The sequence below is a fragment of the Phyllobates terribilis genome, unplaced genomic scaffold (assembly GCF_046119375.1).
Source record: "Phyllobates terribilis strain yellow unplaced genomic scaffold, ASM4611937v1 Scaffold_686__1_contigs__length_820107, whole genome shotgun sequence".
In the NCBI taxonomy this organism is placed as follows: Eukaryota; Metazoa; Chordata; class Amphibia; order Anura; family Dendrobatidae; genus Phyllobates; species Phyllobates terribilis.
The window spans coordinates 112,206-184,294 of NW_027363446.1; positions in this window are offsets into that span (position 1 = coordinate 112,206).

Sequence of the window (72,089 nt, forward strand, 5' to 3'; positions counted from 1 at the left end):
ATCTCTGCGACAGTCCTCCTCCCAGGTGGCCAAGATTTTACTTCTCTTTTGGCTGCCCCGGTTAGTTGGGCCACCAGGATGCTCGCTTTTTGCTCTTCTGTGAGGGGGTACACCTGGAAGAGGCTATCCAGCTTTTCTCTAAAGTCATGCAGGGTATGGGACTCCCCTGAGTACTGGGGTAGCCAAGCTGCTCCCGGGATATATGGCATGGTGAAGGGCATAACTGCAGCAGCGGTGGCGCTGGCGGGGGTCGAGGTAGTGAAGCTCTCCTCCGTATCCGACATCTTCCTCCCCCCTAGTGGACCGTGGCCTACCTTGCGATGATCCTCTTCCGTAGGCCGCGGCTCCGCAGTGGATCGTCAGGGTTGAGGACCTTCCGTCGCGCTCCTGTGACGTCGGCGTCTGCTGGGCTCCTTCCAGGACCTTACGCAACGTCCGGACGTGAAGCGGAGCTTCTGTTCTCGCGCGCTTTCGGAGTCCACGCCCCTCTTCTTCCCGCGCGGCGTCCTCAAGATGGCGTCCAACGGCGGGAAAACTCCACGGATGGCGGGAAGAAGGCCGAAGATGGCGCCGGATGGCGGGAAACTTCACCGATGGCGGGAAGAAGGCTGAAGATGGCGCCGGATGGCGGGAATCTTCACCACTGGTAAGTTTGAAAAGTCTCTTTTTCAGGCACGCAGTACCCGGTGGTTGCGGGCACGAAATCCTGCCGACTACGCCAAAGTTGACGCGCCCCTGGGCCTGTGTCGCGCTGCGTGAGCTTACCCGGAGCCGGATCTGTTGAGGGTTGTAGTCTCGTGGCGGTGACCCGGTCCGTGCCCAGGGAGTCAAACTGGACGGCAGTCTGTTAGCGGTAAATGGTTGATGACTACGCCACCCGTTGAGTGCAGCCAGGGGGCTGCTGCTGCAGGGCAGACCGCTGAGGCCGATGGTGGGATTGTGCAGCGTGATAGTATAACCCCCAACGGGAGGGGTATGGCCTCAGGGCAGCCGACGTGGATGATGGGGGTAGCAGGAACCACTCAGAGACGGTACGGTGTAGTTCAGGGTCTTTACTGGTAACAACAAAAGACCCTCCCGGAGTACTTGCTAGCGGATGGGGCCTGGTCAGTCCTTGAGCAGATGGGATCTCCCCTGGCCAGGCGTAGTTGTAGGCCTCCCAAACTGACTGTACTCTTCTGGCTACCTTGCTAGGAGCTGATGTAAGTAGCCCACGTCCCTGAGTGTACCGTGTGGTGCTCACCCGTATGGCCGGTGACTCGGGGCCTTCTAATGGCTTCCGCTCCACGATGGCGGTGCTGGTCCCACGCGTGTGACCGTGCCTTCGGGCTTCTGGGACAGAGGACCTGAAATCCCCTGCCTGACGGATTCTGCTGCTAGGTAGGAATTAGTCCCCACAGCCTCGGACTCCGGGTCCGGTAAAAAGTCTTCTTAGTCAGGGCGAACTCTGCAGCTGCCAGCCCCTGACTCCTTGTAACTGCTGTTTCTTCCTATGCTGTCTCTACTTCTTCTCTTCTTCTACTCACTCACCCTGCCTCAGCCCCAGGTTTTTATAGGGGAAGTTCTTCCCCTCCCAAGACTGGGCAGGAGGTGTGGCATGCACAGGATCCCGGACCAAAGGACCTCCCACCTGCTCTCAGACATAACATTACGTTACTGTGGCAACCAGACCCCTGGGGTGTCACACACACCTAGCAGATTTGATGCAGATTTACATGCGTTTTTTCTGCTAGAGAGAAGCGTTTTCACATGCATTTTTTCAAGCAATTTTCCAAGCGATTTTGAGCATCACTTGGAAAAGTGCTTGATAAGTTGATCACACAATATAAATCCATGCAACCGAAATGGATCTATAATGTGTGAACAACTTAGATGCTTTAAATGCAGCATCTATAGTAAAAAAAAGAATCAAAACGTTAATAAATAAAAAAAAACAACTGTATATTCACCTCTCCGGCGGCCCCCGGTCTGCTCTCCGGTCTCCTCCGGTCTGCTCCCGGCCGCGTCTTCTCTCTTCAGCGTCCCGCAGTGTACGGTCAGGACCTGCGGTGACGTCATTTAGTCAGCTGATGGCCACGCGACCATCACCTGATGCCGACGTCAGCGGTCATGCGACCATCACCTGACTAAATGACGTCAGCGCAGGTCCTGACAGTACAGACAGCAGACCGGAGGAGACCGGAGAGCAGACCGGGGGCCGCCGGAGAGGTGAATATACAGGTTTTGTTTGTTTTTAACTTTTTTATTTCTTTTTTTCACCGCGTGGTAGCCGGGATGAAGAGGAGTTGTAGTCTCGTCTTCCTCCCAGATACCACACGCATTGCGAATAAGCTTCAGCGTAATCGCAGTAGAAATGGTCATGCTGCGTTTTGCAAAGTAATGCGAATTCGGCGCGCAAATTAGCGCATCATGTGCACAGCACATCCGAATTCACATGGCTTTGCATGGCAGACTGTTTTACAAGCGTTTTCGCGGCCGTAAAAACGCCGCAAAAACGCTACAAAAACGCTACGTGGGCACATAGCCTAAGGCTGTGTGCCCACGACGCGTATTTTAAGCGTTTCCGCATGGCAAAAACGCTGCAGAAACGCTTAAAGACGCATGTTAGAAGGTCTGCCATGTTCCCCAATGATAGTCCGCATGTGCTGTGCACATGCTGCGGAAATTTCCGCTGCGGATTATCATTGCGGAAAAAAACGCAGCACTACCAATTATTTTGCGGAAGCGCAGCGTTTTCCTGGCCATTGACTTGCATTGGAACGCATGGATTCCGCTTCACTAGATAAGCACATGCGGAATACATGCGTTCAATGTGCGGATGGTACCCGCGTGTGGAGGATGGGAGACTCTCCTCCGGACCCGGGTACCATAGAACCTGTCAAAATAAAGAATAAAATAAAAAATAAATGTTATATTTACCTTCTGACGGCCCCCGCTGCGCTCGTCCTCCCATGTCGGCAGCTCGCGATGGACTGAAGGACCAGCGCTGACGTCATAGTCATGTGACGGCAGGTCCTTCAGTGTACCGCGATCTGCCGGCAGCCAGGACGGAGCGAAGCGAGACTGCGGGGGCCATCGGAAGGTAAGTATAGATTTATTTTTTTATTTTTAACCAGTCGTTGGGGTCACACTATATAAATCCATGCCGTTTTCATGGATTTCTATAGTGTGACCAAGTTGACAAGCACTTTCCAAGTGATGCTAAAATCGCTTGTAAAGCGCTTGTCAACCCGCATGCGGAAATGCATGTGAAGAACGCTCCACTTCTGCATGTCCCTGGCAGGAAAAACGCATGTACAATCCGCATATACAATCCGCATGTACAATCCGCGTGTACAATCCGCATATACAATCCGCATGTACAATCCGCATGTACAATCCGCGTGTACAATCCGCGTGTACAATCCGCATATACAATCCGCATGTACAATCCGCGTGTACAATCCGCATATACAATCCGCATGTACAATCCGCGTGTACAATCCGCATATACAATCCGCATGTACAATCCGCGTGTACAATCCGCGTGTACAATCCGCATGTACAATCCGCATGTACAATCCGCATGTACAATCCGCATGCGTTTTTTCTGCCAGCGAGATGCAGAAACGCTCAGGAAAAATCCGGAGCATTTCTGCATCGTGGGCACATAGCCTAAGTCTCTGCATTTGTCTGCTTACACATCAGTACATTTCTGAACACATTCAGCAAAAATTGCAGTACATTTGTTAAAATTGGGCATATAGCATACTATAGGTGCTTCTCACAAAATTAGAATATCATCAAAAAGTTAATTTATTTCAGTTCTTCAATACAAATAGTAAAACTCATATTATATAGAGTCATTACAGACAGAGTGATCTATTTCAAGTGTTTATTTCTGTTAATGTTATTATCTCAGTAAATTAGAATACTTTATAACACCAGCTTGAAAAATGTTTTTAAAATCTGAAATGTTGTCCTACTGAAATGTATGTTCAGTAAATGCCCTCAATACTTGGCCAGGCTCCTTTTGCATCAATTACTGCATCAATGCGGCAATGTGGCATGGAGGCGATCAGCCTGTGACACTGCTGAGGTGTTATGGAAGCCCAGGTGGCTTTGATAGAAGCCTTCAGCTCGTCTGCATTGTTGGGTCTGGTGTCTCTCATCTTTCTCTTGACAATACCCCATAGATTCTCTATAATAGATTCTCTATGGGGTTAAGGTCAGGTGAGTTTGCTGCCAATCAAGCACAGTGATACTGTTGTGTAAACCAGGTATTGGTACTTTTGGCAGTGTGGACAGGGGCCAAGTCCTGCTGGAAAATGACATTTCCATCTCCAAAAAGCTTGTGGGCAGAGGGAAGCATGAAGGGCTCTACAATGTCCTGGTAGACGGGTGCGCTGACTTTGGTCTTGATAAAACACAGTGGACCTACACCAGCAGATGACATGGCTCCCCAAACCATCACCGATTGTGGAAACTTCACACGAGACCTCAAGCAGCTTGGATTGTGGCCTCTCCACTCTTCCTCCAGACTCTGGGTCCTTGATTTCCAAATTAAATGCAAAATTTACTTTCATCGGAAAACAACACCTTGGACCACTGAGCAACAGTCCAGGTGTTTTTCTCCTTGGCCCAGGTAAGATGCTTCTGGCGTTGTCTATTGGTGATGAGTGGCTCAACACAAGGAATGTGACACTTGTAGCCCATGTCCTGGATACGTCTGTGTGTGGTGGCTCTTGAAGCAATGACTCCAGCAGCAGTCCACTCCTTGTGAATCTTCCCCAAATGTTTGAATGGCCTTTCCTTAACAATCTTTTCAAGGCTGCGGTTATCCCGGTTGCTTGTGAACCTCTTCCTACCACACTTTTTCTTTCCACTCAACTTTCCATAAATATGCTTGGATACAGCACTCTGTTAACAGCCAGCTTCTTTAGCAATGACCTTTTGTGGTTTACACTCCTTGTGGAGTGTGTCAATGACTGCCTTCTGGACATCTGTCAAGTCATCAGTCTTCCCCATGATTGTGGAGCCTACTGAAACAGACAAAGGGACCTTTTTAAATGCGTAAGAAGCCTTTGCAGGTGTTTTTTGTTAATTATTCTAATTTACTGAGATAATAACTTTGTGTTTTCATTGGCTGTAAGCCATCATTATCAACATTAACAGAAATAAACACTTGAAATAGATCACTCTGTAATGACTCTGTATAATATATGAGTTTCACTTTTTGGATTGAAGAACTGAAATAAATTAACTTTTTGATGATATTCTAATTTTGTGAGAAGCACCTGTATGTTTGATGCATCTCATTAGCTAAGCTCAATCTCTTCCTTGCTTCACCTCAATTTGAGCCATAAATTGTGATATTTCATTTTGGTGCATTTTATGACTCCTCTTTGTCACACTTTTCTCATAACTATTTTTTTTATAACTGAGGGAAAATAACAAAATCTTATTTGTTGTACTCAAGTTTTCACAGAAACATCTGATAAAGTGTTGACTTATTTTTCTGAGTTAAACTCTTCCTTTTGGCCCTCTATATATTTGAGTTTGACAGCCCTGATGTAGATGGATGATGATGTGGCAAGAAGGGGCAGAGGGGCAGAGCCTCCTGGCTCTCAGCTTCGCTCTCCACTGCTCACAGGAGACAGCAGTTACTTCACAAATGTAACTGATAGAAAAGATGTCACGTAAGAGGGGGTCAGGGGAGCGATGTGCTGCAGGAAGAGGAGGATTAGGCAGGGAGCGCTGTGCTGCAGGAAGAGGAGGATTAGGCAGGGGAGTGATGTAATGCAGGAGGGGGAGGCTTAGGCAGGGAAGCAATGTGCTGCAGGAAGAGGTGGCTTATGCAGGGGAGTGATGTAATGCAATAGGAGAGGATTAGGCAGGGAGCGATATGCTGCAGGAAGTGCAGGATTTGGCAGTGGGCGATGTGGTGCAAGAGGGGATTTGGCAGTGGGTGATGTGGTGCAGGAAGGGGGAGATTTAGAAAGGGCACAATGTGCTGCAAGGAGGGGAGGATTAGACGGGAGCAATGTGCCGCAAGAGGGGGAGGTTTAGACAGGGGAGTGATGTGCTGCAGGAGTGGGAGAATTAAGCGGTGAGAAACATGCTGCAGGACGGGGAGGGTTAGGCAGGGGAGCAATGTGCTGCAGGTGGAAGGAGAATCTGTGACTACAGCCCAGTGTTTAAGGTTTATTGGAGCCTGTCTTTTATATATTTTATTGTTTTTTTTTCTGACAAAACTGCATAACATCTGACATGAAGTCCGCTTAGCAGTCACAGTCCCTGTAGATTGTTACTGTCCAGGTTCACTGCTGTCTCTTTTTGTTTTTAGTGCCAATCTGACAGCAGTGAAGGTTCCGCTGATAATGGCGGTCGGGTTCCGAATAGAATGTTCATGTCTGTTCTCATTGTAGTAACATCACGGAATATGCTAATTTCTTCTGACCACACCCGATGACTGAATAAAGGCGCCTCACCCACTTGTCTATGTCATCACTTTGTGGTGTCACAATGATCTAAGGGGATAAAAAAACGCTCCTGGCAGCTTTACAGTCATTCGTCCCTTCGTGTTAAAGGAGCAGGATGATAGAGCCGCACCATGCCAGCCAGAAGAAAAGAAAGTGGAGCCCTTCAAGATGATGAAGCAAGAAAGCAGACTGTGGAAGGCCATCCAGGACCAAGAGCATCATGAGGGCCATGTTAACGTATACTACACAAGTGTTCTGTATATGCTCATGCCATGTAAACCTATGGTGGCCGATTCATCAAGGCTGGTGGATTTCTATACCAGCATTCATGAAGCGCCTATTGGAGGAACGTGCACCAAATTCATTAAAAAGACTAAACCTCTTAATGAACTTGACTCATCCTTAAAGGGGTTGTTCCCTTTCAATAAATGAATGTCCCTAGCTGCAGGTCATTTAATTAAAAAAAAGAGGTTCCACCATCTCAGAGCTGCAGCAGCTCAGTGCGCTCAGCTGGGCAGTCCGTCTGATTACATTTGTTGGCTGCGGCAGTATTGAGGTGATGTCAGTGCCATACACAATCCCAGGAATGGGTCAGGACAGCACAGTTTGATTCTTTATACCTGCAGCCAGGGTCATTCATTTATTGAAATATCCCCTTAAAGCTGACGTACTACACCTCAAGAAATGTACTCCAGTCAAAAGATGGAGTCAATTTCAGTCCTAATTTACACCACTTTTCCAGCCTAATTTGTAATAAGTTTTCAGGTAAAGCTAAGCCACAAGCGGTCCAGATAAGCTCTGTTCACTATTTAAGAAGTTAAAAGAGTGGGTGTAAAAAGGTCAGAGTATTTAAATGTAAGTTGTGCAGGAATTTACTGAGATTCAAATAGTTGTGCAACACATTTCCGGTGAAAACTGCTTGATGAAAAATGCTCCTTGAATAATATAACATTTCAGGTTAGTGGTAATAGATTTTATTATAGGACGTTGATCCAGGGAACTAGTCTGATTGTCATATGTGGAGTCGGGAAGGAATTTTTCCCCTAAAATGGGGCAATTAGCATCTGCCTCATGGGGTTTTTGCCTTCCTCTGGATCAACACATTAGCTTTTAGGTTGAACTTGATGGACTTGTGTCTTTCAACCTTAAAACTATGAAACTGTCCCTGTATAGAGGTTCAAGGGTGAAGCCCAGGGTTCATTTGGAACCATCAGAAATGGTGTGTTTTGCGCCCAGTCTGTCCAAGGAAGCCTGTTTGAGCCAACGGCCTCAGAAATATCCTAACATTTAAGAAAGTAGCAATAGTTAGGGTGGCTGAACCATTCTAGCCTTAAGTTTGCCCCTCCAGTCAGCATCTACTATGTAGATGCAATCAAGGCCATGTAATAAGTCTTTATCGCTGTACAGGGCTGTAAGAGTGAAGGCCAGAGTTCCTTTGGAACCTGTAGGATAGACTGGCTTTTGCCAAGTCTTTCCAAAGAAGCTTTTTTGAACCATAGGCCTCAGACAGGTCCTAACAAGAAAGTGGCATTAGATAGGTTTTTCTTTAGTTAGGATTGATTCAACTACTCAAGCCTCAAGCGCACTCCTCCGGCCAGCAGCTACTCTGTAGATGCAACCCTGGGCCTATGGTAAGTATCTATCCCTGTACAGGGGTGTAATGGTAAAAACCAGGGTTCCCTTGGGATCTGCAGAATGGAGTAGCTTGCGCCAAGTCTGTCCGAGGAAGTCTGTTTGAGCCAACAGCCTTAAACAGATCCCAGTATTTAGGAAAAAAAAGCTTTAGTTAGAGTTGAATCAACCACTATAGCCTCAAGCTCGCTCCTCCGGCCAGCAGCTACTATGTAGATGCAGCCCTGGGCCTATGGTAAGTATCTATCCCTGTACAGGGGTGTAATGGTAAAGGCCAGGGTTCCCTTGGGATCTGCAGAATGGAGTAGCTTGCGCCAAGTCTGTCCGAGAAAGCCTTTTTGAGCTGATGGATTTAAACAAATTTCAACATTTAGGAAAAAAGCATTAATCTATTTCAGTTAGAGTTAATTCAATTACTCTAGCATAAAGATCCTAATTCACTTTGTCTAAAGGAAGTTAGTTGGCAAATTTTTATTGTGTGAGCAATGAGGTTATGAAACTCTCTACCACATGAAATTGAAATACTTAATTTTCTAAAAAAAATTCAAGGAGGGCATGTGTGTGCCTTTCTTAAATAATATAAAATTGCAGGTTATCCGTACTAGATTTTGTTATGGGACGTTGATCCAGGGAACTAGTCTGATTACCATATGTGGAGTCGGGAAGGAATTTTTCCCCTAATATGGGGCAATTAGCATCTGCCTCATGGGGTTTTTGCCTTCCTCTGGATCAACACATTAGCTTTTAGGTTGAACTTGACAGACTTGTGTCTTTCAACCTTAAAACTATGAAACGGTCCCTGTATAGAGGTTCAAGGGTGAAGCCCAGGGTTCATTTGGAAACATCAGAAATGGTGTGTTTTGCGCCAAGTCTGTCCAAGGAAGCCTGTTTGAGCCAATGGCCTCAGAAATATCCTAACATTTAAGAAAGTAGCAATAGTTAGGGTTGGCTGAACCATTCTAACTTTAAGTTTGCCCCTCCAGTCAGCATCTACTATGTAGATGCAATCAAGGCCCTGTAATAAGTCTTTATCACTGTACAGGGCTTTAAGAGTGAAGGCCAGAGTTCCTTTGGAACCTGTAGGATAGACTGGCTTTTGCCAAGTCTTTCCAAAGAAGCTTTTTTGAGCCATAGGCCTCAGACAGGTCCTAACAAGAAAGTGTCATTAGATAGGTTTTTCTTTAGTTAGGATTGATTCAACTACTCAAGCCTCAAGCGCACTCCTCCGGCCAGCAGCTACTCTGTAGATGCAACCCTGGGCCTATGGTAAGTATCTATCCCTGTACAGGTGTGTAATGGTAAAAACCAGGGTTCCCTTGGGATCTGCAGAATGGAGTAGCTTGTGCCAAGTCTGTCCGAGGAAGTCTGTTTGAGCCAACAGCCTTAAACAGATCCCAGTATTTAGGAAAAAAAAGCTTTAGTTAGAGTTGAATCAACCACTATAGCCTCAAGCTCGCTCCTCCGGCCAGCAGCTACTCTGTAGATGCAGCCCTGGGCCTATGGTAAGTATCTATCCCTGTACAGGGGTGTAATGGTAAAGGCCAGGGTTCCCTTGGGATCTGCAGAATGGAGTAGCTTGCGCCAAGTCTGTCCGAGAAAGCCTTTTTGAGCTGATGGATTTAAACAAATTTCAACATTTAGGAAAAAAGCATTAATCTATTTCAGTTAGAGTTAATTCAATTACTCTAGCATAAAGATCCTAATTCACTTTGTCTAAAGGAAGTTAGTTGGCAAATTTTTATTGTGTGAGCAATGAGGTTATGAAACTCTCTACCACATGAAATTGAAATACTTAATTTTCTAAAAAAAATTCAAGGAGGGCATGTGTGTGCCTTTCTTGAATAATATAAAATTGCAGGTTATCCGTACTAGATTTTGTTATGGGACGTTGATCCAGGGAACTAGTCTGATTGCCATATGTGGAGTCGGGAAGTAATTTTTCCCCTAATATGGGGCAATTAGCATCTGCCTCATGGGGTTTTTGCCTTCCTCTGGATCAACACATTAGATTTTAGGTTGAACTTGATGGACTTGTGTCTTTCAACCTTAAAACTATGAAATGGTCCCTGTATAGAGGTTCAAGGGTGAAGCCCAGGGTTCATTTGGAAACATCAGAAATGGTGTGTTTTGCGCCCAGTCTGTCCAAGGAAGCCTGTTTGAGCCAACGGCCTCAGAAATATCTTAACATTTAAGAAAGTAACAATAGTTAGGGTTGGCTGAACCATTCTAGCCTTAAGTTTGCCCCTCCAGTCAGCATCTACTATGTAGATGCAATCAAGGCCCTGTAATAAGTCTTTATCGCTGTACAGGGCTGTAAGAGTGAAGGCCAGAGTTCCTTTGGAACCTGTAAGATAGACTGGCTTTTGCCAAGTCTTTCCAAAGAAGCTTTTTTGAGCCATAGGCCTCAGACAGGTCCTAACAAGAAAGTGGCATTAGATAGGTTTTTCTTTAGTTAGGATTGATTCAACTACTCAAGCCTCAAGCGCACTCCTCCGGCCAGCAGCTACTCTGTAGATGCAACCCTGGGCCTATGGTAAGTATCTATCCCTGTACAGGGGTGTAATGGTAAAAACCAGGGTTCCCTTGGGATCTGCAGAATGGAGTAGCTTGCGCCAAGTCTGTCCGAGGAAGTCTGTTTGAGCCAACAGCCTTAAACAGATCCCAGTATTTAGGAAAAAAAAGCTTTAGTTAGAGTTGAATCAACCACTATAGCCTCAAGCTCGCTCCTCCGGCCAGCAGCTACTCTGTAGATGCAGCCCTGGGCCTATGGTAAGTATCTATCCCTGTACAGGGGTGTAATGGTAAAGGCCAGGGTTCCCTTGGGATCTGCATAATGGAGTAGCTTGCGCCAAGTCTGTCCGAGAAAGCCTTTTTGAGCTGATGGATTTAAACAAATTTCAACATTTAGGAAAAAAGCATTAATCTATTTCAGTTAGAGTTAATTCAATTACTCTAGCATAAAGATCCTAATTCACTTTGTCTAAAGGAAGTTAGTTGGCAAATTTTTATTGTGTGAGCAATGAGGTTATGAAACTCTCTACCACATGAAATTGAAATACTTAATTTTCTAAAAAAAATTCAAGGAGGGCATGTGTGTGCCTTTCTTAAATAATATAAAATTGCAGGTTATCCGTACTAGATTTTGTTATGGGACGTTGATCCAGGGAACTAGTCTGATTGCCATATGTGGAGTCGGGAAGGAATTTTTCCCCTAATATGGGGCAATTAGCATCTGCCTCATGGGGTTTTTGCCTTCCTCTGGATCAACACATTAGCTTTTAGGTTGAACTTGACAGACTTGTGTCTTTCAACCTTAAAACTATGAAACGGTCCCTGTATAGAGGTTCAAGGGTGAAGCCCAGGGTTCATTTGGAAACATCAGAAATGGTGTGTTTTGCGCCAAGTCTGTCCAAGGAAGCCTGTTTGAGCCAATGGCCTCAGAAATATCCTAACATTTAAGAAAGTAGCAATAGTTAGGGTTGGCTGAACCATTCTAACTTTAAGTTTGCCCCTCCAGTCAGCATCTACTATGTAGATGCAATCAAGGCCCTGTAATAAGTCTTTATCACTGTACAGGGCTTTAAGAGTGAAGGCCAGAGTTCCTTTGGAACCTGTAGGATAGACTGGCTTTTGCCAAGTCTTTCCAAAGAAGCTTTTTTGAGCCATAGGCCTCAGACAGGTCCTAACAAGAAAGTGTCATTAGATAGGTTTTTCTTTAGTTAGGATTGATTCAACTACTCAAGCCTCAAGCGCACTCCTCCGGCCAGCAGCTACTCTGTAGATGCAACCCTGGGCCTATGGTAAGTATCTATCCCTGTACAGGTGTGTAATGGTAAAAACCAGGGTTCCCTTGGGATCTGCAGAATGGAGTAGCTTGTGCCAAGTCTGTCCGAGGAAGTCTGTTTGAGCCAACAGCCTTAAACAGATCCCAGTATTTAGGAAAAAAAAGCTTTAGTTAGAGTTGAATCAACCACTATAGCCTCAAGCTCGCTCCTCCGGCCAGCAGCTACTCTGTAGATGCAGCCCTGGGCCTATGGTAAGTATCTATCCCTGTACAGGGGTGTAATGGTAAAGGCCAGGGTTCCCTTGGGATCTGCAGAATGGAGTAGCTTGCGCCAAGTCTGTCCGAGAAAGCCTTTTTGAGCTGATGGATTTAAACAAATTTCAACATTTAGGAAAAAAGCATTAATCTATTTCAGTTAGAGTTAATTCAATTACTCTAGCATAAAGATCCTAATTCACTTTGTCTAAAGGAAGTTAGTTGGCAAATTTTTATTGTGTGAGCAATGAGGTTATGAAACTCTCTACCACATGAAATTGAAATACTTAATTTTCTAAAAAAAATTCAAGGAGGGCATGTGTGTGCCTTTCTTGAATAATATAAAATTGCAGGTTATCCGTACTAGATTTTGTTATGGGACGTTGATCCAGGGAACTAGTCTGATTGCCATATGTGGAGTCGGGAAGGAATTTTTCCCCTAATATGGGGCAATTAGCATCTGCCTCATGGGGTTTTTGCCTTCCTCTGGATCAACACATTAGCTTTTAGGTTGAACTTGATGGACTTGTGTCTTTCAACCTTAAAACTATGAAATGGTCCCTGTATAGAGGTTCAAGGGTGAAGCCCAGGGTTCATTTGGAAACATCAGAAATGGTGTGTTTTGCGCCCAGTCTGTCCAAGGAAGCCTGTTTGAGCCAACGGCCTCAGAAATATCTTAACATTTAAGAAAGTAACAATAGTTAGGGTTGGCTGAACCATTCTAGCCTTAAGTTTGCCCCTCCAGTCAGCATCTACTATGTAGATGCAATCAAGGCCCTGTAATAAGTCTTTATCGCTGTACAGGGCTGTAAGAGTGAAGGCCAGAGTTCCTTTGGAACCTGTAAGATAGACTGGCTTTTGCCAAGTCTTTCCAAAGAAGCTTTTTTGAGCCATAGGCCTCAGACAGGTCCTAACAAGAAAGTGGCATTAGATAGGTTTTTCTTTAGTTAGGATTGATTCAACTACTCAAGCCTCAAGCGCACTCCTCCGGCCAGCAGCTACTCTGTAGATGCAACCCTGGGCCTATGGTAAGTATCTATCCCTGTACAGGGGTGTAATGGTAAAAACCAGGGTTCCCTTGGGATCTGCAGAATGGAGTAGCTTGCGCCAAGTCTGTCCGAGGAAGTCTGTTTGAGCCAACAGCCTTAAACAGATCCCAGTATTTAGGAAAAAAAAGCTTTAGTTAGAGTTGAATCAACCACTATAGCCTCAAGCTCGCTCCTCCGGCCAGCAGCTACTCTGTAGATGCAGCCCTGGGCCTATGGTAAGTATCTATCCCTGTACAGGGGTGTAATGGTAAAGGCCAGGGTTCCCTTGGGATCTGCATAATGGAGTAGCTTGCGCCAAGTCTGTGCGAGAAAGCCTTTTTGAGCTGATGGATTTAAACAAATTTCAACATTTAGGAAAAAAGCATTAATCTATTTCAGTTAGAGTTAATTCAATTACTCTAGCATAAAGATCCTAATTCACTTTGTCTAAAGGAAGTTAGTTGGCAAATTTTTATTGTGTGAGCAATGAGGTTATGAAACTCTCTACCACATGAAATTGAAATACTTAATTTTCTAAAAAAAATTCAAGGAGGGCATGTGTGTGCCTTTCTTAAATAATATAAAATTGCAGGTTATCCGTACTAGATTTTGTTATGGGACGTTGATCCAGGGAACTAGTCTGATTGCCATATGTGGAGTCGGGAAGGAATTTTTCCCCTAATATGGGGCAATTAGCATCTGCCTCATGGGGTTTTTGCCTTCCTCTGGATCAACACATTAGCTTTTAGGTTGAACTTGACAGACTTGTGTCTTTCAACCTTAAAACTATGAAACGGTCCCTGTATAGAGGTTCAAGGGTGAAGCCCAGGGTTCATTTGGAAACATCAGAAATGGTGTGTTTTGCGCCAAGTCTGTCCAAGGAAGCCTGTTTGAGCCAATGGCCTCAGAAATATCCTAACATTTAAGAAAGTAGCAACAGTTAGGGTTGGCTGAACCATTCTAACTTTAAGTTTGCCCCTCCAGTCAGCATCTACTATGTAGATGCAATCAAGGCCCTGTAATAAGTCTTTATCACTGTACAGGGCTTTAAGAGTGAAGGCCAGAGTTCCTTTGAAACCTGTAGGATAGACTGGCTTTTGCCAAGTCTTTCCAAAGAAGCTTTTTTGAGCCATAGGCCTCAGACAGGTCCTAACAAGAAAGTGTCATTAGATAGGTTTTTCTTTAGTTAGGATTGATTCAACTACTCAAGCCTCAAGCGCACTCCTCCGGCCAGCAGCTACTCTGTAGATGCAACCCTGGGCCTATGGTAAGTATCTATCCCTGTACAGGTGTGTAATGGTAAAAACCAGGGTTCCCTTGGGATCTGCAGAATGGAGTAGCTTGCGCCAAGTCTGTCCGAGGAAGTCTGTTTGAGCCAACAGCCTTAAACAGATCCCAGTATTTAGGAAAAAAAAGCTTTAGTTAGAGTTGAATCAACCACTATAGCCTCAAGCTCGCTCCTCCGGCCAGCAGCTACTCTGTAGATGCAGCCCTGGGCCTATGGTAAGTATCTATCCCTGTACAGGGGTGTAATGGTAAAGGCCATGGTTCCCTTGGGATCTGCAGAATGGAGTAGCTTGCGCCAAGTCTGTCCGAGAAAGCCTTTTTGAGCTGATGGATTTAAACAAATTTCAACATTTAGGAAAAAAGCATTAATCTATTTCAGTTAGAGTTAATTCAATTACTCTAGCATAAAGATCCTAATTCACTTTGTCTAAAGGAAGTTAGTTGGCAAATTTTTATTGTGTGAGCAATGAGGTTATGAAACTCTCTACCACATGAAATTGAAATACTTAATTTTCTAAAAAAAATTCAAGGAGGGCATGTGTGTGCCTTTCTTGAATAATATAAAATTGCAGGTTATCCGTACTAGATTTTGTTATGGGACGTTGATCCAGGGAACTAGTCTGATTGCCATATGTGGAGTTGGGAAGGAATTTTTCCCCTAATATGGGGCAATTAGCATCTGCCTCATGGGGTTTTTGCCTTCCTCTGGATCAACACATTAGCTTTTAGGTTGAACTTGATGGACTTGTGTCTTTCAACCTTAAAACTATGAAACAGTCCCTGTATAGAGGTTCAAGGGTGAAGCCCAGGGTTCATTTGGAAACATCAGAAATGGTGTGTTTTGCGCCAAGTCTGTCCAAGGAAGCCTGTTTGAGCCAACGGCCTCAGAAATATCCTAACATTTAAGAAAGTAGCAATAGTTAGGGTTGGCTGAACCATTCTAACCTTAAGTTTGCCCCTCCAGTCAGCATCTACTATGTAGATGCAATCAAGGCCCTGTAATAAGTCTTTATCACTGTACAGGGCTGTAAGAGTGAAGGTCAGAGTTCCTTTGGAACCTGTAGGATAGACTGGCTTTTGCCAAGTTTTTCCAAAGAAGCTTTTTTGAGCCATAGGCCTCAGACAGGTCCTAACAAGAAAGTGTCATTAGATAGGTTTTTCTTTAGTTAGGATTGACTCAACTACTCAAGCCTCAAGCGCACTCCTCCGGCCAGCAGCTACTCTGTAGATGCAACCCTGGGCCTATGGTAAGTATCTATCCCTGTACAGGTGTGTAATGGTAAAAACCAGGGTTCCCTTGGGATCTGCAGAATGGAGTAGCTTGCGCCAAGTCTGTCCGAGGAAGTCTGTTTGAGCCAACAGCCTTAAACAGATCCCAGTATTTAGGAAAAAAAAGCTTTAGTTAGAGTTGAATCAACCACTATAGCCTCAAGCTCGCTCCTCCGGCCAGCAGCTACTCTGTAGATGCAACCCTGGGCCTATGGTAAGTATCTATCCCTGTACAGGGTTGTAATGGTAAAGGCCAGTGTTCCCTTGGGATCTGCAGAATGGAGTAGCTTGCGCCAAGTCTGTCCGAGGAAGTCTTTTTGAGCCAATGGCCTTAGACAGAACCCATCATTTAGTAATAAAAAAGCTTTAGTTAGAGTTATAGCCTCAAGCTCGCTCCTCTGGCCAGCAGCTACTCTGTAGATGCAACCCTGAGCATGTGGTAAGTCTCCATTCCTGTAAAGGGGTGTAATGGTAAAGATCAGGGTTCCTTTTGACCTCCTTATGCCAAGTCTGTCAAAGGAAGCCTTTTTGAGCTGATGGCTCTAAACAGATCCTAATGTTTAGGAAAAAAGCTTATGTGTATTTCAGTTAGATTAAAAGTAAAGCCAACAAAAGAGAATTTAACTTTCCCCAAAAAATCAATTATTAATATAGCATTTACCTGCCCAGATCTCAGAACTAATGCACTATTAGGATGTAGCAATCCCATATAATTTTGTGTGCAGTTTTAATACTATGTAATCACCCCCCTCCATTAATTGGTAATATGTGAGTGGTTGTCGCATCAGTATTTTGCACCTGTATTGCTGTCATCGTTATTATATGGTATGATTAGTACTGAGACCTAGGCAGGTAAACACTGTTGCCCTTTTTTCCTGTGTTAATTCTTGAATTTTGGTGGGAATTTAAATTTGTCTTTGCTTTTAATGTTAGTGTAGGGACTCGCAAGTATGAGGACCCTTGACGCGGGTTGCGAGCTTGTGTATTTTGGCCAAAATATTTACTAATACCTCATATATATCATATATATTTTTTGCACGTTATTTTTATTCAGGGTGCAGCCAGACCCATCAATGTTGGCCTTGTAAACTAGGGTGTCTGTCTTCATGGGGTGTACTTAAAAAGTGCTGGGCAGCCCGCCTAATCTAATAGTTTGGGCTTCACTAATAGGCTGTAAGCCAGACATTGTGCACTACCTATGTGTGACCAGTGCCCTATACAAGGCTTATTTGTGTGCAGTTTTAATACTAAGCAATCACCCTCTCCATGAATTGGTAGGTTGTGAGTGGTTGTCTCATCAATATTTTGCACCTGTGTTGCTGACTTCTTCATTATATGGGTTTGCTGCATCCTTGTAATTATTGTTGCTGTATTTGCTGTGTTAATTCTTGAATTTTGGTGGGAACTTTAATTCCTTGTTTTTGTGACTTTGCTTTTAATGTTAGTGTAGGGACTCGTAAGTATGAGGACCCTTGAGCAGGTTGCGAGCTTGTATATTTTGGCCAAAATATCGACCAATACCTCATATATATCATATATATTTTTTACATGCTATTTTTATTCAGGGTGCAGCCAAGCCCATCTACAGGTGCATCTCACAAAATTAGAATATCACCATAAAAGTTAATTTATTTCAGTTCTTCAATACAAAACGTGAAACTCATATATTATATAGAGCCATTACACACAGAGTGATCTATTTCACGTGTTTATTTCTGTTAATGTTGATGATTATGGCTTACAGCCAATGAAAACTCAAAAGTCATTATTTCAATTAATTAGAATACCTTATAACAACAGCTTGAAAAATGTTTTCAAAATCCAAAATGTTATCCTACTGAAATGTATGTTCAATAAATGCCCTCAATACTTGGTCGGGGATCCTTTTACATCAATTACTGCATCAATGCGGCAATATGGCATGGAGGGATCAGCCTGTGGCACTGCTGAGGGGTTATGGAAGCCCAGGTGGCTTTGATAGAAGCCTTCAGCTCGTCTGCATTGTTGGGTCTGGTGTCTCTCATTTTCCTCTTGACAATACCCCATAGATTCTTTATGGGGTTAAGGTCAGGTGAGTTTGCTGCCAATCAAGCACAGTGATACTGTTGTTTTAAACCAGGTATTAGTACTTTTGTCAGTGTGGACAGGGGCCAAGTCCTGCTGGAGAATGAAATTTCCATCTCCAAAAAGCTTGGCGTAGCTAAGGTTTTGTTTCAGGGGGCCGAAACTTCTGAGTGGGCCTCTAACCAGGTAACCCTGATTCCAACTATAGCGGCGCACCCAGATAGTTGATGTAGGAAAACCTCAGCAGATGACCGCGCTGTTACTAAAAATAATCTCTATACAAAGACCAGCACTGATATTACCGCCATATGGTGACATATATTGATAGATGCCAGTCCTGCAGAACATATAAGAGATCACAGCTCAGTTATATATAGTACCTTACAGCTGACGTTCTTTCTGATTAAATTGTTCACTTTTCCCGTCTTTTCCATCTGGCCCAGACCGACACGACAACTTCTCCAGCCAGGGCTCAGAGTCTCAGGTATGCAGAGATCACAACAAAGACACATTTGACTCCTTACATTTCAGGCACTGACCACATCTATCCCCAACCTGCACAAACTTCTCATCCTGCTGATACCCCAATACTGAGCCTCTGCTGCAAAATGTGTCCCTATTACTGCACCTACTGTGTGCCCTCTAGATGGTAAAACAAACCTCTAAAATAAAGTAATGCCGTGTGCAAGTGTCCTAGAAAACAGTGCCCGCATTGTGCCCCCTAGAAAGTAATAGTGCCCCTTCGACAGTCACGATAACCTGAGTTCCCCTATAACAATAAGTGCCCACCTAAGATTTAATAATGTCCTGAGTCTCCCCCCATGTAGAGCTCCGCTCTAACCAGTATGATGTTCTCCTATTCACGATATAATTCCCTCTCACTGTATAGTACCCCCACAAAGTATACTGACCCCTTAGTAGCCCCCAAGCTGATGGCTCCAACACTGTATGATGGCCTCCACACTATACAAAGACCCCACATTATCTCCCACACTGTATGATGGCCCCCACGCTGTTCAAAGAACCCACATTATCTCCCACACTGTATAAATAGCCTACATATAGTATAATGCACCAGATAGTCCTCAATATAGTATAATGCACTCCCCATAGTCCTTCGTATAGTATAATGCGCCCCTATAGGCAGAGTCTGTAGTAAAATGCTCCCCCCATTGACAGAGTCTGTAGTATAAAGCTCCCCCCCATAGGCAGAGTCTGTAGTATAATGCTCCCCCCCTCCTCATAGGCAGAGTCTGTGGTATAATGCCCCCCCATAGGCAGAGTCTGCAGTATAATGCCCCCCCCAGAAGGCAGAGTCTGTAGTATAATGCTCCCCCCTCCTCATAGGCAGAGTCTGTAGTATAATGCCCCCCCCTCCTCATAGGCAGAATCTGTAGTATAATGCCCCCCCCCATCTCATAGGCAGAGTCTGTAGTGTAATGTGCCCCCCCTCCTCATAGGCAGAGTCTGTGGTATAATGCCCCCCCCATCTCATAGGCAGCGTCTGTAGTATAATGCCCCACTTATAGGCAGAGTCTGTAGTAAAATGCACCCCCCATAGGCAGAGTCTGTAGTATAATGCTCCCCCTCTTATAGGCAGAGTCTGTAGTACAATGTCCCCCCCATAGGCAGAGTCTGTAGTATAATGCTCCCCCCCTCCTCATAGGCAGAGTCTGTAGTATAATGCCCCCCCATAGGCAGAGTCTGCAGTATAATGCCCCCCCATAGGCAGAGTCTGTAGTATAATGCTCCCCCCTCCTCATAGTCAGAGTCTGTAGTATAATCCCCCCCCCCTCCTCATAGGCAGAATCTGTAGTATAATGCCCCCCCATCTCATAGGCAGAGTCTGTAGTATAATGTGCCCCCCCTCCTCATAGGCAGAGTCTGTGATATAATGCCCCCCCATCTCATAGGCAGCGTCTGTAGTATAATGCCCCACCTATAGGCAGAGTCTGTAGTAAAATGCACCCCCCATAGGCAGAGTCTGTAGTATAATGCTCCCCCTCTTATAGGCAGAGTCTGTAGTACAATGTCCCCCCATAGGCAGAGTCTGTAGTCTACTGCTCTCCCCTGCTCATAAACAGAGTCTGTAGTATAATGCCCCCCATAGGCAGAGTCTGTAGTAGAATGCCCCCGCATAGACAGAGGCTTTAGTATAATGCTCCCCCCCTCCCCATAGACAGTCTGTAGTATAATGCCCCCCCTCCCCATAGGCAGAGTCTTTAGTATAATGCCCCCCCTCTCTGTGGGCAGAGTCTTTAGGATAATGCTCCCCCATAGGCAGAGTCTGTAGTATAATGCACCTCCCCCTTCCCATAGGCAGAGTCTGTAATATAATGCCGCCCCCCACCCGGCAAAAAATAAATAAACAGTACTCATCTCTCCTCCTGGTTCCCTCGCTGCTCAGAGCACCCAGCACGCACACATCTTCAGCACAGCGGGCTGGGCGCCAAGTGATGATGTCAGAGACGTCAGTCACAGAAGGGACTAATGGGAGAGAGATCCGCGCTCCCTCTCTCATCAGTAAACTTGCAGCGGTGGCGGGCAGTGGGGCCCGATGCTGGCACCAGGGGCATGCTAGATACAGTTACACTGGCGTAGCCCTGGATGGGCCCCCTAAGAGCGAGGGGCCCGGGGCCACCGCCCCCTTTGCCCCCCTGGTAGCTTGATACTGTGGCAGAGGGAAGCATGAAGTGCTCTAAAATTTCCTGGTAGACGGCTGCGCTGACTTTTGTGTTGAAAAAACACAGTGGACCTACACCAGCAGATGACACGGCTCCCCAAACCATCACTGATTGTGGAAACTTCACACTAGACCTCAAGCAGCTTGGATTGTGGCCTCTCCACTCTTCTTCCAGACTCTGGGACCTTGATTTCAAATGAAAATTGGAACTCTGGACATCTGTCAAGCCAGCAGTCTTCATCATGATTGTCATGATTATGGAGCCTACTAAAACAGACTAAGGGACCTTTTTAAATGCTTAGGAAGTCTTTGCAGGTGTTTTTTGTTAATTATTTTAATTTACTGAGTTAATGACTTTTGTGTTTTCATTGGCTATAAGCCATAATCATCAACATTAACAGAAATAAACACTTGAAATAGATCACTGTGTTTGTAATGACTCTATATAATATATGAGGTTCACTTTTTGCATTGAAGAACTGAAATAAATTAACTTTTTGATGATATTCTAATTTTGTGAGATGCACCTATATGTTATGGCCTTGTAAATTAGAGTGTCTATCTTCATGGGGTGCACTTAAATAGTGCTGGGCAGCCCGTGTTCTTGCCTCAGCAGCGAATTTAGCTATCCAGGGAATCTAGTCACTTTATGTGTATATCAGTTCTGACATTATGTTGCTTGCATTTGAATCCTGTCTCTTTTTTATTGTTTGATAACTGCACTGTCTGCTAGTGATTTAATGTATTTGCTCTAGTTTCAATTTGCAATGCATTATGGGAAAGTTCCAAGAGCATTGTGAGACAGTTCTTGTTGCATTGTGGTCCTGTTCTTGTCACAGTTTGGGCAGCGACCATTATTTCCTCTTCTCTTCTGATGGAGAAGTTCCCTTATCACTCATCTTGTAAAGTGGCACAGAGCGGTAGTCGTGACTGAACGTCGGTCTGATTTCGCTCTGGCACTTTACAGACAATGGGTGTCCCAGTCCCAGTGTGCTCTAGGGTGTGGGGTGCAGCACACTCTCTTGTAGGCCGCAGGCCTCCACTGCCTTCAGGCTTCTGTCCTCAGAAGCCGCCGCACACAATTTAGGGAACACGAAGTTCTTTGTAACAGTCAAACATATACTTGACAGTTCAAGTTCATCAGGTGGGTACAGATGGGATAAGGCACAGCAATTCACATTATCCTCCTTCTTAGCATAACTCCTCTTCAGCCCTGTTGCTAGCTCATCCTGTATTTCTCGTCCACCTCTGCAGTGCACCCGGGACTGGCCTTCAACTTCCATCTATGCAGGTCCCTGTCCATCTTCCTTTGTACTTCAGAGCACACAAAGTGTCCGGCAGCTCCTATGCCAGACCTTAGGCTCTGGACGTGACTGGAGCGACTGCTCTGGATCCCAGTAATGCCTCCCACTGCCTGGAACATTGAGTACTATATACAGTGGGTACGGAAAGCATTCAGACCCCTTTACATCTTTCACTCTTTGTTTCATTGCAGCCATTTGGTAAATTCTAAAAAGTTCATTTTTTTTCTCATTAAAGTACACTGTGCACCCCATCTTGACTGAAAAAAAACAGAAATGTAGAAATTTTTGCAAATTTATTAAAAAAGGAAAACTGAAATATCACATGGTCATAAGTATTCAGACCCTTTGCTCATATTTAAGTCACATGCTGTCCATTTCTTGTGATCCTCCTTGAGATGGTTCTACTCTTTCATTGGAGTCCAGCTGTGTTTAATTAAACTGTAGGACTTGATTTGGAAAGGCACACACCTGTCTATATAAGACCTCACAGCTCACAGTGCATGTCAGACCAAATGAGAATCATGAGCTCAAAGGAACTGCCTGTTACGATGTTAGTAGATACCCTGAAGTCCAATGGCGTGGGCCAAAAGCAGAGACTGAGACAAGAGTAGTGTGAAAGTCTATTTTAAACTCAAGTGCAAAAGATCACAGCAAACAGTTTATGAAGGTAAGTTCATTCCAAACAATACTTCTGAGAACCTAATCTGTAAGGCACGGCCTTCATTACTATTAGGGTATGTAAATGTTAACCATAGTTCAAGTTTACTTAGGTACAGTAATATGCAAACAGAAATAAGGATAGTAAGCAGACGTAGGCATTCCTCAGTTGATTGTGGACTCACGTAGTGCAGAAGAGAAGACAAACTGGAATATGGATCTGGATATTGAAGAATGCAGGAGGTGCAGTGGAGGAAACAGCGATGTCTTAAGCAGAGCTGGAGCCGGGTATTTAAACACAGAGCAAGATGGTGACTATACCAGAGGTGTAGAGATCCAGGAGAAGTTTTCTTCAGGAAGACAAAAGTTCAGAGATCCCAGCGTGAGTGAACAACAGCCAGCGGTTCCTTTCAGCAGAAGTCCCCTTAGCAGAGGATTCAGGCAGCAATCCTTTCAGCGGATGACTAGGAGTAAACACAAAGTCAGCAAGACTCTATTCAGAGGGCTAGCACAGGTGAGTAGAAAGCTAAAAGCACACAATACTCAGGCAAGGCATGATTGCAACACATGCAGTTTAAGTAGGTCCACAGGCAGGAAACACATGACCCCAGTGAGGCAATGGAAGCCATCTTGGCTAAGGGAAAAACTACTGGCAAAGTAAAATTAAACCTGGCATCCTGACACTGCCAAAGGAGCTTAGAGACAGAATTGTGGCAAGGCACAGATCTGGCCAAGTTTACAAAAGAATTTCTGCATTAGTCAAGGGTCCTAAGAACACAGTGGCCTCCATAATCCTTAAGTGGAAAAAGTTTGGGACCACCAGAAGTCTTCCTAGACCTGGCCGTCCAGCTCAACTGAGCAATCGTGGGAGAAGAGCCTTGGTGAGAGAGGTAAAGATGAACCCCAAGATCACTGTGGCTGAGCTCCAAAGATGCAGTAGGGAGATGGGAGAAAGTTGCATAAAGTCAACTATCACTGCAGCCCTCCACAAGTCGAGCCTTTATGGCAGAGTGGCCCAACGGAAGCCTCTCCTCAGTGCAAGACATATGAAAGCCTGCACAGAGTTTGCTTAAAAACACATGAAGGACTCCCAGTCTATGAGAAATAAGATTCTTTGGTCTGATGAGACTAAGATAGAACTTTTTGGTGATAATTCTAAGGGGTATGTGTGGAGAAAACCAGGCACTGCTCATCACCTGCCCAATACAATCCCAACAGTGAAACATGGTGGTGGCAGCATCATGGGGGTGTTTTTCAGCTGCAGGGACAGGACGACTGGTTGGAATTGAAAGAAACATGAATGTGGCCAAGTACACAGATATCCTGGATGAAAACCTCTTCCAGAGTGCTCTGGACCTCAGACTTGGCCGAAGGTTCACCTTCCAACAAGACAATGACCCTATGCACACAGTTAAAATAACAAAGGAGTGGCTTCAGAACAACTCTGTGACCATTCTAGACTGGCCTAGCCAGAGCCCTGACCTAAACCCAATTGAACATCTCTGGAGAGACCTGAAAATGGCTGTCCACCAACGTTCACCATCCAACCTGACAGAACTGGAGAGGATCTGCAAGGAAGAATGGCAGAGGAACCCCAAATCCAGGTGTGAAAAACTTGTTGCATCATTCCCAAGAAGGCTCATGGATGCACTAGCTCAAAAGGGGGCTTCTACTCAATACTGGTCATTTGGTCTGACATGCACTGTGAGCTGTGAGGTCTTATATAGACAGGTGTGTGCCTTTCCAAATCAAGTCCTATCAGTTTAATTAAACACAGCTGGACTCCAATGAAAGAGTAGAACCATCTCAAGGAGGATCACAAGGAAATGGACAGCATGTGACTTAAATATGAGCAAAGGGTCTGAATACTTATGACCATGTGATATTTCAGTTTTCCTTTTTTAATAAATTTGCAGAAATTTCTACATTTCTGTTTTTTTCAGTCAACATGGGGTGCAGAGTGGACTTTAATGAGAAAAAAATGAACTTTTTAGAATTTACCAAATGGCTGCAATGAAACAAAGAGTGAAAAATTTAAAGGGGTCTGAATGCTTTCCGCACCCACTGTACTTCAATAAAACTCACCCTATAGATACCCTAGCCTGAACCTGCATGTCAATGGAGATGGGCATCCTACATATAGATGACAATGGCACCCTTGCTGAACGGCAGCTGCCCCTAGACCCTAAAAGTCCCTTATTCGTACTTACATAGACCAAAGATCTGACAGTCTACCAGAAACTGGTACAGATATCACATCAAACAATCAATCCTCAGTGTGTACTAAATGATTAAAGTGACAACAGTGAATAAAGTGACAATGTGCAAATTTATAAAAACACCCAAGAACGTTCCTAATATCTTTGGACCTCCAAGCCAAAGGATACATTCGGGCATCCAAACAAAGGCTACAATTAGCCCTGTTCAACACCCTAGATGCTGATTACCTGCCTTATAGTGGAGGGTGACACCCTAGTTAATGTTGACACTGTGGCGCCCCCGCTCCACGGCGGCTATCCCTGGATAACCCTAGCCAGCCCTGGAATTAATCACCCATAGAGGTATCAATGACATAAATGATCACAAGACTAAACAATAAAAGGAACTTATCTTGATAAAGTGCAATACTGATGCGGATCATCTTTATGCCGCATGTCCCGATTTTAAAGAGATTTAATAAAATTTGTATTTTAGGGTTTATGTTATACTTATGTCTTATGGTATCCTAAGCTTATCTTATGCTATACTCACATTATGCATTAACACTTCACATGCTGTTACATCACCATTATACATTACATAAGACACATATCACTTTTAGATATAAAACCGCAAGACAGTATTCACATGACGTGTTTGTTGTCTTCAGGGGCAGGAACAGGGTAAGACAGTCCACATCCCTACAGTTTTGTATCTTGGGCTCTGTGCACACAGCCTGCTCCAAGCTTAGCCGGTAAGAGCCCTATCTATGTGGTACAATACTGGGGTTCATCGTATGTTTTCCGCATCTACTGTATGGAGGTTTCTCTACTATCAATAAAGAGAAGGGTTTTCGCAGCCTTATTCTTAAGAAGACAGGGGGTTTAGCTCCATGTCACACTACACACCGTGGTAAGGTGTATGAGGGGAGCATAGCCTGCCTAATCTAATAGTATGGGCGTCACTAATAGGCTGTAAACCAGACACTGTGCGTGACCAGCGCCAAAATATCTACCAGTACCTCATATATAGATTTTGCACGTTATTTTTATTCAGGGTTCAGACAAGCCCATCAATGCTGGATTTGTAAACTAGGGGGTCTGTCCTCATGGGGTGCACTTAGATAGTGCTTTGCAGCCTGCCTAATCTAACAGTATGAGGGTCACTAATAGGCTGTAAACCCTATATTGAGCACTATCTGTGTTAGGCGTCAGGTGTTTTCTGGATCTGAAATGGGTTCAGAATCATCAGTGGATTCTGTGGTCTCCCGTTCCGGTCCAGATGCTGCTCAGCATCATCGTCAGTCCCAACGCCTAGCTGGTGCACGAGATGTACAAGCTGTCTCTTGGGTCTTTGTTCCTAGCAACATGAAGGATAGGTTGCGGAGGGAAACAGGGCTGTTACAGCCTAAGTCCAGGATACACTGCACTGAGCATGCCCGTGACATGGCGGACCGTGATTAGTGGTTTGGGAGTCAGCTGATCCGGTGACCTGGCACCGCCTGATTGGTCGCGGGTGACGTCACCAATAATGTGACGATGGGCAGGGCTTAATATTTAATATTTAAATAGCACGCCCACAAACATGGCGGCGCACTCTGATCATTGAGCTGAGTTGGTGTTATTGTGTGGACGCTTGGTCGTTTCGGCTCCACGTGTGCTTTTGCTGTTATAGCTTCTGACAGGCAGGTTTAGCAGGGGATAGACAGCCTTAGATGGAGGGAGGCAGGTAGCTTCGTCTGACACTCTGGCTCCAACAAGGGGGTCGCTATACACCCCGAGCAGACTGCGGACTCCGTATTCCCGGCACCGCCTGTTAGCCACGTGGAGAGATACTCCTCAGTCCGGTAGCAAGCCGGCTGGGAGCACGTATAAGCCGGCGTGAATCACACACGCATCCGAGCGCCTGCTGCGTAGCCTCTGTGCAGTTAACAGGGCTACGGCTCCATTATTTGTCGCACATCTCTCGTGCAGTTAACGGAGCGAATCCCTATTCCCGTTCCGGTGTGCAGTAACACGGGGGGGATTGTTATTTCAGTTGGTTGTTTTACCTTCTTACCCGGAAGGTGTTCGTCCGCAGTCCTCCAGGCTGCATCACGGACCCCGGGTTCGTTTGCTTTCCATTATTTAATAAAGTTGTTTGCAACCATTCCCCTAACAATCTGTGTGTGACCAGTGACCTATACAAGCCATTTTTTGTGTGCAGTTTTAATACTAAGCAATGACCCCCTCCAAGAATTGGTAGGTTATGAGTTGGTTGTCTCATCAGTATTTTGCACCTGTGCTGCCCCTGCCTTTATTATATGGTTTGCTTCATCCTGATTAGTGCATTCGTTTTGAGACCTGGGCTGGTGAATAAATACTGTTCCTCTTTTTTGCTGTGTTAATAATTTTTTTCAGTTTTAATTCAACTACTCTAGCATCAAGCTCCTAATTCGCTTTGTCTAAAGGAAGTTAGATGGCAATGTTTTATTGTGTGAGGTATGGAACTCTCTACCACATGACCTTGTAATACTTAATTCTCTAAAAAAAAGTTCAAGGAGGTCCTGTGTGACTTTCTTGAATAACATTACAGGTTATTCATACTAGATTTTGTTATGGGACGTTGATCCAAGCAACTAGTCTGATTGCCATATGTGGAGTCGGGAAGGAATTTTTCCCCTAATTTTGGGCAAGCAGCATCTGCCTCATGGTTTTTTTTGACTTCCTCTGGATCAACACATAAGCTTTTCACAGGTCTCTATATATAGTGTGATGGCTCCCACAGCTCTTTATATACAGTACTAGATGGTGGCCCGATTCTAACGCATCGGGTATTCTAGAATCTGTATGCGGCCGACCAGGCGCAATCAACAGAGTGGTGTTTAAATGTGGCGCCAAAATCGCTGATTGGTCGCGGCCGCCGGCCACGACCAATCAGCAGAGCGGTGTTTAAATTTGGCGCCAGTATCGCTGATTGGTCGCGGCGCCAATATCGCTGATTCCGACCAATCAGCGAATCGTATTACTGAGGACCGGGCAGCGACGCTACCTGTGCGGGTACTTCCGCTGCAAGGAACCGGGAGATGGCCGGCTGCTCACAGCCAAAGTATCCCGACTGGCGGCGCCGCTCCCCGGTCCTCGCTTCACACTTGCCGTCGGGAGATCAGCGGCCCTAGCCATTGATCTCCCGACGGTAGCCGCATGGAGGTCAGCGGCGCCGCCGGTCGCGGTACTTCTGCTGCGAGCAGCCGGGAGATGAGCGGCTAGCGCCGGTCATCTCCCGGCTGCATCGCCGCTGACCTCCATGCGGCAGATGAGCTGCTAACGGCCGCCATCTTTTTCTGAAATCCCGCGTCGCTGATTGGCCGCGGCTGGACCAATCAGCGACGCAGGATTTCCTGGACAGAAGGACAGACAGACAGACGGGATAAGACGATTATATACAGTACAGACCAAAAGTTTGGACACACCTTCTCATTTCAAGATTTTTCTGTATTTTCATGACTATGAAAATTGTACATTCACACTGAAGGCATCAAAACTATGAATTAACACATGTGGAATTATATACTTAACAAAAAAGTGTGAAACAACTGAAAATATGTCTTATATTCTAGGTTCTTCAAAGTAGCCACCTTTTGCTTTGATGACTGCTTTGCACACTCTTGGCATTCTCTTGATGAGCTTCAAGAGGTAGTCAATGGAAATGGTCTTCCAACAATCTTGAAGGAGTTCCCAGAGATGCTTAGCACTTGTTGGCCCTTTTGCCTTCACTCTGCGGTCCAGCTCACCCCAAATCATCTCGATTGGGTTCAGGTCTGGTGACTGTGGAGGCCAGGTCATCTGGCGTAGCACCCCATCATTCTCCTTCTTGGTCAAATAGCCCTTACACAGCCTGGAGGTGTGTTTGGGGTCATTGTCCTATTGAAAAATAAATGATGGTCCAACTAAACGCAAACCGGATGGAATAGCATGCCGCTGCAAGATGCTGTTGTAGCCATGCTGGTTCAGTATGCCTTCAATTTTGAATAAATCCCCAACAGTGTCACCAGCAAAGCACCCCCACACCATCACACCTCCTCCTCCATGCTTCTCGGTGGGAACCAGACATGTAGAGTCCATCCGTTCACCTTTTCTGCATCGCACAAAGACACGGTGGTTGGAACCAAAGATCTCAAATTTAGACTCATCAGACCAAAGCACAGATTTCCACTGGTCTAATGTCCATTCCTTGTGTTCTTTAGCCCAAATAAGTCTCTTCTGCTTGTTGCCTGTCCTTAGCAGTGGTTTCCTAGCAGCTATTTTACCATGAAGGCCTGCTGCACAAAGTCTCCTCTTAACAGTTGTTGAAGAGATGTGTCTGCTGCTAGAACTCTGTGTGGCATTGACCTGGTCTCTAATCTGAGCTGCTGTTAACCTGCGATTTCTGAGGCTGGTGACTCGGATAAACTTATCCTCAGAAGCAGAGGTGACTCTTGGTCTTCCTTTCCTGGGGCAGTCCTCATGTGAGCCAGTTTCTTGCAGCGCTTGATGGTTTTTGCATCTGCACTTGGGGACACTTTCAAAGTTTTACCAATTTTTTGCATTGACTGACCTTCATTTCTTAAAGTAATGATGGCCACTCATTTTTCTTTACTTAGCTGCTTTTTTCTTGCCATAATACAAATTCTAACAGTCTATTTAGTAGGACTATCAGCTGTGTATCCACCAGACTTCTGCACAACACAGCTGATGATCCGAACCCCATTTATAAGGCAAGAACTCCCACTTATTAAACCTGACAGGGCACACCTGTGAAGTGAAAACCATTTCCGGTGACTACCTCTTGAAGCTCATCAAGAGAATGCCAAGAGTGTGCAAAGCAGTCATCAAAGCAAAAGGTGGCTACTTTGAAGAACCTAGAATATAAGACATATTTTCAGTTGTTTCACACTTTTTTTGTTAAGTATATAATTCCACATGTGTTAATTCATAGTTTTGATGCCTTCAGTGTGAATGTACAATTTTCATAGTCATGAAAATACAGAAAAATCTTTAAATGAGAAGGTGTGTCCAAACTTTTGGTCTGTACTGTATATTAGATGATGACCCCACAGACCCTTTACACAGCATTATGTTTCCACAGCTCCTTGTATACAGTATGATTCCCTCATTGTTCCCTAAATACAGTATGATGTGCTCACAGCTCCATATACACCGTATGATGTCCCCACACATGCAGATACACAATATGATACCTATACACAATATGATGCCCCTACATCTCCCTATACACAATATGATGCCCCTACATCTCCCTCCATCTGAACAAGTCTCTCCAGCTTCAGAAAGATTATGGACGCATCACATTTTTTTTTACGGACAGGGAAAAAAGTGCCCTATTTTTATGGACTGTCCAAGAATTTCTGGACAGTTGGCTACCCTGCTATTAGTTCCACTGGGGTGGCAGCCTAGGTGGATGCTGGAAGCACAACCGTCTCTCCCTAAGATTCGGAGAGGGAAGGCCACCGATTCCTGACCCTTGCTGTGGCCTTTTCGTTGAGAGGGATGGTTTATTGAGGGCCCATATATACACACAGTCATGGCCGGAAGTGTTTAGCAACCTTGAGATTGTTCCAGAAAGTGAAGTATTTCTCCCAGAAAATTATTACAATTACACGTTTTGTTATACATTTGTTATAATATTTATTTCCTTTGTGTGTATTGAAACAGCACAAAAAAATGGGAAAAAAAGGCAAATTGGACATAATTTCACATAAAACTCCAAAAATGGGCCGGACAAAATTGTTGGCACTTTTCCAAAATTGTGGAAAAACAACTTTGCTTCAAGCATGTGATGCTCGTTAAAACTCACCTGTGGCAAGTAACAGTCGTGGGTAATATGAAAGTCATACCTGAGACCAGATAAAAAGTGGAGAAGATAGATAGATATGAGATTGATAGATAGATAGATATGAGATAGATAGATGGATATGTGGCACCCCAGGGTCTGGTTACCACTGTAATAGAAATATTATGTCTGAGAGCAAGTGGGAGGTTTCCTGGTTCGGAGCCCTTAAACATGCAACACCTCCTGTCCCAGACCAGATAGGGGAGGAACCTGCCCTATATAAACTGGATCTGGGGCGGGGTTAGTGAAGTCAGAGCCTGGAGTTAGTTCCAGACACAGGGAAAGTAACAGTGAGGAGCTCTGTAGGAGCAGGAGCTGAAGACCAGGGACTTGAGCTAAGCGGAGTTCGTCCTGGCAGAAGACTCTGAGAACCGGACACAGGAGTCCGAGGTTGCGGGGACTTATATATACCCAGCAGCAGAAACCCGCCGGCAGGGGATTTCAAGTCCTCTGGCCATAGAAGCCCGGAGGCTCAGTCACGAGCAAGGGACCAGCACTGCAATCGAGGAGCGGGGGCTATCAGAAGGCCCCAAGTCACCAGCCATACAGGTGAGCACCACACGGAACACTCAGGGACGTGGGCTACTTCCACTCGCTTACAGCAAGGTAGCCAGGAAGAGTGCAGATAGTAAGGGAGGCCTACAACTCCACCTGGCCAGGGGAACTCCAGTTTGCTCACAGACTGACCAGGCCTCTTATGCTAGCCAGTACTCCCGGGAGGGTCTGCCTTATCACCATCAGTAAAGACCCTGAACTGCACTGCAAAGCCTCTGAGTCATTCCTGCTGCGCTCGTGCACCATCACTCCTATCATCCACACTCACTAGCCTGAGGCTATACTCCTCCCGTGGGGAGTTATACTACACTCTGCTGCCCTCACAACATCAGCCTCAGAGGTCTGCTCAGGTCTGCTCAGCAGCGGCGGTTCTTATTGACCGCAATCCACGGGTGGCGTAGTCGGACATTGCATTATACTGATACAGAGACTGCCACAATATTGGTCTGGCCACCCTGAGACACGGGACCGGGTCGCCACTACTACTCCCAGCATTGCCCTGAAGTCCGGTCCCGGGTGCCCCATGGCCCAGGGGGCGCGTCATATAGATAATAGATAGATGATAGATTGTTCTATGATATGAGATAGAGGTCGTTATAGACAGGTTTATACACTCTCTCCCGAAGTCGGTAAAATCCTGGGTTGCCCAGGGAGATCCCTATAATGCTGATGACTTGGTGGGGTTGGTGGAAAGATACCAGGCGGTTGAGAGTCCGTTGGGAAAACAAGGGGTCGTAGCCTCTCAATACTGGGGTTCCCAAAAGGTGGTGGACACCCAAAAGAAGCAAGCTAGCGCCACACCTGGGGGGCATCCTAGAGTTCAGGAGGGGTCTGAGTTGCTGCCCAAGGTCCCACCCCATAATATAGTGTGTTGGAAATGTCATACCCCTGGCCATATTGCCTCCCGGTGTCCCATAACCTCTGAACCAATGGACTGTAACATGGGCCGGCGTTGCTCTTATTTTGCCTACCCCGCCTGCAGCGCGGTTCGTCAACATGGCGAGGGCCCTCAGGCATGCTCAGTGTCAGTTAACGGGGCACAAGTCTCTGGACTATTGGTCTCAGGAAGTTTGGTGACCCTGATAAGGGCCACACTCCCTCATCGGCTGGTTTCTGGGAAGGTGGTGGATGTCCGGTGTATCCATGGGGACGCTAAGAACTATCCTGTGGCCCAGGTGGATGTAAACACAGACTGTGGCACCACATCTCATGAAGTGGCGGTCGTTAAGGACCTATTGCATCCCATAATAATTGGACGTTACTTTGCATTATTCTGGGAAATGTGGGGGAAAGCGGGGACACCTGGTTGCTTGGACGACAGCCAGATCGCCCCTAAGGAAACTTACCCGCAGAACATAGTAGATGAGTTTCCCATGTGTGTGCTGGTGGGCAATGAGGATGAAGTAGCATCCCCTGAGTCCAATATCCCTGAGCTGGAGGTGTCCGAGGGAAACTTTAGAACTGCCCAACTCAGGGATTTAACTCTGAAAGGGGCCTTTGAAAATGTTACTGTGTTAAATGGGGTGCCTCAGGAACCGGGGGCTGACACTCGGTTCCCTCATTTTGCTGTGAATGGGGATTTGCTGTACAGAATAACCAAGCCAAGGGGTGAGGTAATAGAACAGTTGCTGGTGCCAGGGCCCTATAGACGCAGGGTGTTAGACATGGCTCATTCTCATGTGTTGGGTGGTCACCTGGGTGCAGACAAGATTCAAGAACGGATCCTCCAAAGATTCTACTGGCCAGGTTGCTATAGAGAAATATAGAGTTATTGTCGTTCCTGCCCCACATGCCAGATAACCTCCCCAGTGGCCCACTTCCGCAGTCCCCTAGTGCCACTACCAGTCATCGAGGTTCCATTCGAACGCATAGCAATGGATCTAGTGGGGCCTCTGGTCAAGTCCGCCCAAGGGCATCAGTATATCCTGGTGGTATTAGATTATGCTACATGGTATCTGGAGGCCGTACCACTACGAAACTCCTCCACCAGGTGTATAGCCCGGGAGTTAGTCCACATGTTTTCAAGAACCGGGTTGCCTAACGAGATCCTAACAGACCAAGGAACTCCATTTATGTCGAAGGTCATGAGGGAATTGTGCAAGACACTGCAGATTGCACAACTGAGAACCTCCGTGTACTCTCCCCAGACGGACGGACTGGTAGAGAGGTTTAACAAAACCTTGAAAGCAATGTTGAGGAAAGCAGTGGAAAAGGATGGCCGAGACTGGGACTATATGTTGTTCGCCATGAGGGAAGTTCCCAAAGCTTCCACAGGTTTCTCCCCGTTTGAACCACTCTATGGACGACACCCTCAGGACTCCTGGAGGTGGAGAAAGAGTCCTGGGAAGCTGAGACCACTCCCTATAGGAGAGTGGTGGAGCACGTTGCCCAGATGCAAGAGAGGATTGCCCATGTGATGCCCATTGTGAGGGAGCACCTCCTCAAGGCACAAGAGGCACAGTCCAGGGTGTATAATAGGTCGGCCAGGGTGAGATCGTTCAACCCAGGAGATCGAGTGCTTGTGCTAGTCCCACAGTGGAGAGCAAGTTCATGGCCAAGTGGCAGGGCCCCTATGAGGTGGTAGAGAAAGTGGGGGAAGTCAACTTTAAGATCCACCAACCAGGGAAGAGGAAGCCCTACCAAATTTACCATGTTAACTTGATTAAGCCATGGCAAGATAGAGAGCCTGCGGAAGCTCCCTGTTTAGTGGCTGAGGCTGAGGCCGATATGAAAGAGGTCAAGGTGGCAGAGTCACTGTCACATGCCCAAAAGCAACAGTGCAAAGAGTTGTTACAGCGAAATAAAGACATGTTTTCGGAGTTGCCAGGACTCACTCAGGTCATAGAGCATGAGGTTCTCACAGAGCCTCATGTTCGCGTCAATCTAAAACCATACCGGATCCCCGAAGCCCGCAGAGAGGTGATCTCTAAAGAAGTAAGGCGGATGCTAAACCTGGGAGTCATTGAAGAGTCCAAAAGTCGATGGTCCAGTCCTATAGTCTTAGTGCCGAAACCAGATGGGGAATGGCGGTTTTGCAACGACTATAGGAAGCTGAAGGAGGTCTCAAAGCTCGACGCCTACCCAATGCCTAGGGTAGATGAGCTTATCGAAAGGCTAGGACCCACTCGGTACATCACCACTCTGGACTTCACCAAAGGATATTGGCAAATTCCCCTGTCCAAAGAGGCTAAGGAGAAGACAGCCTTCTCGACGCCAATACGTCAGGATGCCGTTTGGGTTGAAGGGAGCTCCGGCCACCTTCCAGAGAGCCATGGACCGGATCTTAGCACCCCACAAACAGTATGCAGCGGCCTACCTAGATGCTATCGTCATATTTAGCCAGGACTGGGAAAGTCATCTGGACAAAGTTCAAGCCATACTTGATGCCCTAAGGAAGGCGGGCTTTACTATCAACCCGAAGAAATGTGCCATGGGGATGGAGGAAGCCAAGTACCTAGGGTACGTGGTTGGTAGAGGGGAAATAAAACCACAAATAAATAAGGTCAAGGCGATCTTGAACTGGCCACAGCCCCTCTCGAAGAAGCAGGTCAGGGCGTTTCTAGGCATTGTGGGCTACTATCGAAGATTTGTCCCTAACTTTGCCCTGATAGCAGCCCCACTGATGGATTTTCTGAAAGGGATGAAGTCAGCTATGGTCAAGTGGTCCCCGGAAGCAGAAGCGACCTGCCAGGAATTGAAACTGGTCCTCTGTAAACAACCAGTCTTGGTGGCACCCAGCTTCTCCAAGGAGTTTGTGGTCCAGATGGATGCATCGGATGTCGGGCTGGGAGCAGTCTTGTCCCAGGAGATTAACGGAGAAGAACACCCTGTAAAATACCTCAGTCTGAAGCTCTCCGCTTGTGAGAAGGACTACTCCATTGTAGAAAAAGAATGTTTGGCCATTAAGTGGGCGTTAGACACTCTGAGGTATTACCTATTAGGTAGAAGGTTCAGGGTAGTGTCAGACCATGCCCCATTGAGGTGGATGCGAGAAAAGAAGGGAAACAATGCCAGAGTGACTAGGTGGTTCCTGGCTCTACAAGATTTTAGTTTCCGGGTAGAGCATAGGCCTGGGAAACAACATGGGAATGCCGCTGCCTTGTCAAGGATTTATTGTATGGTGACAGAAGGTGCCAAGCCCTACGGCTTTGGACAGAGGGGGGGTGTATGTAAGGTTGCTGCCGGACAGATCGTGGACGGGAGGTATGTGTCCTCGAAGTGCCATGCTTCGGTGATGTAGGATCCGGAGAAGCAGGCTCCAGCACACATAGTGCTGAGAGGAATTTAATGGGTCCGGATTACAGGGCCGGGTTTTGTGAGCAGCTGAAAGAGCTGGGGGGAACAGCTGCTCACTTACCTCCAGTCCAGGTCTTGGAAGGCTAATTTAAGACAGCTGCGCCTGTCTCTGTCTGTCTGTGTTTGCTGGGCAAGGTGAGCAGACCTTGCAGGTGCTTCTTAGACTCTGCAGGAGGCAGAGAAAAGCACCTTGTTTAAGCGGCTGAAGCCGTGCTGCATGGACTTGTTATTTTGAGCTTTGTTCTGTTATTCCTTTTTGTGCCAGGAAAAGGCTGTAACTTTTGTTTCTTAACTGGTGTATGGACACTAAAATAAGCCACCAGTTTGTTTGAACCCGTGGACTGCATCACTGTGTGAACCTGTGCCTACCTCCAACGCGGCTCAGTGAGTACAAATCCCTACACTATCTATCTATCTATTTATCTATCTATCCATCTATCTATCCATCTATTTATTCATCTATCCATCTATCTATCCATCCATCATACATGGATAGATAGAAAGATAGATAGATACATATATGGATAGATAGATGGATAGATAGATATGAAATAGAGTATATAAGGATAGATAGATGATAGATAATCCTATGATATGATAGGTTTGATCGTGCATTTCCAATGTCTCTTACCACTGCTGCCATGATAGAGCATTTTCTACACTTTCTCGGTTCCCTCTTCCATTGCTGGAGGCTAACTTCTGCCGCATGAAATACAGTGGTGGCCAAAAGTATTGGCACCCCGGCAATTCTGTCAGATAATACTCAGTTTCTTCCTGAAAATGATTGCAATCACAAATTCTTTGGTATTATTATCTTCATTTAATTTGTCTTCAATGAAAAAACACAAATAGAATTGTCCTAAAGCCAAATTGGATATAATTCCACATCAAACCTAAAAAAGGGGATGGACAAAAGTATTGGCACTGTTTGAAAAATCATGTGATGCTTCTCTAATTCGTGTAATTAACAGCACCTGTAACTTACCTGTGGCACCTAACAGGTGTTGGCAATAACTAAATCACACTTGCAGCCAGTTAACATGGATTAAAGTTGACTCAACCTCTGTCCTGTGTCCTTGTGTATACCACATTGAGCATGGAGAAAAGAAAGAAGACCAAAGAATTGTCTGAGGACTTGTGAAACCAAATTGTGAGGAAGCATGAGCAATCTGAAGGCTACAAGTCCGTCTCCAAAGACCTGAATGTTCCTGTGTCTTCCGTGCGCAGTGTCATCAAGAAATTTAAAGCCCATGGCACTGTGGCTAACCTCCCTACATGTGGACGGAAAAGAAAAATTGACGAGAGATTTCAACGCAAGATTGTGCGGATGGTGGATAAAGAACCTCGACTAACATCCAAACAAGTTCAAGCTGCCCTGCAGTCCAAGGCTATAACAGTGTCAACCCGTACTATCGGTCGGCGTCTGAATGAAAAGGGACTGTATGGTAGGATACCCAGGAAGACCCCACTTCTTACCCCGAGACATAAAAAGCCAGGCTGGAGTTTGCCAAAACTTACCTGATAAAGCCTAGAACTGGAAGTGCATTGAGGTGAAGGTGAAGAGGTATTGGGAATCCTGCAGAAAATACCTGTGTGAATTGCGTGAAGAGGTATTGGGAATCCTGCAAGAAAAACCTGTGTGAATTGCGTGAAGAGGTATTGGGAATCCTGCAGAAAATACCTGTGTGAATTGCGTGAAGAGGTATTGGGAATCCTGCAGAAAATACCTGTGTGAATTGCGGTGAGTGCTGCATTGTGATCTGCTGAGTGCTTTTCTACCTGTTTAGATTTATTGGGCTTTTTAAAATCTATTTTCTCACTACAGTTTTAGTTTCTTAGTTTACTACCTGTGTATTTAAAGGTTAACTACATTGCACTAAAATCCTGAGGTGTAGATTTACTCACAAGGGGTTAATTAAGGGGAAGGGGTCATAATTAAGGGTTTATAAGGGGCAGCTGGTTGGGCATAAAGTCCTTTGGAAGTGCATTGAGGTGAAGGGTACATTGCTGGAAAAGGAAAAAAAAAAAAAAAAAAACCACTTTAAATCTCTTAGTTTGCGAGTGTGAACGAGCTGCGTGTGTCCGGAGCGTAAGTGCGAACGAAAGTAAGTGTGTGACTTGTTTTTCAGTGACTTTGGATTCAGGGAGTTTGGAAGGGAGGACTTAGGACTGAATTGCTGACTGTATTTCATTCTTTCTTTACTTTACTTTTTACTTAATTAATCCACCTGACCTACTTAGCTGATTCCCCCGTCCATACTTGATACTTAATTCATCCCCCGTCCATACTTAACTGATCCCCTGCCAATATCTAATTGATACACTTGCACATCCCTAATTGATCCCCGTCCATACACCTATATATAAATAATTGTGTTTTGTACTTGTATATATATACTGACTGTATCCCCATATTTAGAATGACGTCCATGTTGGACGGAGCCGTGCAGTGTACATCTTGCGCAATGTATGCATTCCGTGAGCACCCACTCGAGGATCCATACTGCTGCGAGAGATGTGAGCATATCGTGCACTTGGAAGCCCAAATTCTGGATCTAAGTGCTCAGATAGCGGTACTGAGGAGCATCGACAACATAGAACGGAGTTTGCTGCTCACCGAGCAGACACTCAATGGGTCAATACTGGGGGTGGAGCATAGAGGGGAAGTGCAGGCTGAACAGGCAGGGAGCTGGATAACAGTAAGGAGGGATAGAGGGAAGAAGTATAGGAAGGCTGGTTCAGAACCGGCATTATTGGAGCATGACAGATCCTGTGACCGCCGGGGGAGTGTATCCTCCAGTAATGAGGGGGAGGGGGGAAGTGTAGGGCAGGCAAGACAGGTTCTGGTAGTGGGTGACTCTATTATTAGGGGGACAGACAGGGCAATCTGTCACAAAGACCGGGATCGCCGAACGGTGTGCTGCCTCCCTGGCGCTCGAGTCCGGCACATCGCGGATCGGGTTGACAGGTTACTGGGTGGGGCTGGCGAAGACCCAGCGGTCATGGTCCACATCGGCACCAATGACAAAGTGAGTGGTAGATGGAGGGTCCTTAAAAATGATTTCAGGGACCTAGGTAGGAAGCTTAGGGCAAGGACCTCCAAGGTAGTTTTCTCAGAAATACTACCAATCCCGCGAGCCACACAGGAGCGCCAACAGGAAGTTAGGGAGGTGAATAAGTGGCTAAAGAGTTGGTGCAAGGCAGAAGGGTTTGGGTTCATGGAGAACTGGGCCGACTTCGCGGTCGGATACAGGCTCTACCGTAGGGACGGGCTGCACCTCAATGGGGAGGGTGCAGCGGTGCTGGGGAAGAAGATAGCTAATAGGTTGGAGGAGTTTTTAAACTAGAGATGGGGGGGGGGGAAACCAAGGAAATAGGTGGGATGTGAGGCAAGCAAGGGGGAAGGGGAGAAGTGAATATAATGAGGGTGGATAGGGGGGTGGGGATAGTACAGTTAGATCGTTAGAGAAGAATAGGATGCTAAATAAACCCAAAGTTTTATCTTGCATGCTGACCAACGCAAGAAGCCTGACCAATAAGGCGGATGAGCTGCGGGCGCTTATATGGGAGGAGAGGTATGACATCGTAGGTATAACAGAGACTTGGCTAGACGATAGCTACGACTGGGCGGTAAATTTATTAGATTATAGTTTACTTAGAAGGGACCGGAAACAGGGGAAAGGCGGAGGAGTCTGCTTATATGTAAAGTCATGTCTAAAACCCAGACTAAGGGAAGATATAGGAGAGGGAGAAGAGGGGGTCGAGTCCATGTGGGTAGAGATAGAGGGAACTAAAAATAATAATAAAATATTACTGGGGGTCTGCTATAAGCCACCCAATATAACAGAGGAGAATGAGAATCTGCTATTAGGACAAATAGACAAAGTAGCAAAACATAATGAAGTGATTGTAATGGGGGATTTCAACTACCCGGATATTGACTGGGAAACAGAAACCTGTAGATCTCAGAAAGGAAAAAGGTTCTTGACAAATATTAAGGATAATTATCTCTCCCAACTAGTGCAGGAACCAACGAGAGGGAAGGCCGTGTTGGACTTAATATTGACTAATAGGCCTGATAGAATAACTGAGGTACAGATAGGGGGGCACCTAGGTAATAGCGACCATAATATTATCGACTTCAAAATGCCCTTCAGTAGGGTTATCAATAAGGGAACAACAAAAACATTAAACTTTAGGAGGGCGAAGTTTGATCAGCTGAAAGAAAGCCTTCAACTTATTGACTGGGACAAAGTTCTTAATCAAAGGAATACGAATAGTAAATGGGAAACCTTCAAAAGAATTCTGAATACTCAGTGCGAGAGGTATATACCGTATGGGAATAAAAGGGCCAGAAATAAGAGGAAACCAATATGGTTGAACAAGAACGTAAAAGGGGCGTTAAATAGCAAAAAAGAGGCATTCAAGAGATTAAAACAGGAAAACAGTAAGGAGGCACTAATGTGTTACAAGGAAAAAACGAGAACCTGTAAAAAACAAATAAAAATAGCGAAGGAGGAAACAGAGAGACGTATTGCTAGGGAAAGTAGATCAAATCCCAAACTGTTCTTTACGTATATAAATAGTAAAAGGATTAAATCGGATAATATTGGACCAATAAAAAGTGAGGAAGGCAAAATCATAGAGAAAGATGAGGATAAAGCTAATCTATTAAATCATTTTTTTTCGACAACTTTCACAAAGGAAATCAAACTAACAGGAGAAATGAGAAGTGACAAGCTTAATCCTCCACTAAGTATGACAAATCTAACCCAAGCTGGGGTACAGAAACGCCTCAGTAACATTAAAATAAACAAATCACCAGAACCTGATGGCATACACCCACGGGTACTAAGGGAACTAAGTAATGTGATAGACAGACCGTTATATCTTATATTTAAGGACTCTGTTGAGACTGGGTCTGTGCCACTTGATTGGCGACAGGCGAATGTAGTGCCAATATTCAAAAAGGGAGCGAAAAGTGACGCCGGAAACTATCGGCCGGTGAGTCTGACGTCCGTTGTGGGCAAAATTTTTGAAAGCTTCATTAAAGAGGCAATTACGGAGCATCTTGATGCTAATAATCTTTTAATCCCGAACCAACATGGATTCATGAGGAATCGCTCCTGCCAAACAAACCTGATTGACTTCTACGAGGAGATTAGCTCTCGAGTAGATCAGGGGGAACCAGTGGATGTCGTGTATCTCGACTTCTCAAAAGCTTTCGATAGCGTGCCACATAATAGGTTGGTATACAAAATGAGAATGATGGGGCTGGGGGAAAATGTCTGCAAGTGGGTAGCTAACTGGCTAAGGGATAGAAGGCAGAGGGTGGTTATAAATGGAATATACTCAGATTGGGTAAGCGTCACTAGAGGGGTTCTTTACGGTAAGAGCAGTGAGAATATGGAATTCACAGAGTGAGGAGACGGTGATGTCAGATTCACTACACCAGTTCAAGCGGGGACTGGATGCATTTCTAGATACCAGGCAGATTTCAGCATATACTTAAAAATAAAATAAAATAGTAAGTTGATACAGGGATTTATTCTGACTGCTGGTTTCAGAGTCAGGAGGGAATTTTTCCTCAGGTGAAGATTGGCCAAATCATTTGGGGTTTTTGCCCTCCTCTGGATCAACTTTACCAATTACAGAACTAACAGGTCGAACTTGATGGACGCAAGTCTTTATTCGGCTTTACTAACTATGTTTACAAACTATGTTACTATGTTTTAGAAGAATGTTCTCTGGTCAGATGAGACAAAAGTCGAGCTTTTTGGGAAAAACCATCAACATAGAGTGTACAGGAAAAAAAAGAGGCATTCAAAGAAAAGAACATGGTCCCTACAGTCAAACATGGCGGAGGTTCCCTGATGTTTTGGGGTTGCTTTGCTGCCTCTGGCACTGGACTGCTTGACAGTGTGCATGGCATTATGAAGTCTGAAGACTACCAACAAATTTTGCAGCATAATGTAGGGCCCAGTGTGAGAAAGCTGGGTCGCCCTTAGAGGTCATGGGTCTTCCAGTAGGACAATGACCCAAAACACACTTCCAAAAGCACTATAAAATGGTTTTACAGAAAGCACTGGAGACTTCTAAGGTGGCCAGCAATGAGTCCAGACCTGAATCCCATAGAACACCTGTGGAGAGATCACAAAATGGCAGTTTGGAGAAGGCACCCTTCAAATATCAGGGACCTGGAGCAGTTTGCCAAAGAAGAATGGTCTACAATTCCAGCAGAGCATTGTAAGAAACTCATTGATGGTTACCGGAAGTGGCTGTTCGCAGTTATTTTGGCTAAAGGTTGTGCAACCAAGTATTAGGCTGAGGGTGCCAATACTTTTGTCTGGCCCATTTTTGGAGTTTTGTGTGAAATGATCAATGATTTGATTTTTGCTTCATTCTCTTTTGTGTTTTTTCCTTGCAAGCAAATTAAATGAAGATAATAATACCAAAGAATTTGTGATTGCAATCATTTTCAGGAAGAAACTGAGTATTATCTGATAGAATTGCAGGGGTGCCAATACTTTTGGCCACCACTGTAATAAGTGAGCTGTCATTTATTCATAAGACGTTCTATTCTTCAGAGCTGAGACTGTAAAATAAAAAGTGAAGAATAAAATATCTGATGACTGTTCTTTCACTGTGAGTAAGAAACAGATAATAAAATTAAAGGAAAAATAACTGAGGGGAGAACCCTGCAGGTTTATTGTCCTTCTATAGCTGTATGGTGGCAGGATGGTGACACTGCTGGAGTCCTGGTGAGGATCTGCATGATATTCATTTCTGTTGACTTTTTATTGCCAACATATTCTGCAGTGATGTACATATAGTCCCTGCCCACAATGCGGTACACATGAGGGACAATTTCATATTAAGCCAAGTAACCTATGATGTCAAGGTCTCATATTTACAAGGTGCTTATTGGCAATCTGAGCCGGCGAATGGCTCTGTGTCCGTATATTCGCTATATACTGCCCGCAATATCTTGTAGAAAGCTCACAGTGACTAAAATGTATAAATAGTTCTCTTTGGAGAATTTAATTAGATCCATTCATACCTTACCTTATAATGAGGACTTAAAGGGCTTTTATAACTAGGTAAAACAAGCTTAACGGGACTGTCCAGGACTTATATATTAATGACCGATTTTAGGATAAGTCATCAACAGGGTGGGACTGGGCTGGCGGGGTACCCTTCTGCAGAGGAGAGGGGGAGAAGAGAATGAAAAAATAAAAAAACCTGCGGTTTTAAGGGGCACGGGCCCTTTAAAAGCGCAGGCACAGTGTATGTGACGCGCCCCTGGGCCTGTGTCGCGCTGCGTTGCGCACGCGGGAGCTTACCCGGAGCCGGATCAGATGAGGGTAGTAGTCTTGTGGCGGTGACCCGGTCCGTGCCCAGGGAGTCAGACTAAGTGGCGGTAAATTAGCAGTGGATGTTGGATGACTACGCCACCCGTTGAATGCAGCTATGGAGCTGCCGCTGCAGGGCAGACTGCTGAGGCCGGTGGAAGGATGGTGCAGCGTGGATGGTATAACCCCCAACGGGAGGGGTATGGCCTCAGGGCAGCCGACGTGGATGATGGGGGTAGCAGGAACCACTCAGAGACGATGCGGTGTAGTTCAGGGTCTTTACTGGTGACAAAGATAGACCCTCCCGGAGTACTTGCTAGCAATCGGGGCCTGGTCAGTCCTTGAGCAGATGGGATCTCCCCTGGCCAGGCGGAGTTGTAGGCCTTCCCAACTAACTGTACTCTTCTGGCTACCTTGCTAGAGGCGGGTAAAAGTAGCCCACGTCCCTGAGTGTACCGTGTGGTGCTCACCCGTATGGCCGGTGACTCGGGGCCTTCTAATGGCTTCCGCTCCACGATGGCGGTGCTGGTCCCACGCGTGTGACCGTGCCTTCGGGTTTCTGGGCCAGAGGACCTGCAATCCCCTGCCGGTCGGTTTCTGCTGCTGGGTAGGAGTTAGTCCCCACAGCCTCGGACTCCGGGTCCGGTAAGAAATCTTCTCAGTCAGGGCGAGCTCTGCAGCTGCCAGCCCCTGACTCGTAGTAGTACTGCTTCTGCTGTCTCTTCCTATGACTGTTTCTCGTCTCTACTCTCCTTGACTGCCTAACCCTGCCTCAGCCCCGGGTTTATATAGGGGAAGTCCTTCCCCTCCCAAGACTGGGCAGGAGGTGTGGCATGCACAGGATCCCTGACCAAAGGACCTCCCACCTGCTCTCAGACATAACATTACATTACTGTGGAAACCAGACCCCTGGGGTGCCACATTCCCCCCTAGTGAAATTTAGTACTCCGGGACTAAACATATTTTTGGAAAAACATAACAGAGTACAACCAAAACATTATAATAAAGAGACACATAACGATGGTCACGGCGTGTCCGCAACCGGGTGCAGTCTTTGAGGGAAAGCAAGGTGTCCATTTCACCAAAACAGGGAGACGTAACCAGGTAGGGGCCTGTCCTGCCCCGAGTCCTTAACAGTCTTTAGTCCATCCTGGGTTACGCTCCAACTAATTGTACAAGGATTCCCGGTAAATCCACCAAGGACTCCTAAAAATAACTAGAAACACAAAATTATACACAAGCAACTATAAACAGGTAAACATTATAAGATAGCTTAAACATTTAGATCCTCCAACGTGTGGGTAACTGGCCTCTAGTGGCCCTAGTGGACCTACGGAGCTGACTGTCTGGCCCTGAACTACAGGGTGTAGGAGCTGTCAAGGGTAAACTGGGCCGCTGTCTATGGGCCCTCTGGCTCACTAGGGGTATGGCAGGCTCACTATAAGCAGAGGGTTGATTTTCCGGGTCTGCTTGTGTAGAGTCTTCTGCCTCCTGGACCGGCTGTTCTTCCAGCTCTACCGGTTGCTCCGTAGGTACTTGGGATGATGGTTGGAGGAAGGTGAGTACGGGTACCACAACTGCACCATTGACTTGAGTCCAAGACCGAGGGAAGTCCCCGAGCACGGTACTAACCATATCTTCCCTTTCCTCTACGGGTCGATGGTCTTCTTGTTCCTCTTCAGGGTTCCTCAGTTGTTCGGGACACTTCTTCAGGTGGTCCCGGGATACAATGGCTGTGGTCTCCCCTCCGTCTTTACTGATGGTACAGACCTTCGGGTTCTCGTGGCTTGAGGGCAGTACGGTGTACGGGTCCTTCTCCCACTGGTCGTCCAACTTGTGGAGCCGTCTTTTCCTCTTCAAGACCTGCTCTCCGGGTACCAGGGGAACAGCGGGAGCATACTGGTTGTAAGTTTCTCTTGCCTTTCCCTAGCCTGACAGAGACTTCGCTCCACGCTCTCCTGTACTTTCCGGTACTGCTGTTGCCTCTCTGTGTCCCAGTCTGCTTCTGGTGAAGTGTCCTCAGGTGTCAGGACTCCCATTTCCAGGTCAACAGGTAACTTACCAGGTCTCGCCCTCATTAGGTAAGCCGGGGTACAGTTGGTGGAACCTACCGGGATGTGGTTGTATAGGTCCACCAGATCGGGCAACTTCTCAGGCCACAGACTGCGTTCTTCCAGGGGCAACGTTTTTAGAAGATCCATTACCACCTGGTTCATTTTTTCACAAAGTCCATTAGTTTGCGGATGGTAGGGTGTCGTATTTATCTTCCGGCAGCCATACAGATTGCAGAATTCCTGGAAGACCTCCGCTTCAAAGACAGGTCCCTGGTCCGTCAGCACTTGGTCCGGGTACCCGTGTGGACGGCAGAAGTGCTGCTGGAAGGCTCTAGCTGCTGTTTGAGCCGTTAAGTCCTTGACGGGGACGACAACCAAGAACCGGGAGTAATGATCCACGATGGTTAACGCGTAGACGTAGCCACTTCTGCTTGGGGTCAGTTTTACATGATCCAAGGCTACCAGTTCCAACGGTTGCCGGGTGACGATAGATTGCAGGGGAGTCTTCTGGCTGGCCCGGTCCTTCCTTCTCAGATTGCACGGGCCACAGTCCCTGCACCACTTCTCGATGGTTCCCCTCATGCCTACCCAGTGGAACCGCTCGCGCAGCAGGAACTCCAGCTTCTTCCACCCGAAGTGTCCAGCTCCGTCGTGGTATGCCTCCATCACCATGGCTGCGTCTCTTCGTGGCACCACTACTTGCCAGAGTAGTTCATGCGTCCGGGAGTTGACCATTCTGCGGCACAACTTCCCCTTGTAAAGGAACAGTCGACTCTTCTCCGCCCATAGTTGTTTGGCTTCCTCCGGAGCGTCTGGTTCAAGGCGAGCCTCCGGCCGAGTCAGCATCTCCTTCACCAGTCGGACGGCAGGGTCGCTGTCTTGCGTTTCCGCCCAGTTGTGGTGAGGTAAGGGGTTCAACGTAGCAGCCTGCTTACTCCTTACCCGGTGGGAATACTGGATAGTCCCATGACGGTGGAACGCAGGGAGTTCAATTTCTTCCAGTCCCTCCGGATCTTCTCCTTCGTCCGGCAGGTTGGGCATCCTGGACAGGGCGTCCACGTTAGTATTGGAGCGCCCTGCCCGGTATTTGATTGTGAACTCGTAGTTGGACAGACGGGCCATCCACCTCTGCTCCAGGGCACCGAGTCTTGCCGTGTCCAGGTGTGTCAACGGGTTGTTATCCGTGTACACGGTGAACCGGGAAGAAGCAAGGTAATGCTTAAAGCGCTCAGTGACTGCCCATACCACGGCCAGGAACTCTAGCTTAAATGAGCTATAATTCTCGGGGTTCCTTTCGGTGGGTCGCAGTTTTCGGCTGGCGTAGGCGATTACTCGTTCTTTCCCCTGCTGGATCTGGGACAGTACGGCTCCTAGCCCGATGTTACTGGCGTCGGTGTAGAGGATGAAGGGCTGGCTATAATCCGGGTATGCCAAGATTTCATCCCCCGTGAGGGCCATCTTCAGCTGGCGGAAGGACTCTTCTTCTAGCTCCTCCCATTTGAAGGGTGGCTTCTGGTTCTTGGCCTTCCGGGACTGGCCTATCAGGAGGTCCTGCATAGGCGCTGCCTTTTTGGTGAAACCGGGAATAAACCTTCGGTAGTAGCCTACCAACCCGAGGAACTGCCGCACTTCTTTTACGCTGGAGGGGCTTGGCCATCCCTTAATTGCGGTGATCTTATCAGGGTCGGGAGCCACTCCGTCAGCGCTCACCACGTGTCCCAGGTACTGCACCTTTGGTTTCAGGAGGTGACACTTGGAGGGTTTCACCTTTAGGCCGTAACTCGCCAGAGCTTCGAACACCTCCGCCAGGTGTTTCAGGTGGTCCTCATAAGTCTTGGAGTATACGATGACATCGTCCAGGTACAACAGGACCGTCTCGAAGTTTCTGTGGCCCAGACAGCACTCCATTAATCGTTGGAAGGTTCCTGGGGCGTTGCAGAGTCCGAACGGCATGCAGGTGAACTCGCTAAGTCCCATCGGGGTGGTGAATGCGGTCTTCTCCCGGTCCGCCTCTGCTACAGGAACCTGCCAGTACCCGCTAGTGAGATCCAAGGTAGAGAAGAAGTTAGCAGATCTTAAAGCAGCCAATGACTCCTCTATCCTTGGTAAGGGGTACGCATCCTTGTGTGTGATACGGTTGATTTTCCGGTAATCTACACACATCCTCATGGTGTTGTCTTTCTTTTTGACTAAAACTAGTGGGGCTGCCCAGGGGCTACAGCTATCCCGGATTACCCCAGCCTCCTTCATGTCTCTAAGCATCCCCTTGGCGTGTTGGTAATGTGCAGGGGGTACGGGTCGATACCTCTCTTTTATGGGAGGATGATCTCCCGTGGGGATGCGGTGTTCTACCCCCTTGACTCGCCCGAAGTCTAACGGGTGTTTACTAAACACTCTCTCATACTCTTGAACCACCCGGTAGACTCCCTGTTTCTGGTGGGAGGGAGTGGCGTCAGTTCCCAAGTGTAGTTGCTGACACCAATCCTCCATTACTTTCTTAGAGCCGTTACCTTCCTCCGGGTGAGATGGAGGCAAGGGTTCCACAGACTGTATAGAGTTTTGGTTGATGGTATATAATTTGGCTAGCGTGGCATACCGGGGCAGGTACACTTCCCTCTCCCCGATATTGATTATGCGAACGGGCACCCTCCCATGGCGTACATTGACCACCCCCCGTGCTGTCAAAATGGTGGGCCTACTGTCTGAGTAAACTGGTTCTACCATTGCCTGGTAATCTCTACCTCTCAGACCAATAGCTGCCCGGCACCAAATCATCATTTCACTTTTTGGGGGCATGGCAATAGGGAAAGGGTCACACATTCTTACGCTACCAATCTCACCGCCGGAGAGTTCCACCTGTTGCCGTCGCATCAGTGCCCGGATCTCTTTCTGGAGCACTCGCTGCTCGCCGGAGCTGGCGTTCTTGGCAACCTGCTGTAGAAGAAAAATCACCTCTGCAAGACAATTTTCAATTACATTAGTTCCTAGAGTTATTTTTGGGTGGCTCTCATGTTTGTCAATGTCTACAATGATCAGTCCCTGTGCTGCCAGTTCGACTCTACCGATTTTGATGGTCACCTCTTTAAATCCGATCTGTGGCACGGGCTGGCCATTGCTGGCGATGATACTCAAGTCGTCGTCAGGGTAGCGGGTAATATCCGAGTCATTCCAGTACTGCTTAAAGAGCACGTACGAGATGGTGGTGACCTGTGACCCGGTGTCCAGTAGGGCACTCATGGGAATGCCATCCAGTACCACAGGCAAGACTGGACGTCCTCCCACATATCTGTCGCACCAGTTCGATGGGCCTGGTGATCTTTTTCCTGGGGGTTGGCCCTCTACCCCAGGTTGTGCCCGTTTAAAGAACAGTACCTTGCCATATGTCCGGGTTGATTGCAGTGGCGGCAGATGGGTCGTCCGTCCTCGCTGTATCGGTCACTGGGTCTTCCTCTGGCCGGTGGGGTCCTCCTTGGTCGACGCCACGGGATGTCCTCCGGTCCGGATGCCAGCTGGATCTTCCCTGGAGTGGAAGCCTGTAAAGACTGCACAGTTCGGGTTAGCGCAGCAACGCTCTTAGCTAGCTCTTGGACCTGATGGTGTAGGTCTGGAGCCGGGTCATTGTCCAAAGCCTGTGCATCAGCTCCCACAGGCCCTGCCGACAAGGGCGCCGCCTCCTGGTGGTAAGTGATAGCAGGGCGCCTGTGGGTCACAACGCCACCCGGTGCCGGTTCTCGGAGCACCCGGATGGCTCTGTCCTTGAACTGTGCAAAGCCCAGATGGGGATCCTGTAAAGCCATTGCCCGCAACTGGGTTCGGTGGGTATTACAATATAGTCCCTCTATAAACTGTTCGGTCAACAGCCTGTCCTCATCTCCCACTCCATCAGGGTCGGTCTGCTTAATGGCCCTCAGGGCCTCTTGTAGGTTTAGTGCATAGTCCCTTATACTCTCATGCGCTCGCTGCTTGCACCCGTAGAATCTAAGCTTAATCTCGGCTGAGGTGCGGGTATCAAAGGTGTCCTTCAGCCGGGTTAGTATCCCTGCGACAGTCTTCCTCCCAGGTGGCCAAGATTTTACTTCCCTTTTGGCTGCCCCGGTTAGTTGGGCCACCAGGATGCTCACTTTTTGCTCTTCTGTGAGGGGGTACACCTGGAAGAGGCTATCCAGCTTCTCTCTAAAGTCATGCAGGGTATGCGACTCCCCTGAGTACTGGGGTAGCCAAGCTGCTCCCGGGATATAGGGCATGGTGAAGGGCATAACTGCAGCAGCGGTAGCGCTGGCGGGGGTTGAGGCAGTGAAGCTCTCCTCCGTATCTTCCTCCCCCCTAGTGGACCATGGCCTACCTTGCGATGATCCTCTTCCGTAGGCCGCGGCTCCGCAGTGGATCGTCAGGGTTGAGGACCTTCCGTCGCGCTCCTGTGACGTCGGCGTCTGCTGGGCTCCTTCCAGGACCTTACGCAACGTCCGGACGTGAGGCGGGGCTTCAGTTCTCGCGCGCTTTCGGAGTCCACGCCCCTCTTCTTCCCGCGCGGCGTCCTCAAGATGGCGTCCAATGGCGGGAAAACTCCACGGATGGCGGGAAGAAGGCTGAAGATGGCGCCGGATGGCGGGAATCTTCACCGATGGCGGGAAGAAGGCTGAAGATGGCGCCGGATGGCGGGAAACTTCACCGATGGCGGGAAGAAGGCTGAAGATGGCGCCGGATGGCGGGAATCTTCACCACAGGTGAGTTTGAAAAGTCTCTTTTTCAGGCACGCAGTACCCGGTGGTTGCGGGCACGAAATCCTGCCGACTACGCCAAAAGTTGACGCGCCCCTGGGCCTGTGTCGCGCTGCGTTGCGCACGCGGGAGCTTACCCGGAGCCGGATCAGATGAGGGTAGTAGTCTTGTGGCGGTGACCCGGTCCGTGCCCAGGGAGTCAGACTAAGTGGCGGTAAATTAGCAGTGGATGTTGGATGACTACGCCACCCGTTGAATGCAGCTATGGAGCTGCCGCTGCAGGGCAGACCGCTGAGGCCGGTGGAAGGATGGTGCAGCGTGGATGGTATAACCCCCAACGGGAGGGGTATGGCCTCAGGGCAGCCGACGTGGATGATGGGGGTAGCAGGAACCACTCAGAGACGATGCGGTGTAGTTCAGGGTCTTTACTGGTGACAAAGATAGACCCTCCCGGAGTACTTGCTAGCAATCGGGGCCTGGTCAGTCCTTGAGCAGATGGGATCTCCCCTGGCCAGGCGGAGTTGTAGGCCTTCCCAACTAACTGTACTCTTCTGGCTACGTTGCTAGAGGCGGGTAAAAGTAGCCCACGTCCCTGAGTGTACCGTGTGGTGCTCACCCGTATGACCGGTGACTCGGGGCCTTCTAATGGCTTCCGCTCCACGATGGCGGTGCTGGTCCCACGCGTGTGACCGTGCCTTCGGGTTTCTGGGCCAGAGGACCTGCAATCCCCTGCCGGTCGGTTTCTGCTGCTGGGTAGGACAGCCTCGGACTCCGGGTCCGGTAAGAAATCTTCTCAGTCAGGGCGAGCTCTGCAGCTGCCAGCCCCTGACTCGTAGTAGTATTGCTTCTGCTGTCTCTTCCTATGACTGTTTCTCGTCTCTACTCTCCTTGACTGCCTAACCCTACCTCAGCCCCGGGTTTATATAGGGGAAGTCCTTCCCCTCCCAAGACTGGGCAGGAGGTGTGGCATGCACAGGATCCCTGACCAAAGGACCTCCCACCTGCTCTCAGACATAACATTACATTACTGTGGAAACCAGACCCCTGGGGTGCCACATATGCAGGGACGCGCGCACGCGGCGTTCATTACCTGAACCGCCGCGACACACGTCCCAGTGAAGCAGCTGAAGCTGCGCGTCTCCCTTCCCCGGCCGGCGTATGACGTCACCGGAGAAGGAGGACACTGCACGGGAGAGCAGGAAGGTAAGAGGTGTCTGTGTGTGTGTCTGTGTGTATATGAGTGGATGCAGAATGGGATGGGCCCCTGGCTGGACACACAAGGGGGGGCCCGGCTAGACACACAAGGGGGGACCCTGGCTGGACACACAAGGGGGGGCCCGGATGGACACACAAGGGGGGCCTTGCTGGACACACAAGGGGGAGCCCTGGCTGGACACACAAGGGGGAGCCCTGGCTGGACACACAAGGGGAAGCCCTGGCTGGACACACAAGGGAGAGCCCTGACTGGACACACAAGGGGGAGCCCTGACTGGACACACAAGAGGGAACCCTGGCTGGACACACAAGGGGGAGCCCTGGCTGGACACACAAGGGGAAGCCCTGGCTGGACACACAAGGGGGAGCCCTGACTGGACACACAAGGGGGAGCCCTGGCTGGACACACAAGGGGGGAGCTGTATGGACACACAAGGGGGAACCCTGGCTGGACCCACAAGGGGGAGCCCTGGCTGGACACACAAGGGGAAGCCCTGACTGGACACACAAGAGGGAACCCTGGCTGGACACACAAGGGGGGACACTGGCTGGACACACAAGGGTGAGAGCCTGGCTGGACACACAAAGGGGAACCCTGGCTGGACACACAAGGGGGGGAGCCTGGCTGGACACATAAGGGGGAGCCTGGCTGGACACATGGGAAAGGGTGGGCAGGATGGCTATATGGTGGGGCAGGCTGGACACATGGAGGCCAGGATGGATATGTGAGGGGGATGGATATATGGGGGGGCCGGATATATGGGGGGCGGGGCAGGCTGGACACATGATGGCCAGGATGGATATGTGGGGGGCAGGCTGGACACATGGGGGGCTAGGATAGATATGTGGAGGGGCAGGCTCGATACACATGGGCTAGGATAAATATATGGAGGGGCCACGCTGGACATATGGGGGCCAGTATGGATATATGGGGGGGTGTAAGGATGGATATATGCAGGGGGGAAGGGCAGGATGGATATATGAGGGGGCAGGCTGGACACATGGAGGTCAGGATGGATATATGGGGGGCAGGCTGGAAACATGGAGGCCAGGATGGATATATTGTGGGGGGCAGGCTGGACACATGGAGGCCAGGAAGGATATGTAGGGGGGGCATGCTGGACAAATGGAGGCCAGGATGGATATATGGGGGGCAGGCTTGACACATGGGGCTTTAGGACAGATATATGGGAGGGGGCAGGCTGGACACATGGAGGCCAGGACAGATATATGGGGGGGCAGGCTGGAAACATGGAGGCCAGGATGGATATGTGGGGGGGCAGCCTGGACACATGGAGGCCAGGATGGATATATGGGGGGAACAGGAGGGCCACATGGGGGACTAGGATGGGTATATGGGAGGGGGCAGGCTCGATACACGTGGGCTAGGATAAATATATGGAGGGGTCACACTGGACATATGGGGGCCAGAAGGGATATATGGGGGGTGTCAGGATGGATATATGCAGGGAAGGGGGGGCCAGGATGGATATATGGGGGTGCCAGGCTGAACAAGGGACTTAATTACTGTTTGGGGCCAGATTGAGGAACATACTTTATTAGTTTATGGTGGCCAGTGAGGAACATTATTATTTTAGAGTCCAATTAGAGACATTATTACTTCTGTAATATAATTTACTTTTTAGGAAATTGTTTTCCATGGGATAGGACAAAAGCGGGCTCCTGTTACTGTGCAGGGCGGCACTATATCGCTTTTTTTCTTCAACTGGTGTAGTGTAGAAGTCGGGGGGGTGGAGTGGGAATATTCCCTAGAAGAGATCAGTTATTGATAACTGTGTGTTATTTTCTGCAGAGATGATTCCTGGCTGGAAGAAGTGATGGCCGTCTGTGCCAGATGAAGAAGAAAAGCGAAGATGAAGGACTTCACCTAGAGACGTCACTGGTGAGTCAGTGTATTACATGTGACTCGCCCCCTGGGCCGTGGGGCACTCGGATCCGGGCAATAGGGAGACGATGGGGGTAGTAGTGGTGACCCGGTTCCGTGGCTCAGGGTGGTCAGGCCAATGGTAGTCTGCTATGTTCTGCTGATAATGTCCGACTACGCCACCCGTGGATTGCGGTTATTAGGAACCGCCGCTGCATGCAGACCGCTGGGGCTGATGAGGTGTGCAGCTAGGGTAGTGTGACTCTCCACGGGAAGAGTGCGGCCCCAGGGCAGTATAATGGATGTTGGGAGTGATGGTAGTGGGAGTCCCAGTGCTGATAGTGCTGGAGGAGCAAGGAGCACACAGACAACAGGTTGCAGTCCAGGGTCTTTACTAAACAGGTAAACTGACCCACAAACAGTCCCGGCTAGGAGGGGACCTGGATGTCTGAGAGCAACGGGGAAATTGGCCCTGGTCAGGGTGAGGGTGTAGGCCTACCGTGCTTTCTGCGCTCCTTCTGGCTATCTCCTCCTGATAGGGTAACAGCCCACGTTTCCGAGCTTTCCGTGTTTTCTCGCCTGTATGGCCTGCGACGTGGGTTCCTTTCTGCTCCCAGCCTTGTATGGCTTTACTGGTCCCTTCTGTTGTGGCAGGGCCTCCAGGCTTCTTAGGCCAAGGAATATACAGTCCCTTGCGGACTGGTTCTCTGCTGGGGGATGTGGAATCCTTCCAGCCTCAGACACCAAAGTCTGGTAGATTAAGTCTGTTATCTGCCAAGACAGGCTTGCTTCGCCTCTTGTCTCTGGCTTGTGGCTCTCCTCCTGCCACACTTCCTCTTAGGTGCAGTGCAACTGTCTGTCCCTGCTCTGCTGAGACACGTCTCAGTCCTGAGACAGGTCATCTGGGTTCTCTCTAACCCTGCCCCCAGCACCAGCTTTTATAGGGGCAGCCTGCTCCCCCTACTGGCCTGAGACAGGAGGCATTGCATGCTAATGTTCCCCTGACTAGAGAACCTCCCCCCTGCTCTCAGACACAGCTTTAATTACACTTGTGGCATCCAGGCCAGGGTGACACATTCCCCCCTAGTGAAATTTAGTACTCCGGGACTAAACAGTAAACAAAGACAATATGCATAACAATAAAACATTAATAGACAGACGACGCACAAATTGAGTTCTTAAGGTCACAGTGTGGCCTGTGACCGGGTGTCCATATCACCAGCACAACGGGGAGCCTTAACCAGGTGGGGGTCTGTCCTACCCCAAGTCCTTCACAGTCTTAGTTCATTCCTGGGTTAGGCTCTGAACGCAGTCCATACAAGGTCCCAGTTATAAAAAGTCCATAACCTGTGAGTCCTTACGGTAGCTGCAAGAAACTGAAACAGAGTATTACCAAACATGCATGTAACTTTGCAAACAATTCAACATTTGGCAACAGGGTTATTTACAATTTTAGTACACTCTATATTCTCCAGCGAGCGGGTATCTGTCCCTTTGTGCTCCTGGTTGACCTACGTAGCCCACTGTCTGGTAGTGGACTGACTTGGCTTTCCCCACTAGCGTTAGGGGTGCAGCTACCAGCTGGGTGTACAGGTAGGGCAGGCAGCTGTCTGCGAGTCCTTTGGCTTACCACAGGCATGGCAGGCTCACTGTCAGCAGAGGGTTGACTCTCCTGGGCTGCTGGTACAGGCTCTTCTGCCTCTGGAACTGCTTGCTCCTCTTCACCTTCCGGCTCTGGTGTTGGTTGTTGCTGTGCCGGTTGCAGGAAATGCAGGACAGGTACCACTATGGCATCATTTATGCGAGTCCAGGACTGAAGAAACTCTCCGAGAACGGTGCTGATCATTTCTTCCTTGTCCTCTGCGGGTTCAAGGTCACTCTGATCCTCTTCTGCACTACGGAGTTGCTCGGGGCACCTTTTGAGATGGTCTCTGGAGACGACACTAGTGGTTTCTCCTCCGTCCTTGGTGATTACGCACACCTTTGGGTTGTCGTGGTCAGACTGCAGTACGGTGTAGGGTTCCCTTTCCCACTGGTCGTCCAACTTATGTAGCCTTCTTTTTCGCTTTAGGACTTGCTCACCAGGTTCTAGGGGACTAGCAGGGGCGTGTTGATTGAAGAGTCTTTCTTGCTTCTCTCTCACCTGGGCCAGGCTCTTCTCCACACTCTCCTGTACCTTCTTGTACTGCAGTTGCCTTTCCGTATCCCAGTCCGCATCCGGGGAGGTGTCCTCAGGTATTAGGACTCCTATCTCCAGGTCTACGGGCAGCTTTCCTGGTCTAGCTTGCATCAGGTAAGCCGGGGTGCAGTTTGTAGCATTCACCGGGATATTGTTGTATAGGTCTATCAGGTCCGGCAGTTTTTCTGGCCACAGGCTGCGTTCCTCCAGGGGCAACGTCTTCAGGAGATCAATGACTATATTGTTCATCTTCTCACACATCCCGTTGGTTTGGGGGTGGTAAGGCGTTGTACGAATCTTCTTACAGCCATAGAGGTTGCAGAACTCCTGGAAGATTTCAGCCTCGAACGCTGGACCCTGGTCTGTCAGGACCTGTTCCGGATACCCGTGTGGACGGCAGAAATATTGCTGGAAGGCTCTGGCCGCTGTTTGGGCTGTCAAGTCCTTTACCGGGACCACCACTAGAAAACGGGAATAGTGGTCCACGATTGTCAGGGCATAGATGTATCCTGACCGGCTGGGAGCCAATTTGACATGGTCCAGAGCTACCAGCTCAAGAGGCTGCGTGGTGATGATGGGCCTCAAGGGTGTCTTCTGGCTGGCACGGTCCTTCCTCCTTAGGTGACAAGGGCCACAGTCTCTGCACCATTTTTCTACAGCTCCTCTCATGCCGACCCAAAAGAATCTTCCTCTTAGTAGGAACTCCAGTTTCTTCCAACCGAAGTGTCCCGCTCTGTCATGGTAAGCCCCCAGGACCATAGCTGCATCCCTCCTTGGGACCACGACTTGCCAGGTCAGCTCGTGCGTCCGGTGGTTGACAATCCTTCTGCACAACTTGCCTTCGTAGAGGAACAGCTTGCTCTTCTCCTTCCATAGCTGCTTGGCTTCCTCTGGGGCATCTGGATCTAAGCGGGCGTCTTCCCGGGTCAGCAGATCTTTCACCAGGCGGACTGCAGGGTCACTATCTTGGGTCTCGGCCCAGCTGTGGTGAGGTAGGGGATTCATCATCACAGTTGTTAGATCCTCCTCCTTCGCGCGGTGAGAGTGTTGAGCGGCTCCATACCGGTGAAACGCGGGGAGTTCTACCTCCTCCAGCTCTTCTGGGTCTTCGTCACCTTCAGGTAAGTGAGGCATCCTTGATAGGGCGTCCGCGTTGGAGTTGGTTTTGCCTGCCCGGTACTTGATCACGAAGTCATAGTTGGAGAGACGGGCCATCCACCGCTGTTCCAGGGCACCCAGTCTTGCATTGTCCAGGTGTGTCAACGGGTTGTTGTCCGTGTACACGGTGAACTTTGCGGAGGCCAGGTAATGCTTGAAGCGTTCCGTCACGGCCCACACCACCGCCAAGAATTCTAGCTTGAAGGAGCTGTAATTCTCCGGGTTCCTCTCGGTGGGCCTCAGCTTCCGGCTGGCGTATGCGATCACCCGTTCTCTGCCCTGTTGGTTTTGGGACAATACGGCTCCCAGTCCCACATTACTGGCATCTGTGTGGAGAATGAAAGGCTGGCCATAATCAGGGTAGGCCAGGATCTCATCCCCTGTGAGGGCCATCTTTAGCTGGCGGAAGGACTCCTCTTCCGGTTTATCCCACTTGAAGGGCGGCTTTTGCCTCCTGGACTTAGACTGTCCGATCAGGAGGTCCTGCATAGGAGCTGCCATCTTGGTGAACCCGGGGATGAATCTTCGGTAGTAGCCTACCAACCCGAGAAACTGTCTCACCTCTTTGATGTTCGAGGGGCTTGGCCAGCTCTTGATTGCCGTGACCTTGTCAGGGTCGGGGGCCACTCCTTCCGCGCTTACCACGTGCCCTAGGTACTGGACCTTTGGTTTCAGCAGGTGACACTTCGATGGTTTCACCTTCAGGCCATAGCCTGCCAGGGCTTCGAACACCTCGGCCAGGTGCTTCAGATGGTCCTCGTAGGTCTTCGAATAGACGATCACGTCGTCCAGGTAAAGGAGGACCGTCTCGAAGTTTCGGTGCCCTAGACAGCATTCCATCAGCCGCTGGAAGGTCCCTGGTGCGTTGCAGAGCCCGAAAGGCATGCAGTTGAATTCGCTCAGTCCCATCGGTGTGGTGAAGGCGGTCTTCTCCTTGTCAGCCTCTGCCACAGGAACCTGCCAGTACCCGCTAGTAAGGTCCAAAGTAGAAAAGAAGTTAGCTGATTTTAGTGCGGCTAAAGACTCCTCTATTCTAGGCAGCGGATATGCGTCTTTGTGAGTGATACGGTTGATTTGTCTATAGTCGACGCACATTCTCATGGTGCCGTCTTTCTTTTTGACCAGAACCAAGGGGGCTGCCCAGGGGCTACAGCTGTCTCTAATTACCCCAGCTTCTTTCATCTCTCTTAGCATGCCCCTTGCGTTCTGATAATGTGCAGGGGGTACAGGTCTGTGCCTCTCTTTTATCGGTGGGTGGCTCCCTGTGGGGATGTGGTGTTCTATCCCCTTTACTCTGCCGAAGTCTAGCGGGTGCTTACTAAAGACTCTCTCGTACTCCTGTACCACCCGGTAGACTCCTTGTTTTTGGTGCAGGGGAGTGGAGTCAGCACCCACGTGGAGTTTCTGGCACCAGTCCTCCTTTTGTTTCTGGGAGCCATTACCCTCCGCCTGAGGAGATGGAGGCAAGGGTTCCACGGCCCTGATAGCTTTGTGTTCGACCACAAACAGCTTGGCGAGTGTAGCGTACCTGGGTAAGTGTACCTCCCTCTCCCCAATGTTGAGGATGCGGACGGGCACCCTCCCATGACGGACATCAACCACCCCCCGGGCTGTCAAAATGGTGGGCCTGCTGTCTGAGTACACGGGTTCTACCATGGCTTGGTAGTCTCTACCTCTCAACCCGATTGCAGTCCGACACCAGATCATCATTTCACTTTTGGGAGGCATGGAAATGGGGAATGGGTCACTCAGTCTTACGCTACCGATCTCACCACCAGACAGTTCTACCTGCTGCCGTCTCATCAGGGCCTTTATCTCCTTGTTGAGAACTCTCTGTTGGCTGGAACTAGCATTCACCGCCACCTGTTGTAAGATTACAATTACCTCTGAAAGACAATTTTCAATTACATTAGTACCCACAGTTATTTTAGGGTGACTTTCACGACGGTCAATGTCCACAATAATCACTCCCTGTGCCGGTAGTTCAACTTTACCAATCTTAATGGTCATCTCCTTGAACCCCATCTGCGGCACGGGTAAGCCATTACTGGCGATGATGCTCAAGTTACCGTCTGGATACCGTGTGATATCAGCATCAGTCCAATACTGCTTAAAAAGTACATAAGGGATAGTGGTTACTTGTGACCCAGTATCCAGCAAGGCGCTCATGGGGATACCGTCCAGCACCACGGGTAAAACCGGGCGCCCCCCAACGTACTTATTACGCCAATTGTAAGGGCCTGGTGATCTTATGCCTGGGGGTTGGCCCTCTGCCCCAGGTTGGACCCGTTTAAATTACAGTACCTGGAAATGTGTCCGGGCTGGTTGCATCGACGGCAAATGGGCTGTCCATCCTCTGCGTAGCGGTCTGTGGGCCTCCCTCGGAACGACGGGATCCTCCTCTGTCGACGCCATGGGACATCCTCCGGACTTGAAGCCAGCTCGATGGGTCTTGACGGGTCCACTTGCAATGCCTGGACGGTCCTGGTCAACGCCGCGACGCTCCTGGTCAGCTCCTGGACTTGTTGGTGCAGATCTTTCGACGGGGCTTGGTTCAGGGCCTGTGCATCAGTCTCCACAGAGTCCATAGAGGAGGGCGCCGCCTCCTGGTGGTAAGTGATAGCAGGGCGCCGGGGGTTTATAGCGCCACTGGTTGCAGATTCACGGAGCACCCTTATGGCCCTGTCCTTAAATTGGGCAAAGGTCAGGTCGAGGTTCTGAAAGAACATGAGGCGCAGTTGGGCCCTGTGGGCGCTAGACAGCAGACCTTCTATGAATTGTTCTGTTAGCAGCTTATCCGTTTCCTGCACACTGCCAGGGTCAGTTTGTTGAATAGCCCTCAAGGCTTCCTGCAGATTTAGGGCATAGTCTCTGATGCTGTCCTGTGCCCGCTGCTTACATCCATATAACCTCATTTTAATCTCAGCGGAGGTACGTGTGTCAAAGGTACCCCGCAGCCGGGCCAGAATACCCTTCACAGTCCTTTTCTCCTCAGTGGGCCATGATTTTACCTCCCGCTGGGCTGCGCCAGTTAACTGCCCTGTTAATATGCTGACCTTCTGTTCCTCTGTCAGGGGGTAAACGTGGAACAAACTGTATAGCCTTTCCTTGAAGTCAGTTAGGGCATGGGGCTCCCCTGAGTATTTGGGCAGCTAGGCCGCTCCAGGGATGTAGGGCAAGGAAAAGGGCATCACCGCTGCTGCAGTTGCGTTGGTGGTAGTGGGCGCCTCTGTGTCCGTCATCTTCCTCCTCCCCTAGTTACGCGTGGCCTACCTTCCGACGATCCTCTTCTGTAGGCCGCGGCTCCGCTGCTGCTGCTATGGACGAGGACCTGGCGTCGCGTCCTGATGACGTCAGCGTCGCTCTCTCTCCCTTCCAGGACCTTGCGCAGCGTCGGTGCGTGGGGCGGAGCTTCGGATCTCGCGCGGTTTTGACGTCCACGCCCCTCTTCTTCCCGCGCGGCGTCCTGAAGATGGCGTCCGATGGCGGGAAGCAGCTGCGGATGGCGGGAAGGCGGCAGAAGATGGCGGGAAACGGTCCAAGATGGCGTCCGATGGCGGGAATCGGCTCCGGATGGCGGGAAAAGACTCCGGACGGCGGGAAACTTTGCCACAGGTAAGTTACAAAAGTCTTTTTCAGGCACGCAGTACCCGGTGGTTGCGGGCACGAAATCCTGCCGACTACGCCAAAGCTGACTCGCCCCCTGGGCCATGCGGCACTCGGATCCGGGCAATAGGGAGACGATGGGGGTAGTAGTGGCGACCCGGTTCCGTGGCTCAGGGTGGTCAGGCCAATGGTAGTCTGCTATGTTCTGCTGATAATGTTCGACTACGCCACCCATGGATTGCGGTTATTAGGAACCGCCGCTGCATGCAGACCGCTGGGGCTGATGAGGTGTGCAGCTAGGGTAGTGTGACTCTCCACGGGAAGAGTGCGGCCCCAGGGCAGTATAATGGATGTTGGGAGTGATGGTAGTGGGAGTCCCAGTGCTGATAGTGCTGGAGGAGCAAGGAGCACACAGACAACAGGTTGCAGTCCAGGGTCTTTACTAAACAGGTAAACTGACCCACAAACAGTCCCGGCTAGGAGGGGACCTGGATGTCTGAGAGCAACGGGGAAATTGGCCCTGGTCAGGGTGAGGGTGTAGGCCTACCGTGCTTTCTGCGCTCCTTCTGGCTATCTCCTCCTGATAGGGTAACAGCCCACGTTTCCGAGCTTTCCATGTTTTCTCGCCTGTATGGCCTGCGACATGGGTTCCTTTCTGCTCCCAGCCTTGTATGGCTTTACTGGTCCCTTCTGTTGTGGCAGGGCCTCCAGGCTTCTTAGGCCAAGGAATATACAGTCCCCTGCGGACTGGTTCTCTGCTGGGGGATGTGGAATCCTTCCAGCCTCAGACACCAAAGTCTGGTAGATTAAGTCTGTTATCTGCCAAGACAGGCTCTCTTCGCCTCTTGTCTCTGGCTTGTGGCTCTCCTCCTGCCACACTTCCTCTTAGGTGCAGTGCAACTGTCTGTCCCTGCTCTGCTGAGACACGTCTCAGTCCTGAGACAGGTCATCTGGGTTCTCTCTAACCCTGACCTCAGCACCAGCTTTTATAGGGGCAGCCTGCTCCCCCTACTGGCCTGAGACAGGAAGCATTGCATGCTAATGTTCCCCTGACTAGAGAACCTCCCCCCTGCTCTCAGACACAGCTTTAATTACACTTGTGGCATCCAGGCCAGGGTGACACACATGTACACTTACACTACACACGTGGTCAAAACTGTTGGTACCCCTCGTTTAATGAAAGAAAAACCCACAATGGTCACAGAAATAACTTGAATCTGACAAAAGTAATAATAAATTAAAAATCTATGAAAATGAACAAATGAAAGTCAGACATTGCTTTTCTGCTTCCACAGAATAAAAAAAAATAAATAAACTGATGAAACAGGCCTGGACAGAAATGATGGTTCTTCTTAACTTTATATTTTGCTGAACAACCTTTTGAGGCAATCACTGCAATCAAACGACTCCTGTAACTGTCAATGAGACCTCTGCACCTCTCCACAGGTATTTTGGCCACTCCTCATGAGCAAACTGCTCCAGTTGTCTCATGGTTGAAGGTTGCCTTTTCCAGACGGCATGTTTCAGCTCTTTCCAAAGATGCTCAATAGGATTTAGGTCAGGGCTCATAGAAGCCACTTCAGAATAGTCCAATGTTTTCCTCTTAGCCATTGTTGGGTGTTTTTAGCTGTGTGTTTTGGGTCATAATACTGTTGCAAGACCCATGACCTGCGACTGAGACCACGCTTTCTGACACTGGGCAGCACATTTCTCTCTAGAATCCCTTGATAGTCTTGAGATTTCATTGTACCCTGCACAGATTCAAGACACCCTGTGCCAGATGCGGCAGACCAGCCCCAAAACATAAAAGAGACTCCTCCATGTTTCACAGTAGGGACAGTGTTCTTATCTTGATATGCTTCATTTTTCCATCTGTGAACATAGATCTGATGTGCCTTGCCAAAAACTTCCATTTTTGTCTCATCTGTCCATAGGGCATTCTCCTAAAAGCTTTGTGACTTGTGAACATGTAGTTTGGCAAATTCCAGTCTGGCTTTTTTATGATTTTTTTTCAACAATGGTGTACTCCTTGGTCGTCTCCCATGAAGTCCACTTTAGATCAAACAACGACGGATGGTGCGATCTGACACTGATGTTCCTTGAGCTTGAAGTTCACCTTTAATCTCTTTAGAAGTTTTCCTGGGCTCTTTTGTTACCATTCATATTATTCGTCTCTTTGATTTGTTATCAATTTTCCTCCTGCGGCCACGTCCAGGGAGGTTGGCTACAGTCCCATGGATCTTAAATTTCTGAATAATATGTGCAACTGTAGTTACAGGAACATCAAGCTGCTTGGAGATGGTCTTATAACCTTTACCTTTAACATGCTTGTCTATAATTTTCTTTCTAATCTCCTGAGACAACTCTTTCCTTTGCTTCCTTTGGTCCATGTTGAGTGTGGTACACACCATGTCACCAAACAGCACAGTGAGTATCTGTAGCCCTATATACAGGCCCACTGACTGATTACAAGATTGTCGACACCTGTGATGCTAATTAGTGGACACAACTTGATGTAACATGTCCCTTTTGTCACATTATTTTCAGGGGTACCATCATTTCTGTCCAGGCCTATTTCAAGAGTTTAATTTTTTTTTAAATTCTGTGGAAGCAGGGTTGAAAAGCAATGTCTGTCTTTCATTTGTTCATTTTCATCGATTTTTAATTTATTATTACTTTTGTCAGATTCAAGTTTTTTCTGTGACCATTGTGAGTTTTTCTTTCATTAAACGAGGGGTACCAACAATTTTGACCACGTGTGTATATAGTATATACAGAGCTCCTGTGTATGTCACAGGTGATCACTGTATTACCTATACACTATATACAGAGCTCCTGTCTATAATGTCACTGGTGATCACTGTGTTACCTGTACACTGACACTATATACAGAGCTCCTGTGTTTAATGTTCCTGGTGGTAATAACAGTGTTGTTAGTATTGTGGTTTTGTATTCATGATCAGTATTGTAGTATTTGGTCACCTTGGGGTGGTAATATATGGTCTGGTCATAGTTTGGCCATATTTGTTCCTTGTATGTGGTATTATTCGGTCACTATGTAGTGGTAATGTGTGATCTAGTCAAGGTGTGGCGATATTTGTCCCTTTTGTATGTGGTATTATTGGTGTTGATATAGTGGACTGTGTTGTGTATGGCGGTCATTTTATTCTCGCTGATCTTAACTAGGAAAAGATTTTTTTCCATTAGGCCACAGCCCCACCATCAGTATTTGGTCAGTATTTTTCTCAGGAGTGGCTGCCGAAACCAGGAATGGTTGATTAATGCAGAATTGGTGACTTGTTTCTATTATACCTTTTCTCTGATTGTTCATCACCTGTTTTGGCTCCCACTCCTGAGAAAAAATACTGACTGGACACTGACCGAATACTGATAGTAGGGCCGTGGCCTTAGCGATTAAATACTTGGACCAGAGCAGCAGAGATGCACTTACAGGGGTTCTCCGGTGAAAACAAGTAATCACCTCTCCACAGGATCATTGATAATATTGATTGGTGGGGGTCTGACTGCTTGCACACACCGGCAGAATGTGGAGCTTTTCTCCCCATTAGACTGGAGCGGCATGTGAGATGCGACCACTGATCCATTCATTCTCTCAGTGGCTGTGAGCGCTGCTCTTTTTTGCAAGTCTCTAAGAGAATGAATAGAGCTGCGGTCAGACGTCCCACCTGCCGCAGCATTTTAAAATAGGGATAAGTGTTCTGTCAGGGATAAAACTTCCCCATTCTTCCGATAGGTGCGTTTTCCAATGTTCGGACACAAATGCTCAATAAGTGATCACCTATCCTGTAGAGCCCATGGATCGTTGGTAACTTGTTTTAACTAGTGTTGAGCGAGTATGTTCTGTCCGAGTATGCTCGGGCCGAGCGCCGAGTATTTACAGCTGCTCGGTGATATGGTTGAATCGCTCCCGTGTGCATGATTTGCAACTGTTTGACAGCTTTAACCCCTTAACGACATGTCACGTATTAGTACGCGCATGTCGTTATCCTCCGGTTCAGTGAGGGCTCCGGCGCTGAGCCCGCACTGAACCAAGCACATGTCAGCTGATTATTACAGCTGACATGTGCCCGCAACAGGCGCGGGTGGAATCGCGATCCACCAGCGGCTGTTAACATATTAAATGCCGCTGTCAATCTCCGACAGCGGCATTTAATGCGCGCTTCCTGGAAGCGCGTCACTTACCCCGCCCATCGGCGACCCCGTCACATGATCGCGGGTCGGCGATGTGTGGTCATGACAACCCTGGGTCTGCAGCAGACACCAGTGGTTGTAATGATCCTGTCGCTATGAGCGCCATCTAGTGGTCGGCGCTCATAGGACAGGACCATTTCTGCTGCATACAGGGGAACTGCTGGTCCCCTGTATGTAGCAGAGGCGATCGGACAGTTGCTGCTTCAAGTCTCCTATGGAGACTACAGAAGCAAGCAAAAAGTGAAAAAAAAAAGTTTTAAAAAATATGAAAAAAAATAAAAAAATGTAAAAGTTTAAATCACCCCCTAAAATCATAAAATAAACCCCACATACACATATTTGGTATTGCCGCGTTCAGAATCGCCTGATCTATTAATATAAAAATAGAATTAATGCGATCGGTAAATGGCGTAATGAGAAAAAAATTCTAAACGCCAGAATTACGTTTTTTGGTCACCGTAAAATTGCAATAAAATGCAATAACGGGCGATCAAAACATCGGATCTACCCCAAAATAGCATCTATAAAAACTTCAGCTCGGTTCACAAAAAATAAGCCCTCACCCTGCCCCAGATCCCGAAAAATGGAGACGCTACGGGTCTCGGAAAATGGCACCATTTTTTTTTTTTTTACCAAACTTTGGAATTTTTTTTCATCACTTAAATAAAAAAGAACCTATACATGTTTGGTGTCTACGAACTCGTAATGACCTGGAGAATAATAATGGCAGGTCAGTTTTAGCATTCAGTGAACGTGGTAAAAAAAATAAAAAAAAACCTCAGTGGTATTGCACTTTTTTTGCAATTTCACGGCGCTTGGAATTTTTTTCCCGTTTTCCCGTACACGGCATGGTAAAACTAGTAATGGCGTTAAAAAGTACAACTCGTCCCGCAAAAAATAAGCCCTAACATGGCCATATTGACTAAAAAATAAAAACGCTATGGCTCTGGGAACAAGTGGAGCAAAAAGCGAAAATGCAAAAACGGAAAATGCTCCGCGGCTTAAGGGGTTAATACATGTGAGGAATGTCTATTTCTTACACATTCCTCACATGCAGGGTCGGACTGGGGTGTCTGGGGCCCACAGGGAGAACTGACTCTAGGGGCCCACCTACAGCCATATGCAAATATCTGTTTTCCGCTATCCCTGTTATAGTGGAGCATTGACTGGCGGCTCCTGCACATCTACTGTGCACCACTATAACTGGGATGTGCAATTACGGTAGTTTGCATTAAAGGGCTTCTTTGGTTAAAACAAGTTATCACCGATCCATGGGATCCACAGGATCGGTGATCACTTATTGATCGTTTGGGTCCGAACATTGGAAAAGGCGCCTATCAGAAGAATGGGGAAGTTTCATCCCTGACAGGACACTTATCCCCATTTTAAAATGCAGCTTCCAAAAAAGAGCAGCGCTCACAGTCACTGAGGGAATGACTGGATGAGTGGTCGCATCTCACATGCCGCTCCAGTCTAATGGGGAGAAAAGCTCCACATTCTGCCGATTGTGTCCCAGCAGTCAGACCCCCACCAATCAATATCATCACTGATCCTGTGGAGAGGTGATTACTTGTTTTCACCGGAGAACCCCTGTAAGTGCATCTCTGCCGCTCTGGTCCAAGTATTTAATCTCTAAGGCTGCGGCCCTACTATCAGTATTTGGTCAGTATTCAGTCAGTATTTTTTCTCAGGAGTGGGAGCCAAAACCAGGTGAGGAACAATCAGAGAAAAGGTATAATAGAAACAAGTCACCAATTCTGTATTTATCACCCACTCCTGGTTTTGGCAGCTACTCCTGAGAAAAAATACTGACCGAATACTGATGGTGGGGCTGTGGCCTAATGGAAAAAAATCTTTTCCTAGTTAATATCAGCAAGAACAAAATGACTGCCATACACAACACAGTCCACTATATCAACACCAATAATACCACATACAAAAGAGACAAATATCGCCACACCATGACTAGATCACATATTACCACCACATAGTGACTGAATAATACTACATACAAGGAAAAAATACGGCCACACCATGACCAGACCACATATTACCACCCCAAAGTGACCAAATACTACAATACTGATCATGAATACAAACCACAATACTAACAACACTGTTATTACCACCAGTGACATTATACACAGGAGCTCTGTATATAGTGTCAGTGTACAGGTAATACAGGGATCACCAGTGACATTATACACAGGAGCTCTGTATATGGTGTCAGTGTACAGGTAATACAGGGATCACCAGTGACATTATACACAGGAGCTCTGTATATAGTGTACAGTGTACAGGCAATACAGTGACCACCAGTGACATTATACACTGGAGCTCAGTATATAGTGTCAGTGTACAGGTAATACAGGGTTCACCAGTGACATTATACACAGGAGCTCTGTATAGAGTGTCAGTGTACAGGTAATACAGTGATCACCAGTGACATTATACACTGGAGCTCTGTATTTAGTGTACAGGTATTACAGTGGTCACCAGTGACATTATACACAGGAGCTCTGTATATAGTGTACAGGTAATACAGTGGTCACCAGTGACATTATACACAGGAGCTCTGTATATATTGCACAGGTAATACAGTGGTCACAAGTGACATTATACACAGAAGCTCTGTATATAGTGTATACATAATATAGTGATCACCAGTGACATACACAGGAGTTCTGTATATACTATATACACACACGTGGTCAGAATTGTTGGTACCCCTCGTTTAATGAAAGAAAAACCCACAATGGTCACAGAAATAACTTGAATCTGACAAAAGTAATAATAAATTAAAAATCTATGAAAATGAACAAATGAAAGTCAGACATTGCTTTTCTGCTTCCACTGAATTAAAAAAAAAAATTAAACTCATGAAATCGGCCTGGACAGAAATGATGGTACCCCTGAAAATAATGTGACAAAAGGGACATGTTAAATAAAGTTGTGTCCACTAATTAGCATCACAGGTGTCTACAATCTTGTAATCAGTCAGTGGGCCTGTATATAGGGCTACAGATACTCACTGTGCTATATATAGGGCTGAAGATACTCACTGTGCCTGTATATAGGGCTACAGATACTCACTGTGCCTGTATATAGGGTTACAGATACTCACTGTGCCTGTATATAGGGTTACAGATACTCACTGTGCCTGTATATAGGGTTACAGATATTCACTGTGCCTGTATATAGGGTTACAGATACTCACTGTGCTTGTATATAGGGTTACAGATACTCACTGTGCCTGTATATAGGGTTACAGATATTCACTGTGCCTGTATATAGGGTTACAGATACTCACTGTGCTTGTATATAGGGCTACAGATACTCACTGTGCTTGTATATAGGGCTACAGATACTCACTGTGTTGTTTGGTGACATGGTGTGTACCACACTCAACATGGACCAGAAGAAGCAAAGGAAAGAGCTGTCTCAGGAGATTAGAAAGAAAATTATAGAAAAGCATGTTAAAAGGTAAAGGTTATAAGACCATCTCCAAGCAGCTTGATGTTTCTGTGACTACAGGTGCACATATTATTCAGAAATTTAAGATCCATGGGACTGTAGCCAACCTCCCTGGACGTGGCTGCAGGAGGAAAATTGATGACAAATCAAAGAGACGGATAATATGAATGGTAACAAAAGAGCCCAGAATAACTTCTAAAGAGATTAAAGGTGAACTTCAAGCTCAAGGAACATCAGTGTCAGATCGTACTATCCACCGTTGTTTGATCCAAAGTGAACTTCATGTAAGACGACCAAGGAGAACACCATTGTAGAAAAAAAAAATAGTAAAAAGGCCAGACTGGAATTTGCCAAACTACATGTTGACAAGCCACAAAGCTTCTGGGAGAATGTACTATGGACAGATGAGACAAAAATTTAAGTTTTTGGCAAGGCACATCAGCTCTATGTTCACAGATGGAAAAATATCAAGAAAAGAACACTGTCCCTACTGTGAAACATGGTGGAGGCTCTGTTATGTTCTGGGGCTGCTTTGCTGCACCTGGCACAGGGTGTCTTGAATCTGTGCAGGGTACAATGAAATCTCAAGACTATCAAGGGATTCTAGAGAGAAATGTGCTGCCCAGTGTCAGAAAGCTTGGTCTCAGTCGCAGGTCTAGCAACAGGATAATGACCCAAAACACACACAGCTAAAAACACCCAAGAATGGCTAAGAGGAAAACATTGGACTATTCTGAAGTGGCTTGTATGAGCCCTGAACTAAATCCTATGGAGCATCTTTGGAAAGAGCTGAAACATTCTGGAAAAGGCAACCTTCAAACACGAGACAACTGGAGCAGTTTGCTCATGAGGAGTCGGCCAAAATACCTGTCGAGAGGCGCAGAAGTCTCATTGACAGTTACAGGAATCGTTTGATTGCAGTGATTGCCTCAAAAGGTTCAACAAAATATTAAGTTAAGAAGAAGAACCATCATTTCTGTCCAGGCCGATTTCATGAGGTTAATTTTTTTTTAAATTCTGTGGAAGCAGAAAATCAATGTCTGACCTTCATCTCTTCATTTTCAAAAATTTGTAATTTATCAGATTGAAGTTATTTCTGTGACCATTGTGGGTTTTTCTTTCATTAAACGAGGGGTACCAACAATTTTGACCACGTGTGTAGTGTAAGTGTACATGTAATACACTGACTCACCAGTGATGTCTCTAGGTGAAGTCCTTCATCTTCGCTTTTCTTCTTCATCTGGCACAGACGGCCATCACTTCTTCCAGCCAGGAATCATCTCTGCAGAAAATAACACACAGTTATTAATAACTGATCTCTTCTAGAGAATATTCCCACTTTCCCCCCCCGACCTCTACACTACACCAGTTGAAGAAAAAAAGCAACATAGTGCCGTCCTGCACAGTAACAGGACTCCTCTTTTGTCCCATCCCATGGAAAACAATTTCCTAAAAAGTAAATTATATTACAGAAGTAATAATGTAATAATAATTGGAATCTAAAGTAATAATGTTCCCCACTGGTCACCATAAACTAATAAAGTATGTTCCTCAATCTGGCTCCCAAACAGTAATTAAGTCCCTTGTCTAGCCAGGCACCCCCATATGTCCCTTCTGGCCACCATTTGTCTAGTGTGACCCCTCCATATATTTATCCTAGCACATGTGTATCGAGCCTGCCCCCTCCCATATACCCATCCTAGCCCCCCCATGTGCCAGTCTGCCCCCCCACATATCCATCCTTGCTTCCATGTTTCCAGCCTGCGCCCCCATATGTCCCCCCCATATATCCTCCATGTGTCCAGCCTGCCCTCTACATATTCATCCTGGCCTCCATGTGTCCAGCCTCTCCCCTCATATATCCATACTGCCCTTACCCCCTGCATATATCCATCCTGACACCCCCCATATATCCAGCGTGCCCCTCCATATATTTACGCTAGCCCATGTGTATCGAGCCCGCCCCCCCCACATATTCATCCTAGCACCCCATGTGTCCAGCCTGTCCCCCCCCATATATCCATCCTGGCCTCCATGTGTTCAGCCTGCCCCCCCTCCCCCATATATCCATCCTGGCCTCCATAAGTCCAGCTTGCCCCCCCCCATATATCCATCCTGGCCTCCATATATCCATCTTGCCCCCCCATATATCCATCCTGCCCCCCCATATATCCATCCTGCCCCCCATATATCCATTCTGGCCTCCATGTGTCCAGCCTGCCCCCCATATACCCATCCTGCCCACCCCCCTTTGCCTGGGTCCACCTTGGTTCCCCCTTGTGTGTCCTGCCAGGGCTCCCCCTTGTGTGTCCAGCCAGGGCTCCTCTCCCTTGCGTGTCCAGCCAGGGCTCCCCCCTTGCATGTCCAGCCAAGGCTCCCCCCCTTGCGTGTCCAGCCAGGGCCCCCCCCTTGCGTATCCAGCCAGGGTTCCCCGCTCGTGTGTCCAGCTGGCCCCCCCCTCGTGTGTCCGTCCAGCTGGGCACCCCCTCGTGTGTCCGTCCAGCTGGGCCCCCCCTCGTGTGTCCGTCCAGCTGGGCACCCCCTCGTGTGTCCGTCCAGCTGGGCCCCCCCTCGTGTGTCCGTCCAGCTGGGCCCCCCCTCGTGTGTCTGTCCAGCTGGGCCCCCCCTCGTGTGTCTGTCCAGCTGGGCCCCCCCTCGTGTGTCTGTCCAGCTGGGTCCCCCCTCGTGTGTCTGTCCAGCTGGGCCCCCCCTTGTGTGTCTGTCCAGCTGGGCCCCCCCCTTGTGTGTCTGTCCAACTTGGCCCCCCCTTGTGTGTCTGTCCAGCTGGGCCCCCCCTTGTGTGTCTGTCCAGCTGGGCCCCCCCTCGTGTGTCCGTCCAGCTGGGCCCCCCCTCGTGTGTCCGTCCAGCTGGGCCCCCCCTCGTGTGTCTGTCCAGCTGGGCCCCCCCTCGTGTGTCTGTCCAGCTGGGCCCCCCCTCGTGTGTCTGTCCAGCTGGGTCCCCCCTCGTGTGTCTGTCCAGCTGGGCCCCCCCTTGTGTGTCTGTCCAGCTGGGCCCCCCCCTTGTGTGTCTGTCCAACTTGGCCCCCCCTTGTGTGTCTGTCCAGCTTGGCCCCCCCTTGTGTGTCTGTCCAGCTGGGCCTCCCTTGTGTGTCTGTCCAGCTGGGCCCCCCTTGTGTGTCTGTCCAGCTGGGCCCCCCTTGTGTGTCTGTCCAGCTGGGCCCCCCCTTGTGTGTCTGTCCAGCTGGGCCCCCCCTTGTGTGTCTGTCCAGCTGGGCCCCCCCTTGTGTGTCTGTCCAGCTGGGCCCCCCCTTGTGTGTCTGTCCAGCTGGGCCCCCCCTTGTGTGTCTGTCCAGCTGGGCCCCCCCTTGTGTGTCTGTCCAGCTGGGCCCCCCCTTGTGTGTCTCTCCAGCTGGGCCCCCCCTTGTGTGTCTGTCCAGCTGGGCCCCCCTTGTGTGTCTGTCCAGCTGGGCCCCCCTTGTGTGTCTGTCCAGCTGGGCCCCCCCTTGTGTGTCTGTCCAGCTGGGCCCCCCCTTGTGTGTCTGTCCAGCTGGGCCCCCCCTTGTGTGTCTGTCCAGCTGGGCCCCCCCTTGTGTGTCTGTCCAGCTGGGCCCCCCCTTGTGTGTCTGTCCAGCTGGGCCCCCCCTTGTGTGTCTCTCCAGCTGGGCCCCCCCTTGTGTGTCTGTCCAGCTGGGCCCCCCCTTGTGTGTCTGTCCAGCTGGGCCCCCCCTTGTGTGTCTGTCCAGCTGGGCCCACCCCTTGTGTGTCTGTCCAGCTTGGCCCCCCCTTGTGTGTCTGTCCAGCTGGGCCCCCCCTTGTGTGTCTGTCCAGCTGGGCCCCCCCCTTGTGTGTCTGTCCAGCTGGGCCCCCCCTTGTGTGTCTGTCCAACTTGGCCCCCCCTTGTGTGTCTGTCCAGCTGGGCCCCCCCCTTGTGTGTCTGTCCAGCTGGGCCCCCCCTTGTGTGTCTGTCCAGCTGGGCCCCCCTTGTGTGTCTGTCCAGCTGGGCCCCCCCTTGTGTGTCTGCCCAGCTGGGCCCCCACTTGTGTGTCTGTCCAGCTGGGCCCCCCCTTGTGTGTCTGTCCAGCTGGGCCCCCCCTTGTGTGTCTGTCCAGCTGGGCCCCCCTTGTGTGTCTGTCCAGCTGGGCCCCCCCTTGTGTGTCTGTCCAGCTGGGCCCCCCCTTGTGTGTCTGTCCAGCTGGGCCCCCCCTTGTGTGTCTGTCCAGCTGGGCCCCCCCTTGTGTGTCTGTCCAGCTGGGCCCCCCCTTGTGTGTCTGTCCAGCTGGGCCCACCCCTTGTGTGTCTGTCCAGCTTGGCCCCCCCTTGTGTGTCTGTCCAGCTGGGCCCCCCCCCTTGTGTGTCTGTCCAGCTGGGCCCCCCCCTTGTGTGTCTGTCCAGCTGGGCCCCCCCTTGTGTGTCTGTCCAACTTGGCCCCCCCCTTGTGTGTCTGTCCAGCTGGGCCCCCCCTTGTGTGTCTGTCCAGCTGGGCCCCCCCTTGTGTGTCTGTCCAACTTGGCCCCCCCTTGTGTGTCTGTCCAGCTGGGCCCCCCCCTTGTGTGTCTGTCCAACTTGGCCCCCCCCTTGTGTGTCTGTCCAACTTGGCCCCCCCCTTGTGTGTCTGTCCAGCTGGTCCCCCCCTTGTGTGTCTGTCCAGCTGGGCCCCCCCCTTGTGTGTCTGTCCAACTTGGTCCCCCCTTGTGTGTCTGTCCAACTTGGTCCCCCCTTGTGTGTCTGTCCAGCTGGGCCCCCCCTTGTGTGTCTGTCCAGCTGGGCCCCCCCCCTTGTGGGTCTGTCCAGCTGGGCCCCCCCTTGTGTGTCCTGCTGGCCCCCGCCTTGTGTGTCCAGACCATTACACACACACACACACACACACACCTCTTACCTTCCTGCGATCCCGTGCGGTGTCCTCCTTCTCCTGAGTTGCGCGCCTCCTTCA